This window comes from Perna viridis, chromosome 11, assembly GCF_037379345.1.
Source record: "Perna viridis isolate PV_CMFRI_1.1 ecotype Kerala chromosome 11, ASM3737934v1, whole genome shotgun sequence".
NCBI classification, from domain to species: domain Eukaryota; kingdom Metazoa; phylum Mollusca; class Bivalvia; order Mytilida; family Mytilidae; genus Perna; species Perna viridis.
In genome coordinates, this window is record NC_142455.1 from 17797609 (window position 1) to 17853715 (window position 56107).

The 56107-nt window shown below is 32.2% G+C and overlaps 2 protein-coding genes across 3 annotated transcripts; both read right to left on the reverse strand.

Annotated features, from left to right (window-relative positions):
* Window positions 1-566: 566 nt before the first annotated feature.
* On the reverse strand, window positions 567-5865 carry LOC148603180 (uncharacterized). Its single transcript, XM_088554097.1, has 2 exons — window positions 4707-5865; window positions 567-2305 (listed from the first exon to the last, which is right to left on the reverse strand). Exons 1-2 carry the CDS (start codon window positions 5733-5735, stop codon window positions 698-700), a joined length of 2637 nt encoding a protein of 878 aa, XP_088410223.1. The 5' UTR covers window positions 5736-5865; the 3' UTR covers window positions 567-697.
* Window positions 5866-10993: 5128 nt separating this feature from the next.
* On the reverse strand, window positions 10994-53011 carry LOC148603181 (bifunctional 3'-5' exonuclease/ATP-dependent helicase WRN-like). 2 transcript variants are annotated; one of them, XM_088554095.1, is made up of 27 exons: window positions 52314-53011; window positions 50227-50271; window positions 49353-49422; window positions 48482-48557; window positions 45932-45999; window positions 43403-43511; window positions 41667-41741; window positions 40824-40906; window positions 39022-39128; window positions 36798-36904; window positions 33172-33332; window positions 31990-32081; window positions 30023-30095; window positions 29177-29285; window positions 28724-28825; window positions 27216-27296; window positions 24511-24607; window positions 23060-23166; window positions 20816-20847; window positions 20000-20180; window positions 19182-19341; window positions 18407-18519; window positions 17135-17291; window positions 15152-15241; window positions 14518-14680; window positions 13197-13396; window positions 10994-11328 (listed from the first exon to the last, which is right to left on the reverse strand). In XM_088554095.1, the coding sequence occupies exons 1-27, from the start codon at window positions 52770-52772 to the stop codon at window positions 11032-11034; spliced, it is 3414 nt and encodes a 1137-aa protein (XP_088410221.1). In that variant the 5' UTR covers window positions 52773-53011; the 3' UTR covers window positions 10994-11031. The 2 variants fall into 2 exon arrangements, with proteins under 2 accessions (XP_088410221.1, XP_088410222.1); XM_088554096.1 differs by having other exon boundaries at window positions 10994-11320; window positions 52314-52915.
* Between the last annotated feature and the right edge of the window lie 3096 nt (window positions 53012-56107).

Sequence of the window (56107 nt, forward strand, 5' to 3'; positions counted from 1 at the left end):
TTTGCATTAAACTGACCAGATTTAGAATCAATAATCAAGGGAACCAAGGCGATAGCGGTAATCAAAAGAATGTAATCCAGGGACAAAGACCAGACATGGAAAACAGACATACACAGCAAAGAACATGAAGTAACTAAAATCATATATACAAAGTAACAAAAGCAAACGAGCAACTCGGACTCCACTAAAACTGGGAGCATGGACCAGGTGCACTGTTTATCATCTTTACTACTGGTTGCATAGTTCGATAAAATTAATATCGTGGTTTAGATATTTAATTCCCATTATTTATATATAATTCAAAATTAATTTTTAACTTAATGCTAACTAAAATCGTCTAAACAGGTTTTGGATAGGTAGAGCCGACTTTGCAATTTGCAGATTTAATTTTGTAATTTGTAAAATTTTAATTTTTCACTGCACTAATGAACCCTTATACTGCAAAGTATATGCTTGCATATTGAAATATATCCCTTTTGAAAACGGGGGTTTTCTGCAGAAGGTAGGTTAAACACAATTTACAATAAAAAAAACCACAATATTTATAAAAGAATTGATGACCAAAATATTTAATTGAATAGAATTTTACTTTACTGGTCAGCTGGAAAGCATCCGCAAAGTCTTAAATATGTGAATATGTAGCGAACGGAGTCGTCACATTCTGAGACATAGTATATTTGTAATTATTTTTAAAACATTATGTTATTTCATTGTTTGAAAAAGTTCCAGATCTTGAAGCATTAGATGATATTTTACTCAAATATGTATGAACAGCGGAACAAAAACTATTCCGAGTCCTCGCATTACATCCAAATGCAACGAAAATGAATATTCCTTGGGATGCATTAAGTATTATGAATGTATATGAAATTGCTGCTTCTGGAAACCAGTGATATATGATACCAAAAGCCCATGTAACACCTGTAAGACAAGTCAGTCTCAGATAGATGGCTAACATATTCCTTTCTTTGCCATTGTGTGAGTCCAGCTTTGGATGGGTTTTTATTCTGATCACCACCCAAATAAACATGATAATATTTGACATAACTACCAATCCCAGTGGTACAACAAATGATATAAGAATCATTATAGACTTTGTAATATAACAATGATTACCTCCATAGCCTAGATAACCATTCTCCGAACCGTTTATGGAGAATTCAATTATGTTAATACCGATAAATATGGCTGAAAAAACGAAAGCATATAAAAAATAAATCAGCACAACGCGCTTTGAATATGTTACCGCTGTACTATTTAGTACGAAAACCCTAAACATATGGATTGAACAAATATTCATCCATGCAATAGAAGCCAGCCAAAGATAGTGTATAAACATTCCTATAACAACACATGTAAAGTTGTTTTTAGTAGATCTCATTCCAAAAAGATACAGCAAATTAGCTAACAATAAATATCCACAGAGCATCATTGTATTTAATCCTGGGACGGTGCGTATCTCTTTAATTACACCGTAAACCAGAAGAAGCAGAATCAATGAAATTATGGAAAAGGAAGAGCAAATTGTTGATATAGTTGTTTCAATTATATCTTCCGAAATTTTTTTATTTGCAATATTTCTATTAATATCGGTCTCCTTGACTGCATTCAAGTAAACATCTGCACACACAAGAAATGAATTGTTCTGTCGAATAACGCCCTTAAGATCATATGATATATTCATATCATTCAAATGCAAAACCCCCCCAGAAAAACTTACATCGTCAATCTGAAATTTCAGTCGAGGGCATAAATAGTTGTAAACAACAGATACAGAATTGAACTTGAAATCACACGTAAGTGAGCGAGAAAACGGAGGTTGAGGCAGTGTGAAACTAATATCATTCAAATTACCCAGACAATCTACTTCAGCTTGTGACAGGGTCGTTAAAGTAATTTGTGTAAGTATTGAGTTATGTCGAAACTGAATACTCCTTCTTGATTGCAAAGAGTTAATATACATAATATTATCGTGTGCATATTGTTGATGAAAAAACATCTTAAAAATAAGTGTTGTTTTGTTCGAATTTTCTACTAGAAATACTTTCGTTGGGTAATCGTCCTTACACAACTCGACTCGTAATTTCAAATTAACATCTTCCAAGATTGCATCCTCGACGGCTTTTGTAACAGAGCTGACACAAAACAAATCCTCCAAATTGCATGTTATAACACCATTTTCCATTTCAGTCATAAGATTCACTCCATACCTCTGGTTAGATATCTGGTCGAAAAGTGCTTTACAGGTTGTGGTTCTTTTATCATATGTATAGTAAGGTTGGCAGTGGACCACCCTGCATATTTCCTACAGTTTGATAAAATGATATTAGAATTAAGCTATACAAAATATTTCTATTCAACAGAATCATTAGCACGAGTTCGAAAGATATATTTAAGTGCTATAAAACTTTAAATTGAAATGAAACTATAAGATGATTTTTCATTTCACAAATCTAATATGAATTTCTTTATCCCAGATACACTGTTTCGGGCAATTTCAGAAATCGTTATCAACAACATGTCAACATACTTAGACAGAATAACATCAACTGCTTGTTATAAGAAGAGATTAATGCGGAGTTTGAACAAGAAGGCTACAAGAGATATTTGTAATCAGTACTGGAGGTTTTTATTTCTTGTGAAAATAAGAACTATATACTCAATTTCACATGACCAAAATATTACATGATGTTAAATAAGACTGTATTCATAAATTTGCATTACCCATATAATTAGAATTGCTTTAAGTGTTTAAACTGACGGTATACTTTAAAACTGATTTCAGAGATATACAAACCTGTTAACCTTTGTAAGAGTTTATGTGGGAGATTCTCCCCCACTGAGACTGTCTCATGTGGGAAATTTGTATGAATTTGATTATTTCATATTTTTCACAAAAATATAATAATTTTAACTTATATTTCATTTTTATATGGGAGATTTTGTGAGAGTCTTCTCCCTAACGATGGAGAGAGGGTTGACCGGTATGGATATGATCTGCAGATCTATGATTAAACGGTATCCTACTTCATGCACATTTAGAGGATTTTTTTCATTTCATTTCACTTTTTCACCACTATTTAAAACCTGTCAAAACAATTATTTGCAATTACATTCAAAAACTCTGCTTAAGAAATCATTTCCTAGGTAGATGCATTTCATAATTTTTTTTTCTTTTTCATCTAATGTACTATGTTAAAATTACTGCTCTTCACTTCCTGTTTATCAATTACGAAATATTGATGAAATGATGAAGATTTAAATGATACCTCTGTTAAACATGTTTAACACATCATATGCTTCATGACAAATTTGCAAAAACTAAATTTCTGAAAAGCAAATTTATAACTAAACAATCATTACTAATTGTTTTAGAAGAAACTGAGTATTTTTCAACTAAGGACTGGTATCTAAAAAGAAATTTGGTAAGAGACTTTTTGAGACGCATTTCCTCATATCTTTTATTCAAAAGTCTGTTACACAAATATTTATGGCGTTCGAGGAAATCATAGTAGTTAGTGCTTGCTATAGTGTAGCGCATCAATTTTGAAATATAAACACCATGTACAGGATATGAAGGGATATTGCTGCACAGGTAAGGAAAATTTATTATATTAAAATTAAAGTCGTCTCTTTTATCATAAATCTTAGTGCTGAGATGACCACTGTAGTCAAATTCGAGATGTAGGTCCAAAAAAGAATGCAGAACAGACTGTTTCTGTAGTCTCTTTTATTTCGAACTCTGGTGGATATATTGGCGGTAACCATTTACAAAAGAAGGGTTGTTGATAGACAATACGTCCATATATCTGTATGTACAGTTCAAGGATTTAGCATCTTTTAAACTTTTATTCTTTGCGAGGATCTGACGAAATTTAGTCTCGTATGAATATAAAAACAAATCAGCTAGGATAGGAACACAGTTAGTGCCCATTGGAATGCCAACCTGTTGTTGAAATATAGCTCCTCCAAATGTAACAAGTTATCAATGACGAAATCAAGCATATCGCAAATATGCTTTTCTGTGTAGCACACTTTGCCCTTCTGCGATGTTTTAGAAAAATATGTGGATTTGTAACCGAGAACAACATAATTTTTTGAAACAGCAAAAGAGTTACGAATAATTTCTTTCAAACCAGATTTCAATTTATCATGTGGTAACGTAGTGTAAAGAGGTGAGTGGTAAGGAGAAAACTAATTTCCGAAAAAATTTGTTTTGAAGTAAATCTCTAGAATTTTGAGGTATCCACATATGATTAATAGTAGATGGTATTGCAATAAACTTGCTGTCCATCCTTCACTGCGGAAATTATCTTTGTAAGATGAATTGACATATCCTTCATGGAGCAAGATGAAGATCCTGCAATATACCTTTCTTTGTCTACAGGGACGATAACATATGTCTCATGTAGTGAGAAAAGGCATTCACGTGCATAAGGCCTCAAATCTTCACTTGCTTTGCTTTAGTTTAGATCTTATTTTCATTTGCAGCAATGATATAATATTATTAAGCTAAATCATTCCCTGAAACATATTGAATGATTTTGGAAGAGATTTTAATTGATATAAAAGGAATTATATACGGACTATATTCTGTGGATTGTTCAAAAACAGTAGGGAAGTTCCTGACAAAAAACCGGTGACATAAAGGATATTGATCATGAAGGATCAAAAACTCAAAAATATACATCAGTCGAAATTATTACCTGTAAATCATCGTAAATATAATTTTCAGAACATCTCTGTTTCTCAACACTTTCTTGAGATCTATACCTTATCAATCCTGAAAATGTCCCCATTCGATAACCACCTCCTATTGGTTCAAGTTCCTTGAGGGTACAACCAATTTTAGGTTGTGTATCTCTATTACACATATAACAAAAGACATTTCTGTAGTTAACCATATATACGAAAGTATAGCTGTTGCAAGCATTATCAATTGCTTTATCGTATTTTGTCCACAATCCAGTCATATTACATTTTGTGTAAACGCCCCAGTTACAACGGGGGTGGTATTGATTATCCTTAAAAACTATATTGCATTTGTTGTCTTCGTGCATAGTCAACAGAAGTTCATTTTGCGTTAAAGGTATTTTGTCGAATGGTGTCCCTGTGGAACATTGGAACTGCGGCTTCCAAGTCCTGAAAGTACTTTCATGGCGTCCATTACATGTCGCACAATATGTGTTTCTGTAAATATCACTTTCATTTACAACACTAACTGGTGTAAAAAGCGAAAGGTCTAAATGTTCATTCTGTGTCGGTTCTGATTCACATTTGCTTCTAATATGAGAGTTACTGAATGATGGCGAACACGAACTAATCATTTTATAGGATACGAAGGTATTGCTTTTCGTACTGCCAAATTGCCTATATTGTGGACGAACGCATACTTCCGACGGCGTGTCTAAACCTAATTTATTAATATTTGGGCATTTCTTAGGGCTTGTAGCTTTAGATGACACATTACATGAACATTGCTGTTGACAACATGGGTATAATGCAGTATTGTTATTTGTGAGAGTTATCGTTCTACCAAATTCTTCACATAAAGGCTGATATGGACAATATAGCAACTGAGACTGTACCACATCCCGTACATAAAAATTTGATATATTTTGAGTTAGGTAGACCACAGCTTCATGGTCTTTTCCAGTTGGGTATTCATATGGCATGTATTGACAATATATGTACAGTAATGTCACTATTAGCACAAATTTGGCTAAGAGTTCCATGATGTTCTTTCCTGAATAATGACTAGAACTCTAAATTGATAGAATCAATATACATCTAAGTCGTTATATGCGCGCCGGTGTTTCCACACATAAATTTCCAAATGCAAACAGCAGCTTGTGGATGATCATTTCCACTCTCCATTTTTGGCTTCAGGTTTCATCGTTCAATTTGTTTACAGTTGACAAGGCACATAGATATCAGGAATCTGGAATTAAAATTGCTTTGGAATCTAATGATGACATACATAGATATTTTAACTATAATAAAATGTGTTTAATTAAGTTTAATCTTTTAAAGGTTCCCTTCATCAAAATTTTTGAAAGGGATTTTTACAACAACTATTTACCAAAAGTATCTGCTTAATATATAGAATTAAAGGAAAACCTACTTGAATAATATTTCGATGTTGCCACTTCTGTAAACATCGACTCAAATATGAAAATTAGAGTGTAGTCAAATTAAAACTTAAAATCAGGAATCTAGTCTCTCATAAGGAAATAAATGGCCACAAGTAAATCGGTTGTAACAAAATTAATTGCTGAACATAAATAATTAAATCAAATTATTCATACTTAATTCCCACATTGGTTTTATCATGCAACATACAATTTAATTTCAAATGTAACGCGCTTTCTGATTGGATAAAATGTTCTGTCAATCCTATCAAAAACCAAATTTTGATATTTGACTATGGCGTCATGAAAATATTTTGGTTATTTACTCGTTAAATTTTAGTATTGAAATTAAATTTTGAAGAATGACTATTCTATTTTTTATTCTATTTGAAATAACCTCAATGCCCATGGTGCACACTTGAAAATAACATGCTACGCATTTTAATTATTGTGCACCATAGGATGGAGTTTATTTCTTCATAGAATCATATATACTCTTGCAATAATGTTCAAATGAATAATTAATCACATTTGTTGATTATTAAGTTTTCTCTGCAGACTCCTAAACCCTGGTTTATGTACTATCATATCATATATCGATGACTGAATGATGAGTTGCAAATCCATTGGGAAATCGGTATTAATCACAAACCATTATGAAGATATATTAAGGATCCTGGGATAAATGAACAATTAAGTATGATTTTCATTTTGGTCATCAACAATAAATGTTTTAGACGTTTTGCAATGTCATGTGTAGCACACTACAGTATATAGATCTAATTAAAGCATGTGGTCGACTTACAGTACATATGATAGAGTTGATTTTTATTAGTATAAGCAGTCATAATGTGTGTTGCTACATTTGTATAATCAATTCATCAATAATCACATATGTATTGTGCATTTGAACCTTTAAAGTGATCTCAAGCTAACTTGTCTATATATTATTAACTGAATTTACTACACGTTCAGGCAAATAATGAACATGTATTGGTCATGTAACTTATGTCGGGTTCCTTCTGTCTATGATGTAATTTAACTGTTAGGTGTAACATAAGATTGTATGATGTATGTCTGAGCATTTTTTGTTTGTGATTGGTTAAGAGCAGTGGAGAGAATTTAGATTTCTTTATATTATTTCATAGTGTTCAAGTGACATTGACCATTGATATTCTCTTATGTTTAGTGGAACATATCTACAAATTATTGTTTGGATTTGTGTTATTTTAAATCCTGTTGTTCCATCAAGTTAAGGTATTTATATTTTACTTTTTTATACATTTACTTGTGTAAATTTGTGGACTTATGAAGCTGATTGCTTTGTGGTATGAGAAATACTGAAAATGTGAACTTGTTCCATTTTAAATCATTATGTTATCCGCAAAGCAGGAGTAATGAAAGTTAATCATTATAATAATGGTTAATGTGACGAATTGATTTTAATAATATGTTTTCCATTTTTCTATTTTATGCTATGATTGCATATTATGCTTACATAGTTATAGTCTACGCGTATTTATTATAAAACATATCCATATTTCAGATGTAAATACTTGTTTCCATAGTAACCAAGTCGGTTATATCGTTGTATAACATTAGTCCCTTACTTAGGTACTTAGTCCAAATTTCTGTATTCATCTAGCATTAATTAATTCATGTTTGCATTTATTTGATAATGATCGAAGTAATGATTCGTACGTTTATGCTGCTAAACATATATTCAAATTTATATTCATACGCAGGGTATGAATTCTATATCGTTTGTTACAACCGAAGTTATTGCAAATAAACACTTTGGTGTTTTCATACTTTATTGTATATATTTATTGTTTATATCGTGGTTAGAGTTCGTTTCTATCCCTATCCTGCGAAAACCCATTAAAATTAGTTAAGTCAAATTTACTAAAATGGCTAAATTTCAGCATATTTTTGTATACCATCGTCAACGGTACGTTACGTTTATTTCATCGAATCATAGAATTGTTATGAATGAGTAACTATTATGAGCAAGTAATATTTCCATTGTACTTGGAACTTTCACGATGTTTGATGTTTTGAACATGACCGTAAGTAGTTGATTTCACATCGAATGTGTGCAACCACTACAAACCATGATATATGCTTTTATAACGTTCTCGTCTTAATATTCATGAGTGTTTATGGGAAAATTCATTAAAGTATAATATATTTGAAACACACCTGCATACTTGTAATTCTGGATTAAGACATTAAAATGACATACTATTCCACATAGATTTTACACATATACAAAGACAATTACACATTTATACTTACCTTAAACCATACTTGCCGTATATAATACTGACCCCAAGGCTCAATATATGAAAAATGGTTTATTGAAATTTTGATGTGTGTCAATGGTAATTTTGAATATTAATATTTTGTCAGTATATTAGTACTTATTTCAGTTCATTTGTCTTTCAGTCAATCCTTTAATTTCATCAGTAGAAATTTACCTTGTTTGTGATGTACAACTACAATAAAGAAGACATGAACTGATCTATGTATCCATTGTTGATGATTTAATCGTTATCCTGCTTTCCACATTCATTGGCGTATCGACATTTAAGATGGAAAGACGAAAAAGAAAAATCCGGTTTAGATCTATCACAAGAGGAATTGCTTGAGGCTACTTCTAACGTCAATAGAAATTTATAGCGAGAATAAGTGAAGATGAAGGAGGCTTGTATAACTGAATTAATAATAGAGAAAAATACATTCATAATTATAAGATTCATGGAAAACTATTTCTCCGTGAAAGGTAAAATTCGTACAAGTCATCCTACGAGAACACATCACTCGTCGTCATATACATTGTATAAGCAGACTTTCTTCAAAAAAGCTAGCTAAAGGATAAAACAAATGTGAATAAGAACACTTAAAAGAAGCTTTACAAAAGAAGAAAACTTGAATTAATAGCCAAGGTACAATTACAAATAAAAGAGGAAGAGTAATCAAGGGAACCAAGGTTATAGCTGTAATCAAAAGAATGTCTCCAGGGACAAAGACCAGACATGGAAAACCTATATACACAACAAAGTACATAAAGTAACTAAAATCATACATACAAAGTAACAAAAGCAAAAGAGCAACTCAGACTCCACTAAAAACAGGGAGCATGGACCAAGTGTATCGGTAGGGTTAGCGTCCTCTGCTTTTTGGGAAACAACCGCAGAGTTGAACCTGTCAACAAAGATAGCTGTATCAAACGCAAATACTTAAGTACTAGAAAAGTAGGAACCGTTAGAATACACAAGATCAGAATCCTAAAGAGATGAATGCATATGATTTTCGACTCAGTCAACTGAAAAGAAAACTGAAACTCTGAATTCTGAGGCTGCACCATTTCGCATAGAAGTAACCAGAAAAGACGATGATATTCCGACACAAAGTGAAATTGCAGTTGATACAAATATAGATAGGACATGTACATTTACGGCAAATTCAAAAACTTTTGTGAATTCAGAATTAAAGTGATTACTACACAGAAAACTGGTAATATTGACAGTAATGCTATGGCTATGCAAGCTATAGTAAGAAACTGAAGAAAGCCTATTCCAAACATCAAAAAATTTGGAGGAGATCCGCTTGAATTTAAGAAACTTGTTCGCCAGCTGCAGTTCAATGCAAAGTTAGTCCAATACAGTGAGACTGAGGACGTAAAAATGAACTATTTATAGCAGTTTACGTATGGAGAAGTTGATAAAGTAACAACAGGATACAGTCAAAAGATTGGTGATTTTCTGAATAAAGCTGCGATGCATTAACTCGAAGAGTGTTATGGAAGTAGTAATACTATAGCAAGTGCATTCAAGAAGGCCCTAGACCAACCAACAGTCAAATCTTACGAAGCAAAGGGCTCTAGATGACTTTTTGTTATTCTTGATAGAGTGCGAGAATGCTGCATATAGTATTGATGCATTGAAGATCGTAGAATATTTAAAGAATATTAAGTGATTATTGTGCCAGTTGCCATTAGACAGCGAAATATTGTGTTAAGAATGAAGACGAATGTGCAGTCCATTCGATTCATCCATTATGTGAAGCCAAATAACGATCTTACTTATGGCACAAGTGCGATAAATTCTTGAACATCGAAAGATGACCAGTATGACAATGTGAAAACATAGAGAAAAGACTAATCATAAAAACGAACAACAAATGCTTCTGTAATAGATATCAAGTCTCCAAAAGGGAACATAGATGTAGTAATACTATGGAATGTTCATATTGCAACTTGAAAACTCATAAGTTGGAACATTGCTCCGCTACATTGCAAATTGGCCATCAACAGTGAGTTTTGCTGTGGTTGCCTGAAAAAAGGAAACATGACGAAAAAAGTGAAAAAAACATATTGACATGCACTATCTGTAGAAATAAGCATCTGTTGATTTTACATGATGACAGGAAAGTTAAAAGCGAGAAATCAGAAAATGCAACATCACCTTTTAATGTAGCAGGTCAACTAGAGGCCTGTAACAACTCATCTTGTGTAATGGCAATAGTACCCGTAAAGATAAAGTTAATGAATGAAGTGACAACTTTCGATACAGTGACAGTATTAATTTTCACAATGTACTAATTTTCGCTAATTTCGCAGTGAACACAAAAATGCGAAAAATAGAACCTGCCAAAACATTTTGAAGACATTTTGTGCACAATGCATAAAGTATCCCTGCCAATGGCACCCAATGGCATAAGGGCGTGATCTGGAATGAACACTGACAGCCACACCTGTGTCTTATGAACACAATTCTCTTAGTTTTCAGTATCAACTTGTGTTTTGTTCATCAACAAGAAAGCGCTAAATGTAGAATGAATATAAATAACCCAAGAAATGCCCTTCATAAAAATTTAATATAAAGAAATCCTTTAATCACTTAAATAAACTGTTTGCCTTCATTTTTTTACTCATTGGCTTTTTACAGGACATCCAATCAGGAACTTTCCTTTTAGCACCTGTTTGAGACAATATTTCTGATTGGCTACCTGAAGTCAATGACACTTTCACTGATTCTGATTGGCTTTGAGAGTCTACTGATGAAAATCTTTTTAATGATGAGTCCTTATGAGAAGTAGAATCACACACATCAGATGATGATTTCTTCAATGAAAATCCTGCTGAATCTAGTTTGTTCTTCCTCTCATCCTTACAAGGTACAGCACTGTAAAACTTAACAAAATTCATGAAAAGATTTAAAAATGAAAATCCAAGAGAATATATTGTGTAATATAATTCATCATTTCTACTATTGGAATCAAGTGAATTGTGTTGCAAGATGCTTAAGCAAAAAATGACGTTAAAAGTCAAATCCCTAAAAGTTGCAGTTGCATTAGAATAACATATCAAAACAAATTTATAATGCAGTATTCTTTGTTACACAGAATTTCATTGGAAAACATCAAAAATTTCTGGGCAATAATTCAATGATTAAAAATCCTAATTTTTTTCACATACACAGAGGTTATTTTCAATACACTAACTTGTTACTGTGACATCATTAACGTCACTCTGTCCACAATATACAATTTAAAAAAATCTAAACTAAATAAGGCCTTGAAAAAGAGAACAATCCTAATTTTGACTTAAATCAATTAGGTATTAAGTAGCTGTCCTTGTAAGAATCATGCAAAATCTGAAAAATGTGATACACCCTAAAAAAGGCTACATATTTTTATTTTTGTAATTAAGTTGTTTTATGGGTCTATACTAATGTGTAATTATTCATTCAAATCTGCCTGCTCTTAGGAGATAATCAACATTGAAAATCCAGTAGATTCTATTGTATTTGAGCGTCATTTACAGAGTTATCTCCGTTAATTTTGAAATCTACAGTGCATTCTATATAATTTTTATCTCCTAAGAGCACGGGTTATATGAAAAACCACATGTTAATATCTGTATACTATGGCAACTCAAACAAAAAATCAAAAATAAAAATATGTAGGCTTTTTACCCATGAATCACATTTTGCATGATTCTTAGCTGGAGTACTACTTAAATTATAAGGATTGTTTTTATTGTTTTAATTCACATGAAAACCTTCTTTTTTTTTATGAAAGACTCAGATTCATATTCGGTTTCACTAAAGTGTCCATTCACTCAAATAATATTAAGACTTCATTTCAAGTTTTGGGAATTAAAAAACATTTTACTTCCTACTATGACATGGTAACTTCCAACAAACCTGTACATTTGGGTCCTACAAACATGTCCTATTTTGAAATATCAGACAACATCATTTATGTTTGTGTTACAAAATTTGTTGGGGCTTACATATGTTAAAACAAATTAACATAAAAAAGGGCTGTTCCCAAAAATCAGACATATAAATTTACAGAATTTTGAAATTTTTTTTTTTTTTTTTTTTCAGTCTGACACTTAACCTACAATGAAGTTAATTTTGTATGTGCATGACTTGGGTGTGGAGTTAGTTTTATAAGCCTTAGGATCGTAGTTTGTATTCCCTCACAAAACTTAGACAAGGCAGACTCTTACATATTTGTAGCAATAAGAACCGTGCCCAGTTTCACAAACATGAGAAGTATGTACTTGTTGATAATATTCATCCATAGGATATGCTGCACAACGCTGACAAAATCTCACAAACATGATATATAACATCAATTTATTTAAATAAGACAGATGGAGAAGTAAAGTAATCCAAAGTTATTCCTTTGAACTTCCAATGCCAAGCAGCTTTTAAGGTGAATCGTATTCTCTATTATTTTTTAGATGTTTAACAGACACTATGATGTTAAGAACACATTGCAAGATTCCATAAAGCTTCAGATTGAGGGCTTTTTCTCCAAAATAATAAATGTTTTTGAACTAATCCAGATAAACTTGCTTATCAATACTTTCATTATGTACCAATATGTTACTTTAACTGAATATATTCGCTGATAAAAAACAAAAAAAACTGAATGCTTTTGTAGTCATTTTGTAGTCGGACAGCTGCATGTTTGAGAGATCTTGACAAAGGTAGTTATGTTTGTAGAACCAGACATATTTATATTCCATGCAAAGCATATAATTACCTGATGATCATTATTGCTGCCAGACTGTGATGATGCCCCTTGAAAAGAACTCTCCTGAGAAGAGGAACAAACAACAAGTTCTCCATTCAAATTTGATTGTTTACCATATTTCTGTACCATCAGGGCAATAATTACTTTAATATGCCCATACTCAATATGGTCTGGGAGAGCATCCTTGATTTTAGTTAGCCTTCCTATTTCTAAAAGATAAAAAAAATAAACTAGAAATTCTGTGAGCAAGCCCATGAAGAGTAAAGTCTCAACCTCTGCTTCAAAGGAAGGTAAATGTTAAATGTAAAACCCAGAAGTATATTATCTTCAGATAATAAGGATATTCCTTCTTGCATATCCAAAAATGATGCCTATCAAATTTCATCAAAATCTCTTGATCAGTTATGTAGGAGTTGTGCTCACTGGAAACAGACTAACAGACAGAGTGAATCCTATAAACCCAAACTTTGTTTGCAGAGGGAATACACATGTAGATGATGCATATTTTACATCTTCAATTTTTGAAGATTCTGTGAAAGTTTCATTCAATTCTATTCAGTGGTGTAGGAGGAGTAATGGATAAGAGACGGGTTTTCCCCTGTGTAATGAAGGGAAGGAAGTACAGATGCAAAGAGGGATTGATATCCCTATCACTATATACCAAAGTGGGTATAAAAACTACTAGAAATACTGCGCGTAGACTGAATAATAGCCCAAAAAGAATTCAACTGTCAATGACAATTATCCCATAGATATAGATGTCAACTTGATATCCCAACTTTCATTTTTTTTTCATAAGCCAACCAAAAAGAATCTGGAACCCAAACAAATATTAATATTTTCAAGTTTAAAAATAATCATGAAAATTAGTTATCCACAAATATTTAAACTTTTGTGAAATTCTGAATAGTTCAGCATTATCCAGCAACATGTACATTTTGTATTAATTAACTCTGTACTTCAGCCACGCCCCCTAACTATGAAACTACTTCAATAGGGTATCCCAATGAACTAAACGCATGCATTTAAAATTGATAGACAGTTGACAGTATTGATCTTCAAAAAAAAAAATGATAATTTCATATTATAAAAACAATATATTGTGATTTTATTTGTGTTTTCTGGTGTTTTTGAATTAAAATATAAGAATTCATTCCCATTTTTGGTTAGATTATAGGATATAAACGACTATGGGTCGGTTTACGCCGCAACATTAACCGCTTAGTGGTTTATTCAGCCTAAACCGACCAAAAGTCATATATATATCTCATAATATAACCAGCCATTGAAAACAATTCTTAAATAACTATTACAGTCACAGGGTACCTACCAGAGTTAATAGGAGGATTTCTTATAACACTTGTAATTAGTTCTTGCATCTTATTGGTGATACCCAATCTGTCAAGGTCTGCCTCCAAACCAACAGAAATTGCTTCAGCAATGTGACCGGTCACGGTTGTTGTCTTGATACCTCGAAGTGATGCTATCTCTTCCTAAAAAAATATCCATTTCCTGTTAATGTCTTCTGATAGGATGTGTATTGATAATTCGAAAGAAGAAACTTCCATCAAGCATTTTATTTTTTTTTTAATTGTAATAAAGACCTGTATACAATATATCAATTAGGATATATGTTTTTGTACATATTAAAACACATAAAACATGCAAAAACCATATTTATTTCATATACACAACCATATACTCATAGGTTATTACATAAAAACTTCCATATTGCCCTTAGAATCAGCCCCAGGCTCCCATGTCTAAACCAAACCCTGAAAAAAACTGAAAATCAGTCTAACCCAGAAACTATGTGAAGTCCCTTCATATCAATTAAAATGTAATTCTAACTATGTAAGCCTGACATCTATTTAAACCAAACCAATTTTAAAGTCCAAAAAAAGTTCTTTTAAGGCAGGTTGCATTGTACCAAATAATTTTTACAGTATTATTTTAATACTCACCAGAGATTTATTCTGTCTCTGAAACATGACATAAGTTATCCTGCAAGTGTTTGTTAACTTCCAGATTTTGTCAGAGTCTCCAGATATGTCCTGCCAATATAAAAACAAAGTACACACGCTTTACCTAATCTTTATACAATATAGTTATAAGTTATTCTGATTCATTTAAAGGTTGTTTTTTTTCGTTTCACAGGTCTATACTTACTAAAGTATGAAGTATATTTGTTTTAATTTCTTGAGCTTTTAAATTTTAACACATGATTATATACATGTACATGTTACTGCAAGCTACTGTTTCTTCATTTTCAGGGCTGATTTTTTACATGTATATTACCATACTATTTGAGCAGTCGAAATACATTGAATGTACATAATAACTTCTAATTGCTTTCACTTAAATCAGTTAAAATCATTTTTTTTTCTTCCATAGGGCTATTCCAGAAAAACTGTCTCTGAGGGGAAGGGCAGAACACAGTTGATTTATTTATGTTTTGGTGGGGGTAAAATTTGAATTTTTCTTATATGACAAATGTAATGCATTTTAATTTTAATGTGTTGGTGGTACCCCTATATATATCTTGAATGTTCTGACTCCAGGACACACTTTTTCATGGAATAGTCCTTAATGAAGGTCTATATTTTGTATCTAATATTTTAAATTGCAGTTTAATGTGAACAACACTCTGCTGACTTGACAAAAACATTTATATGTGACTCTTGGCTCATAATGTTCCACACAGTCTCATATATTCTTCCAGCTTGTAGCCTCTTCAGCATATTGCTTCAACACAGCCAAATGTGCCACATATGGTAATCATATGGTGCTTGATTCATATGATAATCATATGGTAATCGTATGACAATCCTATGATATTAAACATATGATAGTCATGTGATTATCATATGATTCTCATATGGTAATTTTGGCTTAAAACATATGATAATCATGTTTGTGAAAAACATACGATTATCATCTGATAACCATGCGATAATCATATGCATACCGAAACATATGATTAACATATGGTGCTCGATTTATATGATAAGCATATGATGCAAACCATATGATTCTCATGTGTGGCACATTAGCCTGTGTATGACAAATTGGTGATGTGTTATTGTTGATTTATTGTTTTAGTTTTACAGTTATCAGAATTTAACCTGGCAAGATCTGTTTCATTTCTCTTCTGAGTTCAATTGTTTTTAAAAATCAAAACCAATAATAAAAACTTAATAGACAGTATACCCAACCTTGACCTTGACTTTGTGTTTTTCTTATTTTGAGCAAAGGGAAATAACTCTCCAACCCGAAGACTGGTTTACTATCCCACTGGATCAATGGAGAGCAGTAGACTTCAAATTGAAATATTTGACTTACAGGAGCTGCAGTAAGTACTCTGATACTTTAAAATAACTTATTTTAAACCATTAGCTATTTACAAAAGTGAAAATAGTTACAAGTTTTTAAGAAAAATGTTTACTGTTCTTCAATGAGATCGCCAACCAGGTTGTCCTATGTTGGTGGGTTACGTACCTTTGCAAATCTTGAAAATATGGCTTGTATTCCATAAATATGAAAAAGGACAATCTGATACTACATACAATGTACATATGATTCAGATTTATCACAGTATTCTATCTGAAGTTAAATCATTGTGTCCTAGAGACCTTTTCCTACATAATACATGTAAGTGGTTAGATTAAACTTTATACAACCAGTTCTTGAATGGGAGTTGGAAAACTACCGTTAAACTTTTAATTTTCATGATAGCTCATTTTTGTTAATTCTGTCTTGTGAACATAATTTAATAAAATGATTAGTGCTTATCTATCCATTTCAAAAATAGCGAAAATAAGTAAACCACAAAAAAATGATTAATGCATTAAAATTCGGTATTCTTGTGAATTTTGAGTGTCAAATGATCATGCTTTTGAGTCTGGTTGTGAAGACATTTTACCACTGTTTCACAACAATAAACTTACCGCTGCCTCAGCTAGGTCAATCTCTGGTAGGTTGTCCATCTTCAGACCATTCTCTTGACAGAATGGTATGATTACATCAAGGAAAATTTTTCCAAACCTTTCCACCTTAACCTCTGGAAAATCCTCTATTTTGGACAAATTCTGTTTTATACTTGGTCTAAAAATAGATTTTTTTTATATTTCAATTCTTGCTTGGGTGTCAATGAATAAAATGACAGACCATATTATGTGAATCAACAGGCACGTGCATAAAAAACTGCTGTCATTTATACAGGAAAAACCAATTCATATCATTTTCAAAAGAACTGACCAAATAAAATTTATGCCATATTTCATGTGAATCAACCCTCCATATGAGTTTCATATTAATTTTTCACTTCATTTTCACATGAAAATCACACAAATTTCATGTTAAAATTTTTAGAACAGTATTAACCTGTGAATAGATAAGATCAAAAGTAAACTTATAATAAAAACAAAAGCATATTTCAAGTATCAGTCTTTATAATAATCAAACAGGAGGTGATTCATGCAAGTCAAAAACCCACCAAACTTGGTTATATTTCTTGTTCAGAATCCGTCATAGATCACATAACCCAGGTTAGTTTTTCATTTGGAGGTTGTGCTTTTAAAGATAAAATTTATATACATTGTACATGAAATAAACACTTTGCAAGAGTTGCAGTTCTTGATTTGGTTTGGTTTGGTTGATTTTAATGGGAAGTTAAAGTGTAGTTTTCTCAAAAGTACAGATCTGAATACAGAAATTACTATTGTCACATGAAAATATAGCATATGTACACCAAAAAAGTGCCGTCAGATCCATGGGTTTTTCTATGCCATGAATCACCTTATCATAGGCAGTGTCTGAATTTTATATGCACTGGTACTTAAGGAGGTAGACCTAGTGTAAGGGACACCACCTTTAAAAATCATTGGAACATTTGTATTCAGCATTTTACATCAATCTTATGTAAGCATCTAATTAACTTGGACTCATTTTATTCTGCTTCAAACAAAAGCTTGAGAGGCTTTGGTGAAATTGAATATGATACAAACATATCACTGATTTCATGAATTATGTCCCTTACCCTAGGTCTACCTCCTTAATGCATAAGAAAATCATGCTCCAAAAAATGAATCTTACATTATACTCACTACATGGTGAAGAGCTTATCCAGTTTCATTAGCCTATCAATGTCTCCAATAATGGAAATCAAGCAGGACTATAATACTCACTATCAAATGACTCATTAGCCATAAGTGACTCACCTTACTGAAGTCATATCGAGCAGCACTTTATTACTGGCAATGGAATATGGAGTATAACCTGTTTCACCAGCGAGCTCATTTCTCTTCTGTATTAGCATTGAATACAACTCATTCTGTGAGAAAAATAGAATTCTTTCAAATTAATGTGACATTCAACAAATATATAAACAGCCAAAATTGCCAAGTTCCAATTGATTCTTGCAAGATTTACATGTACATATGGCAACCATGCTGTGTCAGCAGAAGAAAATTTGCATTAGCCACACTGTTAGAAATAAAGATATAGATAAATGATGTGGCTAATGTCAAAATTAAATTAGCCACATTCAAGATCAACCACCATTTGGCTACATGGCTATCTTCTACTGTAAAACAGCCATGTGTACAACACACATACATGTAACTATCTTATGTAAAAAAACCTACATGTACAAGTATATCCATATATAAATTAAGCAGCTTAGCATCATCATAAGCTTTTGTAAAATATACTAATATAGCAATCTTTAAGGTCATCCTTAAAAAAATATTGGTTTGCTGTTTATCGACTTACAATTTTAGATTTGATCAGGCAGGTGGGTGATTTTTTTTCTGAAAAATGCCAAAAAGTATAGACAATGTGCTAAAAATAGAATAAAATAAATTGTCTTGGAAAGGATAAAAAAATGAGTAGGTAGGCTGATAAACAGCAAACTAACAATTGTTTAAGGTCGACCTAATGATAGGGATGACACTTTACTTCATACTTCAGATTTCAAATTTCAAAATTATATACCTTCAACCTGACAACACGTGGATCAACAACATGCTTTTTAGGACTAACAGGTGGTGCCTTTTCAGTTGTAGGACTGTAGTAGTAGTTTGAAGGAGTCCAGTTGGCTGCTGTCACTTTGGATGGATTAGAAGGCAACACTGAACTTCCACTAGCAGATGGGCTATATAACATATAATATAGAATATAACAAGATGTGTCAGTCATGTATTTCTGGAAACTTAAGTTCAAAGGGGTATAACTCCCATAACATCTGATGTATCAAAATTCCTGGTAATATAAACAAATGTATATAGTGTCTTTACTTCATACAAAGTATTCTGAACTCTGTTCAGTAGTTTGAGAAAAACCATGATAACAAATAGAGGACTGAAATACAAAACATGTCAAAAACTTTATACCCTCCACAACTTCCTTGAACTGTGGGTGACCTCTGAGTTATTCCCCTTTTTCAATAAACAAGAGGCTCCCAGGAACCTGAATCGCTCACCTTGTTGAATTTTGCCTTTGGCCAGGTAAGCTAAAAAACATGGAGTTACACCATGAGACATTAACCTTCATTAACCCATACCCTGGTACCTGGTATGATATCTCAATATTTCACAAGAGTTCAAAATTTGACAGCTGTATTAGAAAGGAAAGGATTTTTTGTTGGTAGTGAAGTGTTTTGTTTTTTTTTCCCCTTTTTTTTAAAGGGGGGGAGAAGCGGATTGGTGGGATTTACACAACATCTTTATTTGCAAAAACACTTGTAACTGTCCAAAAATGTTAAAACTTTTCAAAGAGACAATAATTGCTGTTTAAAGTTTTTTTTCACTTACATAACTTTCAAGATAATTTTTTTTGGCTCGGCAGCTTCCATGTCTGGGGATGGGACAAGTTTTAATGGCATATTGCCACTGTTTTTCCAGTGGGATCCTCTGTGCGTCAGTCCAACTACAGACCCATAACAACCCTGTATACTCTGTTCAACAAGGTACCCTTCATACAGCAACATTTTTCCTAAAACATATTTGATAGAATGATTGCAGTTAAAAATACCATTGGCAGATATGCTTGAGCATTTCTACAGGTTTATTCATGTGACTTAGCTATGGATCAAACCCATAACCAATGAGACTCCTGGTGAAGGCCTTAAATTTTCTTTAGATGGACCTTAAATCTAGGATGCAAAGAAGTCCAGAATTTTTATTTTTAATATAACTTTGAACCCTTCTATGTCCGGACAAGGTGATTCCAATATACCAATCTCTTGCACAGAGGGTATGTTTGCTATTCCAAAGCATTATGCCACACCCAGTATTTAATCTTTTTATGCTAATAAGTACAGAACAACAGACGTAGCTTCGTGATTTTTTTCACTTCCTGTATAGCAAAGCCTATAAACAAATTGATATGTAGTGAATCAGGTAGCAGTTTCAGGTCTGCAGAGGAGATTGCCAATATACCACCCATTGAATGGAAAAATTAAAATACTGCAATCTTTACACAATTGTACATGTACTTAAATAGGAGAATATGACAGGTATTACTTGGAAACTTTATAACTGATAAGACTTGCAGAAAAATACGCTTTATCCAAATGATGATATAATTAATACACTGCAATATATTAATAGAAATAATTCTATAATTACCAAAGGCTTTCCACCAATTTAATTTTCGGAACCTAAAATAAAAAATTCAATCTTTACTTCTACCCAATACAATGTCTCTTTTTCCTTTTGATGCCCATCTGAATACAACAGTATTTTTTGTATTGTGTTAAAATATCCAAACTAGATAAAGTGATGCCCCCACATTTAACCTTCATATAGCTATATCATAACTCATAATCGTAAAAAGCACTTTGTCAGATGTTTTATTGTGTCTGTGAGACACAAATGATGCCCCCCCCCCCACCTCCCATGTGGTTTTGAGTAAAACTCAGCATAGCTGAACGAAATTTAAACTCAATCTTTAACTAATCATGACAGACTCACATACCAAAAACCAGTCAAATATCTTCAAGCATTTACAAAAAAAAAGCAAAAAACTATTATTTCAATACAATTTTTAAAGTACAGGGCCCATTATTTTGATAAAACTCAGCGTAAAAGAATGAAACTTATACTCCATTTGTAACTAATCATGACAGACTCACATATCAAAAAGCAGTTCAATATCTTCAAGGGTTTACAAAAACAGTGCGGAAAACTGTTATTTCCATGAAATTTTTAAAGTACTGGGCCCATAATTATGGTAAAACTCAGCATAGCAGAATGAAACTTTAACTCATTCTGTAACTAATCATGACAGACTCACATACAAAAAATCAGTTCAATATCTTCAAGTGTTTACAAAAACAGTGCGGAAAACTGTTATTTCCATGGAATTTTTTAAGTCCAGGGCCCATAATTTTGGTAAAACTCAGCATAGCGGAACAAAACTTTAACTCGATCTGTAACTAATCATGAATGACTCACATACAAAAAATCAGTTCAATATCTTCAAGGATTTTCAAAAAAAAGTGTGGAAAACTTTGGGACGGACAAAATTACGGACGGAATTACAGATGGACAGAATTACAGACGGACGGACAAAGGTAAAACAATATGCCCCCAACTTATCGTTGCGGGGGCATAAAAAAATTGTTTATTGTAGGGATATTACAGAATAACAAGGATTTCAAGGAGTTGTGATAACTTTCAAGGTCCTTCATGCTATAACAAAATAAGAAGACAAAATAGATGGTGCTCATTTTGGAGAAACAATCATTTGAAATTTTGGTAAGATAAAGGATTTCTCTAGATTTTCCATAGGTTTTGTTTTAGAAGGTTACATCTATTAAAAACACTGAAGAAATTAGCATTTCATTAATACTTTCTAAATAACATTTTAAGGTGTGTATAATCAGACATGGTTTCATGGAGCCAAACTGATATTGTTGAAATCGGAAGTAAACATTCGTTAAAAAAGAACCAAAATGGTAAATTCCAGATTTGAAAAAGCCGAATTCTGCTTTAAAGCAATAGAAAATCATGCCTATTTCAATGAAATTATAAAAAGAAAAGTGGGAGTCACTTTGCAAAAAAATAATAATGCTATGAAATGGATAAAATCAGAGGAGTCCAAAAATCTGACAAAAATGTCTGAGCATGACCAGGGAACATATTTAAACTGTAACCCCTCCCCAAAATTCAACTGATAATGAAATGGTTTCTTGTACCTAAATAATAACAATACAAATCATACACAACAATAAAAACACTCTTTACAATGCCATTCTGTTTCTGGTTTAAAAAAAAAACTTACTTATCTTGGCCTTATGTTGCAATTTTTCCTGCCCAACTTGTATAAAACACAACAGTTTAGGAGGGGTGGTCCATACTACTAGTATAATTTTCACAAAAATCTTGTGAACAACTTAGCAGTTGTTATTCAATACAAAAAAGACGAATTTTAGCAGTTGCTATTACCAAGAAGACAGCTGGACAAAGTGCTTCCAAAACTTTGTAAGCAGGGATTATAATAGATTGCTTTGTTGTTATAACTGCAATTCATTACATAAAATGGGAGACTCCCAACAAAAAATGCATTGAGGGCAAAAGATATGATGAGGGTCATGAATTGGATACATAAAAATCCTTATTTAAACATGTTAAACTAGAGCTACCCCATTTCTGTACACATTTGAAAATTCATTTGTGAGTACAAATTTTCTTACTTCATTGAACTTTCACATGTTCTAAGATTTATAATTAGGTGGATTTTATAAGTAACATACATCATAGCAATCAATGAAAATTGAACAATTTTTTATGAATTTGATTTTACGACTTGACTTAACCAGGAAGACCAAATAGTTGGTCACCCATAAAAAAATTCCAACACTGACATACTTTCCTTCTCCATAATGCTTGAGATTTGTGAATCTTGCCAATTTCTGGTCCCTAGACCCCACAAGAAACTGTGCTGGAGTATTTAGTCCAAATTTTTCACCAAGTGCCTGAAATTAAATCATTTTTCTGTTTATATAAAATATTCCCTGCTATATCAAAAGTTTAAAAAAAAATGCATTGATCCATTCTCAAGTTATCACCCGGAAATCCGGAGAACAGACAGATAGACAGAAGCACAACTTTTCTGAAGGTATCACATGATACCTCTTCAAGTGGTGGGATATAAAAAATATGGTACAGCATTGAAATTTGAACTGTTTGTTTTACACATATCCATATCAGCATGATCAAAATAAAGGCATGGGAAGGCTTACAATATTAGACAGATAGATACACAGAGAGACATCTTGCCTTTTGCATTTCCATGTCTCTGCAATGTATTTATAATTGTACAAAATCACAAATTTGTTGTAATAAAATTATTGACATTATACAAAAAAAAAAAAAGAAGAAGAGAGTAATAAACAATTATTCAATATATTTTTGAACAAAAAATTAAAAATCCAATACTTATCTTTTTTTGATAATTTTTATCAATTTATGGACAAACTGGTAATCTTTCCTTATTTTGGATGTAACTCAAGGCAAGTAAATCTGTAACTTATTAAATTCATGACATTTGTCACATCTGCAGGTAGCGTACATCTGGATTCCAGTTTTTATAATCAATTAAACCTTTTAGGGGAAGTTGCAGTTAAGTAAAAACTTGAAATACAGTCAAACGTGTTGCTGACCTCCTGTATTCAGCTCCTGTATACAAGACACTCCACATTTTTAACTTTCAACATAATTGGTTGAATAATTCATAGAGTAGGTTGCATTTACCAGATGATTTGTGGTACATAAAAACAGGCTTTGACCGTAGGGGTAACCAGAGCATTGGAAAAATTATCTTAGGTCATCTTTACTTACCTCAATAGAAAGAGAGTAGAAGTTTCCTTCTCTACTTAAGTCAACAGGTCTGTTTGGTTCACTTTAAAACCAATTCTTACCTCAATAGAGGAGAGTAGAAGTTTCCTTCTATACTGAATTCAACATGATTATTTAGTACATTTTCAAAGCATTTCTTACCTCAACTGAGGAGAGTAGATGTTTCCTTCTCTACTGAAGTCCACAGGTCTATTTGGTTCACTTTCAGACCATTTGTAACCTCATAAGAGGAGAGTAGTTTTCCTTCTTTACTGAAGTCTACAGGTCTATTTGGTTCACTTTCAGACCATTTCTTACCTCAACTGAGGAGAGTAGAAGTTTTCCTTCTCTACTAATTCCATGACTTTATTTGGTTCACTTCCAGACCATTAGTAACCTCATAAGAGGAGAGTAGAAGTTTTTCTTTTCCCAGAGTCAAAATGCCTATTTGGTTCACTGTCAGAATTCAGACCATTTCTTACCTCAATAGCAGAGAGTAGAAGTTTTCCTTCTCTACTGAAGTCAACAGGTCTATTTGGTTCACTTTCAGACCAGAAACCCTCTTTGTTTCTGTCATTCCTTTAGAAATATAAAAGTGATAAATAACTGGTGAAATTTGATCTGATTATTTCTGGTAATCTGCATTCAAAATTTTCACAATGAGAAAGGACTGGAATTCATGAATGGTATATGCAATATACAAACCGTAACTACTTCAGATATGTTTATCATGGTATAAAGATTGTATAAAAAATCTGAGTGGTTTTTCTAATCTAAGCATTTTTGTGGTTTTTAATTCATACTGTTACAAGCAATCGTGCAAGAGGTAACACTAATTCATTGTGTATTTTCAAAGAAAAAAATGATTAACTGTGATTAACATTTACTTAAATAATTGTTCCTGGACAGTAAATCAAATTATATGCAATGATCTCTGTTTATAACCTCCTTTAGAACTATGTTGTGAATGCATGTAGTCATTTTCAATTACAAAAAATGCACATCAGCAGTTCTTTGATTAATCACCCTGTCACACAGCCCTGAATCTTGGAGACAAGTCAAGAGACATGTTCATGCCATCTTAAAACAGGAACGACTGATTAGTGCTCAGTTGTAAAGGATGTAGTGTTAAAAGATCAATCGCATATTGTTGCTAATTATCTGATAAAATCTGATCAGCAGTTCTGGTGGAGTCGCTACTATAAAATGTTCCTTAAAGGAAACTTGACAATTAAAACATTTTATGTTTATATTTACAAAATTAAAGCATGTTTAGATACGAGTGTAACAAATGTTTTCTCATTAGGTTAGCGCATGCATAAATGAAAATCAGAAGTAACGCTCAATTACTAAATATGCAAATGCTACGTCATTGGTTCTCAATCACCATTTGGGTACACTGAAAATGCATACACATGCTCGAAAAAATTAATACATCTTCAAAAATAGCTTGTCTATATGATGCAGAGTGGTCCACTGATCTGTGTTTGGGTGCAATAATTGTGTTTAAAAAGTAAGAAGACTAAAAGTTCTTGTTTCTGTCAGCTTTTCATTTTCTTTAGGTATACATCCCTGCGTGGTGAATATACAACTATTTTGCACACTATTTTTTATGTAAACAGAGGGGTATTACTAAAACAGTGACACTCTATGTATCGTTCTTTCTTTGCAGCTGGGTTATCTTAATAAACAAGCCCAGTAGACTTAATTATGACCAAGAGATAGCATGGGAGGCTTCTTTAATCTTTACATGGTTCAGCAGCTCGTAACACAGGTGTCAACACAGGTGTATGACTTCGAACATAATTGAATTTTAATTGAATTTCTTTTGTCTTTCAGATATTAAAATTAAACAATTTACATGGAGAATTTGACACAATACACAGTATATAATAGGTGATCCTAGGTGAGTTTAAGGGAGCTTTTCTGGTACGGACAATATTTTTTATAGGTCAAGTTAAATTATGGAATTTTAGCAAAAAAAGATTTAGAACACTAGGAAGCTTCAGCACGAAACCCTTATGGGTTACCAAATAAAATATCAAAAGCCAATGAAAAATGAACATGTTCGTATTATCCTCCGTACTTGCGGGGACTTCAAAATACACTCCTTAGTACTGGCACACTTGTCAGGAGCAACGTTCTGTAAGAAAGGGATGAAATCAATATTTTCATTGAAGATCGTGATGTGAACAGTTTAAATTTCAGAATATGAATTAAATTTACTTTCTGTAAAAAGTTCAACCTTACATGAAAGAACATAATGAAATATTTCTGTGTATTCTTGGAACAGAAGTGATGTCATCTCACTGTGGATAATCTAGTCCTCATACATGTAATATTTAAGTATGTATTCACTCGCAAACCACAACTTTAACTATTTTCACTCTCAGTTGAAGAAATCATGCAACAAAAGCAGAAGCTGCATGCATTTCAACCACTCGATCTATGAATTGAGAACCAATGACGTAACAAGGTCATGTGACCACTTAGTGTAATAAACCAAATAAACCAAAAATTTAAAAAATAAATTTTTATGTCACGTCTCCTTTAATGCTGAAATCTTGTAAGATAAAATCTACTAATTCCAGCACATCATTCCTCGGCCATTTTTAGTTATTGAAGTTGGAATTAAAATTAATACTTGTTCTTGAAAGTTGTAGCTATTTTCAAACTCAAAACATTACAAAAATATCAGAATTTTATTCTAAAAATAAAACTTTATACAGAGATCATGTGAAGTAAAAACATAAGTAGGAGACTCTCATTTATGATGGAAATAGCAGAGTTTTATCGAATGTTCCCCGTATAAAAAATTTTCGATAATTCACACTGTGAATAAATTTGGTTATTTCCCTCTCAGACTTTCTCCCACAAAATGTCACAACTTTGATATCAATCAGCCAATCACAAAATTTAAAATTCATATCAATAAAACATGAAGAAAATCTATATAATAAATAGGATAATCAATCGGTTATCGTTAATAACCAAGATATAATCACTTGTGCCGAGAACGCATGAGGATTTAACTTGTATGCTGAACAAGTTCCTCACTCTCGTTAAATCTAGGCCTTCTTTGCCACTTGTGATAATATTTTGGTTATTCACGCTTTCAAATTAATTATCCTATTATTCATACACTGGAGACAATCATTCTATACATCAACAAATACATTGTACATACTGTTTTCTACAATTATCACAGCAGTTGACTGTTCCTCCTAGTTCCTTGAGATTCCTACTTTCAAAGTGAGCCAATAACAACCTATAGTAATACATTAATATGAGACAAGTAATAGACATAATTTTATATGGCAAACAAGAGATCCAATTTTAGTAGAAGTACTCGCTTTGAGAGAGAATACTGGCAAAATTTAGCAAGAGATGAAAAAAAATCATAGTTTTACTTTCTATTCTGTACGAGTAATTTCTCTACTTGTTATTTGAAAACTCCCAATACAAATAAAAATAAATTCAGAATCCTGATTTAAAAAAAAAAAAAAACATTTTTAAGTAAATTATACCTGACTGCAATCTTAAAAGTGTTAAGATGATACTGCCTGGCATATACTTAGGAAATTGTTAACCTTATGTCAACACGATCTGTCAAATAATGAGTAATAAAGTTGATCTACCATGTGGAGGAAAAGAAATGACTAGAGACGTAGACTCAACAATGAAATATTCAATAGGATTGGACTTGTATGGCAAAGCTTTGGACAACTTTGAGCCCAGAGACTTTGTCAACCCTTGGTGGTTCGACAGTCAAAAGATCAAAAGGCCAACCACAATTCCTTATGAATCACATCAATGACATTGTTCAACTTGTTTATCTGATTTAATTCAATATGAGAGTTTGCCAATCTAATTAGTGATGTCATATTCACTAATTTGCATATCATTAAGTGTCAGATTGGTTGGCAAATAAACAAACAATTGACAATTTCATGGCCAGAATTCAAATTTTAAAAACTTCATAACTTTCATTATTTTATATCCAATTTTAGTTTTGCAAATTGTTTCATTTTGCTAAAATAATTCATATTTTGTATGCATATTTATAACTCTTTTACTTTAAAAAAATAAAGTTGTAATGATATTCATATGTAAACCTCTATTTTTATATAAAATTATTATTATAATTTTATGCACATAAAGTCTTTTTACTGAATATTTATTCAGATCCATGGATAAAAAGTTTTATTTGCAGTTTAGGAAACCAAAACAATTTCTTAATTATCTTAAAAAATGAAAAAGTTATGATGACTTCAAGTTGCAAAACCAAATCCCAGGTAAACTTTACATTATTTGATATGACTTTCTTAAATTAAATCTAAGTAATTTATATCCAAAAGAAGAGAGCAGAAAAAAAATCTACTTGTTTTTTTTTTGTTTTTGCCAGTATGGAAAAAGGTTAAATTCAATCCCTGCAAACAAAAAAATCAGTCATTCATGAAATTAGCAAATAATCAATAAAAAGAAAACCATAAGGATAAATCTGGAGGTAATATAAAAATCCAGAGTTTCTATTATCATGAAATAGAAAATCAAGTCTTTAACCTGAATCCACCCTTTTCCTTAAGTGTGTCCTACAGTGTCTTAGTCTTCATCTATTTTTTTTTGTAAATCTTCCAAAGATTTTAAGACATTAAATAGCCACTCATATCTTTCAATTTCAAACTGTTTTCTCACCTTCTTCTGCATTTTCCTGTGGTGAGGTATTCCTGCATTCTTGATAACATCTTTAATTTGTGGTTTTGAAATGTAGAGTCCTTCAATTCTCTGATGAAGTGCCTGAAAACAAAATAAACTAGAAGTACTGTGAGCAAGCTAACAAATAGAATGCCTGAAAACAAAGTTAAACAGAAATAGTGGGAGCAAGATTGCAAAGGAATATCCTTTGAAATAGAATTAAATGTTGAATGAAAAATCCTTAAGTTGAATTATCTCCCTTTACAGTCCTCCAAGAATAATAATATTCATTCATGCACATCTACTTATGATGCCCATCAATCCTATAAAATGTCACTAGAAAATTTGGTTTGGGGAAGTTGAGCTTGAGTAGTTTGAGATGTAAAGCTCTTAAGTTTGATTATCTCCCTTTATGGTCCTATTGACACATTTAATAATATTTTATAAATGTACCTAGCTACATTAAAATCAGCAGCAGTAAAGAAGCAGTGACAACTGCTAGGTAAACCATCCCTCCCCGCTCGTCCAACTTCCTGATAGTAAGACTCTATATCTTTAGGAGCTGAAAGAAATATATTATATTTTAATTATTAAACAAAATTCTTCTGACAGTATTTTTTCTAATTATGCACAATCTTTATCCATATTTTGCTTTTTCTATTGAATACATAATGAAACTTAAATTACATGAACTAGAATTACACACTGGATGGTGAAAAAAAATGATACTCTACTCAGAAAATACCAAGACTTATCCTCAATTAAGTTGGCATACTGAACGAGGAAGTAAAAGAAAAATTATCAATCAGAGATATAAAATTTATGCATACAACTACAAAAACTGTAATTTGGGCGAAGCTCACTTGGTGATACCCCAACTTCCCTCCCTCGAAATCTTATAGGAAACCATAAAAGTCATTCAGATGGAAAAATAAAATTGGAGGTGCACAATGGCACCAAGTGATTAAGAATTCATGAAAGGTTCATAAAAATATTCCTTTCAATATTGACAGGAGTTACAGATTAGAATTAGGAATAGATGAGTAGACAAATGACTCAATTGAATGCATGATCACTATAAACCTCCTGCTTTTAACGGGGGTAAGGAGTATAATGCGGACACCACTGCATTTAAAGCTACATGTTTCTCATGTTTAATTCGTTGCTGTAACAAATTATTGTTTTATAAACATTTCTTTGATCTATTTTTTATCTTTGTCACGCACATTAAGCAGCATCTTTTTCAACTTGCTGTTGTAAGAATGAACCTCCTAAATATTTGTTATAATGCTGCCATACCTCCATAGTGTATAACTTTTCTGACATCAGGTTTATCAATACCCATACCAAACGCCACTGTACCTACTACAACCTAAAAAAAATACATGAAAAGCATTCAGTCTGAATTCGATGGGAAAAGCATAACTACTTTGGATAATGTTTGTATCAAAACAATTCACTTTCACTTAAGAGTTCAGATGATGTTTTTACAAGATTTAAACCAAGTGGTATTAATTCAAATGACCTTATGTTGAATTATCTCCCTTTGAAAGCATCTGACATATACTGTAAACGTATTAATTTTCGCAGATTATGTCAAATGAACAAATTCGCAGGTATCAATTTTCGCTGTTTCAAAATATGATTAGTGTAATATGATTTCAAATAATCAATTTCATGGGTACTATTTTTCAGGGTTTTCTGTCCATGGCGAAAATACCGAAAATTAGTACACAGTGACAATTGATACATTTACAGTACTCAATTTAAAGCATACCTTCAAATGCAGACATAGATGGAAGCAGAGTCAGAAAGATTCTTATAAATCCCAAAAACCATGTTTGTGTGAATAAAAAATCATAAATCCAAAGATTAAATATTTATGTCATAACATGAATATAAAATATTCTAATGCAACATACCTCGTAATGAGGGATTTCATTGGTCAACACAAAAAATTGCAGGATGCCAAATCTAAGACTGTCTCAAATTTTAAATGCATGCAAAGATTTTTAAAGGAGACGACCATGTTATTGTGCAAGTCATAAATATCAGAACTAATCTGTTAAATATTCAGGAAAATTAAATTGCAACAAAATAATTTCCTTTTCTTAATTAATTTATCAAGATTTATTATTAGGAAATTTGAATTTTCCGCGCCTATGGGCGCCACCATGATCGATTGAACTGTGATGTCATGATGTCGGTTTGTAAAGTGAAAGTAAATAGGTAACTGATTATGATGTCCGACGAAATCGCAAATTTGGGACTTTCCTCCAATAAATTCAATCAAAAATAAATAGAAGAATAGATTGAGGCACAACATGTAAACACATGTCAGACATCATTGACGAACAACAGGATTTGCAGCCAGATGGTTAGTATTTGTAAAGAAAATCTTATGGCTATTTCCAAGACTTCCGAAGAATGTTAGTGTTGCTGGTAAAAAAAAAAGAACATTTCTCTTTTATCATTCGTGTAATCGTAAGCTAGACAAGTCATCATGTTTTAGTGGTTAAATAAACAGGATCGTAGAAATATTTACGGAATATTCTTTGTTTACATATTATTTGCAGTACTTGTATCAGTACCAAACCGACTTAGTGACGCACGAGCCAATCGGAAGCTATCTGGAAAAATCAATAAAGTCTGACTATGATCTTACTTCAGATAGGAACAGTTCTGCAAGATGGCTGTCCACTTACATTTCAAGGATTTCAAACTTTGCATAGCCATGAGCATTTTATAAAAGCGCATTTTGCATTAAAGGTTATTTTTGTTTACCTGGGTATCATAAGAGCCTAACTTAATGCAAAGGTGGCCTTTCCCTTTAATTGTTATTATCTCAGATTTATTTGACAGGTACTTAGAATGGATATAACAATAATGTATTTGAAGATTTGTCTACTTAAGTATAGATTTGACAAAGGCAAATATCCATTTACTAGAGTAAACTCAAATATCCATTTACTGAAGTTCACTCAAATATCCATTTATTGGAGTTAACTCAAATATCCATTTATTGGAATAAACTCAATTATCCATTTATTGGAGTTAACTCAAATATCCATTTATTGGAGTTAACTCAAATATCCATTTAGTAGAGTAAACTAAAATATCCTTTTATTGGAGTAAATGCAAATATCCATTTATTGGAGTAAACTCAAATATCTCAAACTGCCTCCAAATACAAAATAGTCATCTCCTAATTTAAACATAGAGGCATAGCTTTAAAAACAATGCTTTTATAAAAAAAATTAATTTACCTGAATTTTGTCATTGACAAATTTATCATGAGCTTCATTTCTGGCTTCTAAAGATAACCCTGCATGGTAAGGTAAACATGGAACATTCATACCTAGATAAAAAAAAAATACAGAAAACATGGAACAGCCATATCTACAAAAACAAGTAAAACTGTGAGTAATGCTCACTGAATTGATATCCAAATTCCCCTAATTGATAACATGCACCTTTTGTTATCACATTTTGGTGCTCTGACCAAATCAAATTGGAACAAAATCTAAAATAGGAGATGCACAATAGGAATATGTACTAAAGATTCTGTAAAAGTTTCAATAAATTCCATTCAACAGTGTAGGAGGAGTAACAAATAAAAGATGGGTCCCCACGTCCCCATAACAAATAAGAGCAGGTCCTCCTCTGTATAATGAAACGAATGAAGGAAGTACGGATGGAACGAACAAAGGACTGACACTTCACAACTATGTATCCCCCACTTGCAAGTTTGGGGTTAATAAATACAGAAATCATGGACCATTTATACCTACAAAATTAAATACAGAAATCATGGACCATTCATACCAACAAAATTAAATACAGAAATCATGGACCATTCATACCAACAAAATTAAATACAGAAATCATGGCCCATTCATACCTACAAAAAAAAAATACAGAAATCATGGACCATTTATACCAACAAAAATAAATACAGGAATCCTGGAACATTCATACCTACAAAATTAAATACATGAACTTTGAAAATAAAATACAAGTTGTTTCAGAGATAAAATGTCTATTCAAGTGAAGTGAAATCGGGTAAATTACATTTTGAACACAATCAAATCTCCCTGTATGAAAGGATACAAAATGAACTTGCTAAAAGATTCTTTCTTAATGTGCAAGACACTCTATTACATCCAAACACTTCATAAAGAATTATGAGGAACATTACACAAAATTCTACCAGACAAACAGCTAGATGAACTGAATGGCATCCTAACTGAATCCTTGCGTTTTTATCAAAAAGGTAAATGATATCCCTATGACCAAAATCCTATCTAACAAAATCTCATGCTTGGTTTTTGTTCAATTTCAAATGGCTGAAGGATTAATGTGGCAGAAAATTTGTTACAGAGAGACAGACAAGCTGACAGAATTATACCCCTCTGCTTCAGAACCCTGGTATTATCAAAACAGTTTACCTTTGACAATAGCAGCTGTTTCCATGGTAGCTTTCTTTGTGGGACAGTATATAATGGTAGGTCCATCAAACTCAAATCTATGGCCATTCCTTGTCATGTGGGTTTTTAGGTCTTTGGATGGATCACCACTTTTATTGCTAACTGACAGAAAAAGGTTTGGTCTGGAAAACAAAATATGATATAAAATATTGCTAAACTCACTAAACTGTGCTTTTTAGTAAGCAAACATACTGTAAATGTTTAAATTTTTTACAGAGCACTAATTTTTGCTATTGTGGAGGTGGAAAATAAACCTTGAATAATAATACCTGTGAAATTTTCTATGAGAAATACTCAATGAAAGAATTTTTTTACCAAAATCTTGCTTTTCTATGAAAATCTTCTACATGAGACAGTGTCAATAAGACAGAATCTCTTACATGAACTGTTCCAAAGGTTAAAGTACATTGTGGCTAACGACTATTTTGACGATTCCCTCTTCCCACAGTGGGCGTGGGCAATGGTGGACAATTTGGGTCTACCCTTGGACACGTTCCCACCGGCCCACGGTGGACATGTGGTTGGTCTCTGTCCACGTTGCCCACACATTCTGGTGGTCACTTTTAAATCTTGTTTCATTTTAACAAGAAATCGGAGTTAAAACTCATTCTTACGTAATAAATAGTATGGTCCTGTTGTATTATAAGAAGCGTATCTAATTGTATGAACTATCGGTAACAATATTTCACAGGTGTCAATAGAGCTTCTTTATAATTGACAGTCATCAATTACCTGTGGGCAGGTTTAAAGCAAAGAAGCGTGAGCATTTGCCAACAAATGGAATAAATACAGGAAATCGTGGTAACCTTTGATAGGTGCCATTTGATCTCTTTAATTGACAGTTAATCAATTAACTGTAGCAGCAGGTTTTAATACAATGCAGCACAATCACTTGTCAAAAAATGAATTGTGTTATAGAAGAAATTTTGATTTAACTTTTTACGGCACTGCATTATGTTGCTATGAATTTCTCACGGTGGCTAAAGATGCAAGTGTTCTATCTCGGACCTTTGATTGACAGGTAATCAATTATATGAACATTGAGGGTGTGGTTTGAAGTATTGTGAACTGAAACTGGACAGTAAACCGGTGCGCATTAGCAAACAACACTTACATGTACATTAGAAGACGTATTAATGTAGGTGATTTAATCATTATTAGACCTTCGTGAACGTGTGTACTAAGTTTGAGGAGTAATAAATTGCTTTTTTTGTCAACAACTGTAAAAAAATAAACGAGATATATGATAAGTGCAATCTTCATAAAATTTGAAAATAAAATCGAAACGACTGTAGGCTGGTATTACGAATTTTAAATATCCTAAAATTTGAATAATACTCTCAACTATGATAATTCAATATGTATCCATTTCAACAACTACAAGTGAAAGGCAAAATAACGCAAAAATACAAAATTTTCAAACTCATTTTTGTCCTGTTTTAGTATTGAAATAAATTGGAGATTTTCAGAAAATGGCCTACTAAGTCAGCACACCAGTGTAAATAAAGATACCAATGAGTTTAATTTATTCTACATATAGTTAGTCGTAAAATTCATACTAGAAGAATTTTTTTTTTTATCAGATTATATATCAGATTTTATAAGGGATTTTAAATGTCGAAATTTTGATTTAAAAATAAAACTTGGGATGTCCCTAATACACTTCTGTAATCATAAAACATTAAATTACGTTTCTGTTTATTCTTTAATCTAAATGTTACCAAACAATTCCTTCTTGTTAATTAGCAGTTAGTCGACGACTTCCTGTATATTGGCTGAGTGTGAGACGCTCGGGTATTAAGTAGTGACATTACACGTATAATACTGATTTGACTAATTAAGCTTACGTTGTAAACACATCAATTTTATTTCTAGGTGGCTATGATATGAAAATCACAAAAACTTTATCAAATTATTATGTTTAGTAAAAAGAAAAAAATACTTATATTGAGCATGATTTTACAAGAACAATGAACATTTAATTATTGAAATAAAAATATGATTGCCCTTGTGTCATTCACCTATTTGTATATTCATAAACTAACAATGGATATTTCGAAATGGAATGTTTCTGGAATAAAGTTTCCAAAGATTCTAAAATATTACAAGATTTCAAAATAAAACACTTTAAAAGAAATCCAATTTGGAAGTGCATTTTGATTAATAACTCAATATGCAAAGATTTTCGGGAATTACATGTAAATAAATTTTAATTAAAAAGTCTGATTCATATTAACGTCAACGGTTATAAAAAATTTAAGAAAACAGAATTTTTATATTTCTATATGTCTCTTAAAGTTACATGTTTTTTGAATAACAGTGTCCAATTTTAAATACTTCCATGTATTATTACTCTTCTTATTATCTATGCAAATAAGGCACGTTGTTTGTCAATCGATAATTGTTGCTGTGTCAACGAAATGTCAATTTACCTCATACGAAGCTCAAAACACAGGGACACACCTTTTGATAAAACGTGAAACACACTGATTGGTCGACGATAGGCATTTATCAAATTGGCATAAGAAATTGACACACTCAAAACATTTTTATAGTTATTGGTTTTAAATACTTTGGTTTTTTTTTTTTTAGAATTTTTACGTAAGAAACCCGTCAGTAAAATGAGTAGTTCACAAGTACTCAATTTTCTTGAACTAACTGCATATTCAACTTAAGAAGGGAAATTTTCACCCATCACTATAGTTGGCTGACGTGTGCTCAATTAATACGCTGTTAAATCCGTTGCCATTTGAAAACTCATGAACTACGCGGTTCAATAATTCTGGATTCTTTCACATTTTGTTGAAATGACACAATACCGAAATTGGTTATTTATAGACCATAAGTTAAAGTTGCATATGTTTGCTTCCAATCCGTTCTTTCACTAAGAAAATACAACTGCTTTAAATAGGTTGTCAGTAAAGAAAGGAGTTTACAAATACTCGATTTTCTTGGACATCGTAATTTACAATTTATTACATGATACATGTAGCAACTGGAAATGTTAAATTAAGGCCTTATAAATTACTTTAAAAATTATATCAACTTTGGTTTCCGATTAATCCACGTTTACATATCGATGATACTACATAATGATAGACTTAGGTACGATGTGGGCAGTAAGAAATAGAAAAAAAAAAACAAAACAAAACAAAAAAAAAACAAGAGTTTAATTCATATAAAAACCTAATTATATTAATTCCTAAGTAAACACCTGGTGGTGTCACAATTTTGGCTTGAGGCCAATTATACGTGAAAGAAAATTGATTCTCACGGTCAAGGTAATGATTGACACATCGTTCTTTTATTTGTCAACTGTTTGAACATTGTAATAAAATTGTCGATCATGGATTAAATCCAATCAACAGGTTACCACGCACCCACCGGATACCGTGGGCGTGGACACTATACTGTCCACCTGACATTAAGGGTGGGCAAAGCGTGGACAACTTGATTTGTCCACCATGGGCGAGTGGCATCGTCCAAATTGTCGTTAGCTGTAGTGTATGTCTGTGACACTGGTGACAATTTCTGCTTAAACATAAAAAAAAAAAAAAACATTTATTCTATATTTCTATTTATAGTACCTGTCAAATCCTGTGCAAGTTACAACAGGATCTTTCAAATTCAAACTTCTGACAATGTCTTTTCTGACTTCTGGGGTGGCTGTGGCTGTTAAAGCCATCATTGGAACCTGAATTGCACAAATTAATAATCATTTACACTACATTTCCTGCTGGTAGATCAAAACATGCTTTCGATTCCAGTGTACGTGATGTTACTCTTGTTCATTTTGAAAGTGCTTTAGTATTTCGTAAGTTGTTTGTTTTTCGTAACTGTATTTTCATTCTGCTACCTATAATGTCTTTGTGGATGATCTTTGTTTCCTGTTTTTGTATTTTGACCAACCAATGTATGGAATCTTGATTTTGTTTTGATGCATCAGTTTCTATTTCCAATATTTACTGCGAAAGATCAATGGCTAATAAGGTATAACATTTTGTAAATGTTTCAAAACCCTGATTTAATATTAACTAATATACCAAATCAACTTTAATTTAAAAGTTCTTTTGAAGACTTTAATACTCTTATGAAATCCAATTTTCTAAAACTCAATTAATGATTCATATGTTCCTAAACCATTAATGCACCCAGTGATAAAAAACATCAGCATAGTTAATCTTACTAAGATGTTGCACGAAAAGTTGTAGTAAGTTTTACACACACACCTCAACCATTTCTGTCAACTTAAGTCATAAAGTAAAAAAGAAGTAGAAAAGAAGCAAGGAACCTGAAATGGGAGACACAGTACTGTACAAGTCATCATGCAAAAGCAATGTACCAAATATATAATCATTCCGTAAATTAGATGCTGAAAAATCTGTTATGAAAATTTCTATTATACACGACCTAAAAAATTACTAAATCATACAAGTAGACAAGACAAGAAGTAAATAGGCAGGACTAAGAAGGAGAGACACTGTACATGTCATCATGCAAAAGTGTTGTAACAAATATCTAAGCATTCCCTACTATAGAACCTAACAAATCAGTTACAAAAATGTCTAACATTGCCACATGAACACGGTAGTTGCAACATAGCCCCGCCTGAATGATTGCGTGTATAATAGTTATCATATGGTAAAAAACCATTCTCTTCGAATTCAAGTGATACATGTATACCCAACGATAAGATCTTCAAATCTCATAATTTACTTTGAGCATTAAAAAGTACTATGTACAAAGTAGCAGTCTTTAAAATAATAAGACATGCTTGTCAAAATCCCACAAAATCCACTTTTCTAATATTCTAATTCAGAAGAAATTACCAACCACAAAACCAGTCTTAGCTTACCATTCATTATTTAACTTTTTCAAAAAAAAAAGTTGTAAATGAAATTGGCACTTTACAAGAGTTATTTTTCTTGGTTTAGATGATTTATGAAGGAGATGATTGTTTGTGTTATCTCCAAAATACAGATCTGTATGCACAAAGGGTGATAGTAATATAAAAATAAAGTGAATATACATTGAAAAAGCATTGTTTTTTTGGTTTGTTTTTATGAACCTCAAATTGCCTCTACCATTGGCAGACTGAATTTTATACAGATCGGTATTTAAGTAGCACTCCAGCTAAATATAAGGATAATGCAAAATGTGATTCATGGGTAAAAAGCCTACATATTTTTGTTTTTGATATTTTGTTTGAAATGTCATAGTAAACAGAAATTAACATGCGGTTTTTCATATAACCCGTGCTTTTAGGAGATAAAAATTATATAGAATGCACTGTAGATTTCAAAATTAAGGGAGATAACTCTGTAAATGGTGCTCAAATACAATAGAATCTACTGGATTTTCAATGTAGATTATCTCCTAAGAGCAGGCAGATTTGAATGAATAATTACACATTTCAAAGTATAGACCCATAAAACAACTTAATTACAAAAATAAAAATATGTAGCCTTTTTTGAGGTGTATCGCATTTTTCAAATTTTGCATGATTCTTACAAAGACAGCTACTTAAAAGTCACAATTCTTCATTAATTTTTTATTATTCAATACTACACATATATCCAAACAATTCATCATGTGTCAGAGAATTAATTGGGAGAGATTTAACTTCATGGATTTCATTAGAACACTGAAATACCTCTCCATCCTACAGGTAACAATGTCATTACAAATCAACTTTCAAAACGACCGTCTAAAAATTTCCATCATTTTTTGAAAGCAACCAAAATAAAAAAAAAACCAACTTTGTTTGCAGGGGTATTACAAGAATGTTTATTCCCCAACTCTATTACTTACACCAGGGAATCTGTTCTTAAGTTGTCCTAGGGATCTGTAGGCTGATCTGAAGTCATGCCCCCACTGTGACACACAATGGGCCTCATCTATAGCAATCAAATCAATACCTGAAAGTATAAAAAGACGAAGAATTGAGGATGTCAGTAATAAAACATGAAGTTTCATGCATTGTCGTGCTATGCATATCCAACAACTGCACAGGAATTTGATATTGGAGAGCAATCAACATTGCTTACAACATGTGCCATGTATGAAGCTACACACCAAATTTGAAATCTATCCATTCACTGCGAGCTGAGACTTTTGTGCTGAAAATTTTCTCTATCATTTCATATTCATTCCATTAATCCGACAAACTGGAAGTTGACATCAAAGAGCAACCAAAACTGCTTACGACAGATGGATGGATGAACAAGGTGATTCCAATATGCCATCCACTCATTGAGTGCAGGTATAATATGCAGTCCGGTAATAATTATAATATAGATTTTTATAAAACTTTACTTATTTATTTATTTTCTATAGTTAATCAACTGTTGCATTTTAACCAAAGACAATGATTGTTCTGTTTACCTGGTCAACTATTGAACAAAGGCAATAGTGCCATTATCATTTTCTGATGATTTTTTTCTTCCCTCATTGATTACTTAAAGGTGAATGTTCTCAGGGCTTATCCTTGAACAATGTTAAAATCTTTACAGATGAGAATCAACAATCATGGTCGTACAATACATTGCTGGATTATTAACACATCCTTATCGTTTAGTATAATAATACATTTATCGACTGTTTATTTGGGTTCTGTAGATTTAGTACCCCTAGATACCAACTACTGACCTTAAGTAATGCCTCAGTGGGTACCTTGAGGTAATAAATTTACAGTTCCCCTCATGACCATTCAACAAACATATATAATCCTTTTACTTTGCTAGTGTGTACTTAGTAATTTACTTTGAAGCAGTTAAAAAAAAGATTAATAGAAATTTTGGAGTCAAAACATCTATTAGCAGATTTCATGCATTACATGATAAAAACATTCAATCTGAACAGACCCTGCCTTGTACAAGATTGACATGGTAAGCAGGATTTTTTGTGTGTTAACTCACAGAAAGGACAGCCTGCAGGGAGTCATAACTTAACTTATACATACCATACCTGTTAACCCTCCCACATAATGGGGAGACACCAACAAAATTGATGAAAAATTAAGAATCCCCCACAAAAATATGTAAGATCTGTAGGAGTTTTTTTTTTTTTATTAAAATTACTCTTATTCTCTGTGAAAAATAATAAGCACTGTTCCACAGAAAGATATGAGGTACCTGGGGAAGGCACTTTTTCACCAGGGAAGCCACCCATAGATGTTCTATTGATGTTTTATATTAAATTTTATATTTTGTCAACAGACCTGAACACCAATCCATATACAAAGAATAAAACTTACTTCCCCACATCCCTCATGTTTTACTGGAACTGCCCTAAATAATTGATTTTTTATATCAAAATTTTCATTAACTTAAAAATCTCCCAAATGAGACTGTGTCAGTGGGTGAGAATCTCCCACATAAAATGTTCCAAAAGTTAACAGGTATGTGACATACAATTCTGACTCCAAACCTACCAGACCTTACTCTGTCTTTAACATATTCTGTGATTGGCAGAGAAACATAGACTTCCAATGTTTAAGTTTCCAGTCGACTTGCCTTTAGTTCAAACCAATAGCCTCCTACACTCATTTAAGCTGGCATGAGACCACTGAGACAGTACAATTGATTATGATCCCATATGCCTATGGTACATACCAACATTCCTATTAAGGTCTTCTAAAACATTCATCCCAATACTGGCAAACTCTGGAGTGATGTAGACCAATCTGTACTGCCCTCTGTAAAATTCAATAATTTAAACAGTTACATGTAAGTCTCTTCTTACATGGACAAAACAACAAAATCAACCAAGTACAGATAAATGTGGAGAGGACCTGTCCATGGCCCTAATCTCCTCAAGGTAAACAGGAATTAAATCAACAAAGTAAGTCTTTTATAAACACTAGCTCCAGCCCATGGCTAGTAAATTTCTCAGAGAAAGCAAATGACAGCTTTATTGGCAGCATCGTGATGGGCTAGTAAATGATGCAAATAGCCTTGATTCATTACCAAACATGGATAAAAATTTTAATATCAGGCAAGTACGCCATGTGAACAAGTATGTCAATGTGGCAACTTTTACTCAAAGGTATAGCAAAAAACATTAATTGAAAATAAAATTGTTATCATAAAATTAAGCGAACAAGATGAAAATTGGTAAAACATGGAGTTGCATGCACTGTTGTGTTAGATATACCCAAATGGACCAAAAGTTGACATTGGACAGCAACCAAAATCACTTCATACAACATGTGTACCATCTATATAAAGTCACATTCCTAATTAGAATCCTTCCAGTAAGGACTGGGATCTTTGTGATAAAAATTTTGACAGACGGAATGACCGATGGATGAACAGTTGGACAGAGAGACAAGGTGATTACAATATACCATCCACTCACAGTGTTTGTAACTGTTATTTGCACCAAATGATTGTTTCCTCATGCATATTCATGGACATATAACAACAGACCACATACATAGTGAAAACAATTCATACCTTCTCATGTTGTTTTTGACTTCAGTTGCGTTTTCTTGAGCAGAACCAAGCAGACAGGCCTCTATATTTGAAGCTCTTAAATAAATAGAAAGATATTTTATCAAGCTGCACAATACACTTTCTATACTTCATTAAAAAACACATTGCTAAATAAATTAATTTGAGATAAATACTGTAATCTGATTGGTTAAAATAATTTTGTTATATCTCAATGGATAAAAAAAATATTGACACGCCCCTATTCAGTTAAGTTCAGAGCTACTTTTCTTATGTTTAAAGATAAAAATATGTTTTAAAATTAATTTATAAGAATTGGCTATGATAAAAATTTTGTCTATTGAAAAATAACATAAATTTCCCATATGCATATTTTGTTTATTGCACTTCGCGCAATAAACAAAATGTACATGGAAAATTAATGTTATTTTTCAATAGACAAAATTTTTATTTTTGCCAATTCTTAAATAAAAGCCTTTGTCCTACATTGCATTTGCCATAACAGCCTGTGCATCAACACCAGACATCCAAAACAAGCCCTACAGCTCTGCTTGAGGGTTGATATAGGTCGAAGATCAATGTAATGGATGATATTGAACAATGCAATGACTTGAACAATGCAATGTCATTTATATCTTCTTCATCACATATTTGAATCATTACAAAGAAAAACTATAGATGACTATTTTCAAGTCATATTTGAACGTAATTTCTTAATTAATCCAATTTTTTTTCAAATTTTTAATCAGAAGTACTTTCTTCATTGATAACGACAGGCTGTTATTGAAGACATTGCCCTAAATGATGGGCCAAAAACCAGTTATCAGTCTGATCCTGATATCTACTTGCAACTTCTGGTATTATCAGAGGCAAAAACATCCATATCATTCCCAAATATGTAATAAATTGTGTAATTGTGTAAGTTTTTCCATACTGACTTAGTTATCGGTCCAAAGCTAGCCATATTGGGCTTAAGTCCATTGTGGCTAACTGAGGAACAATTTCATCCAATTCTATTTTAAATCATATTGTTAGTCAAATAAAGATGATCAAAGGATTTTTAATTTTCAAAACTTAGATAATTAGTGTAAGTATTTGTAAAAATCATCAAAATGGGAAAAATCAGAAACATCCAGGTCAAAACCCCACCGATTTGACAATATAATTTCACTCAATGATGCATGCTCTCTTTGAAAAGGCTATTATTTGATCTCTGCATCCCTGGATTTGGTCAGAATTTTTTCAATAGCAAGTTAGAAAAATGAAGTTTTTGACAGGCTTGTCTGCCCTTCAAATGTTCCTTTTCAGTGCATTACAATGAAATAATAACTCAATTTACCAACATGATATGGAAAATCTTGTCTTTTTTCCTAGATTCTGATGGTGCAAATAGTCAAATCAAACTTTCAAAATGGTGGGTTTTGTCACACAATGTTTTGCACACTGCCAGATTCTTACAGAGACTGCTGCTTAAGCTTTTACTTTCCAAAAGAAATTTGTTTTAACCTGACTAAAGAAAATAGTTAAATATTCTAAAACACTTATCTTTGAACCCATTTATATACATGCACATGTATTGTCATCCAGCTCTTAACATCGTTTATTTGTTTTCAGCAGTCAATTAAATACAAATACAGTAAACTGACAGCTACATATTGCTGAAAGTGTACAAACAAACACAGAAAAATGTTTAAATTTCAAGAGAAAGCATATTAATGCCAGGAAAAACTTTTACTCACTTCAAACCTAGAACTTGATCCTTCATCAGTGAGATAAGAGGGGAGATAACTACAGTTGTTCTTCCTGTATACACTGATGGGTACTGGTAACATAAGCTCTTCCCATATCCTGGAATTCAAATAAATCAATAGGGTTATTCTCAAACATTTGGGTGTCTTCTTATAGACATATCTTTAGGACCAATAAGGAAATATCGGCATTCATTTGTGCATGCTACATGCATATAAAACACATCATAAAAGGTGCACATCTTCAATATGTATTTAATCATTGTGCAAAGTTTAAATAATATTGCTTTAATAATTTTTGAGTTACAGATTACACAAAGTGATGGCACATGCATCAGCTTTTTTCATGATGAAAAAAGAAAAAGTACATTCTACAAGTAAACCAATAATTTTCAAAATATATCACATTTCTAGTATTTGAATATTATAACAAGAGGCTCCCAGGAGCCTGAATCGCTCACCTGTTCAAATTTTGGCCTTTTAAGGGTAATAACTCTAACAAGGAGTTGTCTGACAATTTTTACAACAGAAGTAATAACAACATAAACAGAAAAAAAATGTCCAAAAAGGGCAATAAGTCCAACATGGGTCAACAAATTTTCACCAAAATTTGACCACAGATAGATCTCTTCATGCTGAATAATTTTATCCATGTCAGATTTTGGTTAAACCTAACCGTTTTGGAGATATATGCAAAAATCTGCTGTCTGACCCCAATGTTCAATTTTTAGTAACAGCGGCCTTGCTTTACTACAGATCAAAAATCCAAATGGTCATTTTGTTAAGGATGCCCTTTAAAACAATACCAACTTTCATTGAATTCTGTAAATTAGTTCCTGCGGAGAGGATTTTTTAAAGTAATAATATTAAAAACAGCAAAAAAACGTCTAAAAAAGGCAATAACTCCAACATGAGTCAACAGATGTTCACCAAATTTTGACCATAGATAGATCTCATCATGCTGGACACTTTTTCCCCCTCATGTCAGAATTCGGCTAAACCTAACGGTTTTGGAGATAAATGCGAAAAACTACTGTCTGACACCTATGTTCTATTTTTAGTAACAAAGGCCATGTTTTTCAACGGATCAAAAATCCTCACATCAGTTCTATGCAGGATACCCCAAGAAACATTCATACCAAGTTTGGTTCCAATTGGTCAGGTGGTATCAGATGAGCAAATTTTTGAAAGAAATAATTCAAAATTTGACCGCAGATAGATTTCATCATGCTGAACACTATTACCCCTGTCAGAATTGGCTAAACCTAACGGTTTTGGAGATATATGTGAAAAACTACTGTCTGACCCTACATTCTATTTTAGTAACGGTGGCCATGTTGTTCGACAGATCAAAAATCCCCACACCAGTTCTATGCAGGATACCCCAAGGAACATGCATACCAAGTTTGGCTCAAATTGGTCAAGTAGTTTTAGAGGAGAAGAGTTTTGAAACATTGTTAATACGACGACGGACATCAAGTGATGGCAATAGCTCACATGGCCTTCAGCCTGGTGGGCTAATAAAAAGATTATATGTACTGGACACTGAAATGTTTACATTCAGTAAAATTTTCAGAAAAAATATCTATTACCACTTTGGTACAGAGTGAAACCTGTCTAAACCAAACTCGGAATAATCCAAAAACCTGTCTTAAACAGACATTATTTGAGTCTCTTTATAGATAGCAGTTTTTTTATCGAATGTTCCCAGTTTTATAAATTTCAATAATTCACATTGTGAAATAAATTTGGTAATTTCACTCTTGGACTTTCTCCTGCCAATGTCACAACACAAATATAAATCTGCTGTACACATAATTTACAATTTATGTTGAAAATAGCAACAAATAATGGAGGAAATCTATGTAATAAATAGGATAATCAACTAGTTATCGTGAATGCCAAGAACGCATTATGATTTAACTCATAGTCGGAACAAGTTCTGCATGCTTGTTAAATCTAGGCGTTCTTCAGCACTCATGATCATAAGTTGGTTATTCACTCTTTCCAATTAATTAGCCTATTAAGTAACACTCCAGCTAAGGATCATGCAAAATGTGATTCATGGGTAAAAAGCCTATATAATTTTATTTTTGATATTTTGCTTGAAATACCATAGTTAACAGAAATAAATGTGGTTTTTCATATAACCCGTGCTCTTAGGAGATCAAAATTATAAAGAATGCACTGTAGACTTCAAAATTAAGGGCGAAAACTCTGTAAATGGCGCTCAAATAAAATAGAATCTACTGTATTTTCAATGTTGATTATCTCCTAAGAGCAGGCAGATTTGAATGAATAATTACACATTTCATAGTACAGTCCCATAAAACAAGTTAATTCAAAAATAAAAACATGTAGCCTTTTTTTGGGGTGCATCACATTTTTCAGATTTTGCATGATTCTTTCAAAGACAGCTACTTAATATTTTTAACCTTGGTAAACGACCACCTATCTTAACCAAACAAAAGGTGTTCAATTTAAATTCATGGGATATGTTATACTTAAATCTACATTTACCTGTTGCCATGACAACACAGTTATCTCTTTTTTCATTTAATACAGAACTCACAATCTTCCATTGCATCCTAAAAGAAAAATAAATGACATTTACATTGTGAAGTTGTAAGCGCTGCCGCCAGAGGCTCATGATAGACACACCCCCACTCATACAGGAAGTTGATATTGGACAACATCCAAAATAACTATCAACATATGCCACATACAAAATTTCAAATCAATCCATCCATTAGGAGCTGAGATAATTGTGGAAACATTTAGACAGAGGGTCCGAATTTGGATGGACGGACAGACAAAGTAATTCCAATATATCATCTAGGCATGCAAATGCAGTACAAAAACTTCTTATTAGTTTTTATGAAATGATAAATCCCAAACAAAATACAGGTAGTTTCCCATTGTCTGAAAATTGTCTACTCTGGTCTTTAAAAATGAAAAAAAACTTAAATAAAAATTAATACCGTTCATATGTTTTTTGTTTGTTTTTTTTTATACTGTAAACGTACTAATTTTTCGATGTGGACAGAAAAGCGTGATAAAAAGTACCCCCCAAAATGATTTTTAACACTATATAACGCCAATCCTTTTTTTAATCCACGAAAATTGATACCTGCTTACTTGCGGAATCTGCAAAAATTAGCAACCACGAAAATTACTATGTTTACAGTAATAAAAACTATTGTAATAATAAACAGCTTACCACTACATTTAGCTGCATGTTTTATTCTGATACTCTCAGACTTTTATACATGTACATGTACATGTAGTTACAAAATTTCAAATATTAATGTAGCAAGTATAAATAATAACAATTAATTTTACTTTCCCCCATTCATAGGCTTCATTCACACCACAAGGGCGAGTGATTAAAAATTTGTAATTTCCCGCCATGCGCAGGGAAATTAAAATGTCGCATGAAGACTCCCACACTTACCATGTTTACAGTTGTTATTCATATTGTTGATCAATTAAATACTTGTTCATTAACGAATGTTATTCATATATTAGTTGGTAGTGTATCAACTAATCATACTGGTAGTTATGTCGATGATGCAATGACTTGATGGTTGGAGGGGAGGTCTTTGATGATGTAGAATTTACAGTGTTGTTCAATTTAATTTTTATGGCTTTATCTATGGAAGAAACAGATTCTTCCTCATTTCTCCCCGGGATTAAAGGATTTCTCCACTCTCGATAGTTAAATTTCAGATTTTAACCCACTCGCTAAAGCTCATCGGTTAAAATCTAAAATTTAACTACAGTCGTACCTCGTTACGTCGAAGTCGAAGGGACCAACAGAAAATATTCGAGTTATCCAAGGTTCAAGACATCCGAGGTGATTTGTCATCCGGAAATAAAATCGTTCCGTCATTGACCCGGTAAATTTAATAGGTGTTTATCAATATATTTTATTAATAAAATCGATTTTGGGGATTTTTAATGTGTACACTTTCCAATATTTTTATTGAATCGAGTTATTTTTTTCTAATTTTTTGTTTGTATTTTTTTTGTTTGTTTGTTTTTTTTTTTTTAATTTCGTTACCCCGACAATTTTACAAAGAAAACAAACAACTTATCAGTTTTCAATTTTATTGACATACGTATGCAAGAAGGCAAACATGTTATACAAATATAACATACACATTTTTTATCCAAGTGGACAAAGTATTGGCTGGAACTCCGAAATTACGGGAATTTCAGACTTTGTTTTAAACCTCTCTCTACCTCTATAACTGCTTGGTACTTTTCTTCAATAGACTTTACATACAGTTCACGTTTAGCTGATCTAGCTATCCCACTGGTTGAGCCAATTCCTTCACTAGATTGCTCAGCTAACATTGTGAACTGTTTGAATGCAATAATGCAAACCCCCCTTTTATAGAAACAACTAATTATTTGACACATGAACAGTTGTCAAAAAATAGAAGAGCCCGATTTGTTTTATCTTAATTAATCATCCATAATCATTGCATTATTGTCATACTTACTTAAAATAATCGGCTTGGTTAATCAGATTCGTTTCTTCATTTTTGTCACAATACACATTCATCAAATACCCTAATTGACACTTGGCTAATCAGGCCAGCCACTTAAATGTCAACAGGTGAACTATACACACTCTTCCGATAAACGTTATACAAACACAGATTAACCTTTCACTCTTTCACTTCAGCCAATTAAGGTAATAAAACAATCAGATTTCAAACCAATATGTCAACAATTATTTAATTACCAAAGTTCGAGACATCAGGGTTAATTTGCATTATATAGCAATAAGAGGGACTGGGTGAATACCTCGAGTTATCCGGGATTTCGACTTATCAGAGTTCGACACATCAGGGTTTTTAATGCATTATGTAAAGGGAGCTTTTGCCGGGACTGACAGATTACTTCGAGTTATCCGAGGTTTCGAGTTATCTAAGTTCGACACACCGAGGTTCGACTGTAGTGGAGAAATCATGTAATCCCCTCGAGACTGAAGGACAATCTATATTTAATATATTGAAATTTTATTAAGCTATTTTTTAAAGTACACAGAACATAACATACCCTCTGAATTTAGAATAACCAAAATGCTGTTTCAGTACATTGAGATACTTCTCATCATCAGGTTGGTTTGTAAGATCTGAAATAATACCACAAATTTTAATTATCTCAATGGCTACATTGATAACAAGTGGAAGAAGCAAAAAATAATTCATCATATTGAGAAATGATATACTTCCATCAAAGCAAAACATTACATCACAATCTATTGAAACTTTACAAATGGTACAAAATGCTGCCTAAACAAAACGTTTCAAAGATGTCTATGAATTACTCTGATATTTTCAAACAAGCTACTTTCAGTTGGGTTATTTTTTATAAAACCCTGCATTCTATGCTGGACCCACAACTGTTCAACTGATAATTTTACAAATATCTGGAATATCCTTTGTCTTTCCCACTGATGAAAATATCCTAAACTCAGCAAAATGATAAATGGCATGAAGTCTATTTCATTGAAAAGAGAATCTAATACTTTATGCTTTCGACTTTGGTCAAACTAACGGCCATTGCCTAATTTGCTTTCCAAAAGCCATAATAAATCAATCCCAACCTTCATTTTAGGCTAACAAATCCTTTTTTACAATATTTACCACAAAGATGACAGTGCCATACCATTATAAGACCTCAAAAAAAGAGGTTTTTTTCACAAATGAGGAATGAGAAAATGAACAATATTTTTAAAAATCTTGGCTAAGAAGAAATTACAGTGAAACTAAATCCCTTTTGGACTGTACAATTTGTTCTGTGAAGAGTTTAGGCTTTTATGGCTCAAAATACATTTTAACAACAAAGGAACTTAAAAAGTGACTAATGCAAACAGTTTTTTTTTAACTTTTAAACGGTTTGGTTTTAACACATTTCACAGTATTACCATCATCTTCATTCTCATTGACTTCAGGCTCTGCATTCTCCAAAACGCTTTTTTCTGCTTCATCAAGTTCCTATCCAAGTAAAATAAAAATAAAAAGTAACAAATGAGCACAGTGTTCTGCATGCAGGATTCCACTTACATCACCCAGGGCAAGTGCAATTTTTGTGTGGGGAAATTTCTTTATTATGCCCACTTTCCCTTTGGCAACTCAATTTTTTAAAATGATTTGTTCAGTTTGGAAAGCAAACATCAAGTATGGGAAGTTAAATCTTTATTTAGATTTTTCCTGTATAACCCTAAAGGTTTGAAAAATCCTAGAACACTGATCAGCAACTGTCACAATATCAGGTTATTCCAAAGCAAACAATACACAATTCTTAAATTAATTGAAAAATACAATTACAATATTCTACAATGTATTAGATGTTAAAATTTGTCAGGTTAAGATTTTGTTGGTTGTGCCTTACAGAAACATGATTTGGTACACTTAAACATATTTTAAGAGGCTTTCTATGAAAAAACATGCAAAATCCGTTAAAAATCTGTTAAAAAATTGGCATTAGCATTGTTAAAAATTTTGAAAAATAAAATAAACATTTATGATGTCAATTTTAAATGAGTAACATTGATGTGTTCATTTTAATTATGTAAAGTACTATGTACATGTAACACTGACATGTATAACAAGTATTTCCTCCTCCTACATGTACATTGAATCAAATACTTGTAATCTGTAAAAAGTGTTTAATCTGTAACTGCAAGTACAGTGTTATGCATTGTACATATATGTATCTTAATGTACATTGTACATATATACATGTATGTATATCATGCATATGCACAAAATGTACATTTGTGTACATGTATATCCTACCTGTAATGCTGAATCATCAAACTCTTCATCTCCAAACTCATCTTCCTACAATTAATTACAATACACTACTATCAACCAAAATTTTAATTTCTCCACTCTCTACAGTAGAGTCACTCATGTCCTCCACTGTGAATCAGCCAGAACCATTAAATATACCTTGGTATGAAGAAAGGAGAAGTAAACTACAGACAATATTTGAAATGGTGACTCCAGTCAATATCTCCACTGTGAAGGGTGGAGAAATTAAAATTTGTGTTGAAAGTAGTGTATGTACAGTGAAACCTGTACAAGTGAATTAACAAAACCACTGACTATGGAATATGTTCAGTTTGGACAGGTGTTCAGTTTACCAAGGTTCAAAGTACACTTACATGTAAACTGATATGACTTTAATACTTGTCTAGTTTTGACAGGTTTCACTGTACCAGAATTCTAATTACCTACAGTCAAACCTCGGCAGCTCACACTCCAATGGACCATTGAAATTTGTTTTGAGTTATCAGCAGTTTAAGAAATTGAAAGTTCTTAGATTTCCAAATTATTTGTTGCCGATCCAAGTTCGTCTTCATCGTTAGAAATTGCTTACTTCCTACAAAGTTTTGTTAGGTCTTGGATATTTTTGTTCGCTTTTGGAAGGTTATGTTGATTTGTTGACATTAAAAATGCTGTGTTTGCTTTTAAAAAACTTTTAGAGTTCGAGTTCCTAAGTCAATAATTTTTTGACGTTAAATTTTCTTTCATGCTTTCATCATGCCGACTTCGGAACATTCTCAAACTTCATTCAGTACTATGTTAGATTAAAACTATCTAACTAGTGATGATTTAAAATTTATTACCTGTAATTAACTAAAATGATACTTTGAGTAATGATGGGAGTTCCGTTTTTCACACCTTTCATTACCTAAGCTGACAAAATGGCTAACGAGTTTGAGTTAGTAAAGGTTATTCTCTAAGAATAATTACTGAACAGACCAACTAGTCAGTTCGAGTGTTCGAGAAATCCGAGATTATTTGGTTGATTGTACAAGAGAAAAGTTTGGTACTTTGAATTGTGTTCGAGAAATCAAGTGAAGTTCGACTGTATACAAATTGTATGTATATGAAAGACTCAGATTCATATTTAGTTTCACAAAACTTTAAAGTGTCCAATCTCACAAACAGGTCCAATAATATTGTGACATCAATTCAAGTTTTGGAAATTAAAAAACATTTTACATCCTACATGTACTTGGTTACTTACACAAACCTGTCCATTTGGGTCCTACAAACATGTCCTTTCTTGATATATCTAACAAAACCGTCATGTTTGTTTTACATACATGTACATGTAATTTGTTAGGGCTACAATGTACATGTAACAAATGTTAAAACAAATTAACATAAAAAAGGACCGTTCACAAAAATTCGAAATATAAATGTATTTAATGATTCTAGCAGTTTAATAACATTTCAGTAAAGGACAGAAACAAATATTGAAAACTACTGAAATGGAGTAATTTTATCCCGTTTTTTACTTCAGTGGAGTCACAGTGGAGGACATGAGTGACTCCACTGTGAAGAGTGCAGAAATTAAAATTTTGGTTGACAATAGTGTACATGTACTTATAGATTTTTTCATCCAATTTTCTTCTGTAAATACTTGATGAAATACATTAACAGTTGTATTAACATTAACATTCACATAACTTTCGACGACAAAACTTCTAAACTTACAAAAAAAATTTACATTTGTACAAATACATGTACATGTAAGCATGAAAAGATGTTTCTAAACAATTTAAATATGACAGCTTTTTAAAGTAAGTAACAGTTTATATAAGTCTATATTGATATTTAATCTCCTAAATGAAAACAGGATTGGAGGACATGCATTGCTAATGTACATTTGTACATGTATTCCCTGATTTTTAAAGTAAAGGAATTTCAATAAAATTAAAAACTGATAAAAAAATTTCTAATTTCTTTTAATTTCACAATGTCAATGTGCTGATTAGCAAGAGAGCTACAAGATACATGGACATGCAACATATTTAATACATTTTGTACCTTTAAACATATTATATATCTTCATTTCTTGTAAATCATACCTCTTGTAGTTCTTTAGACTTATCATGAGCTAGCACCAAGTCTTCTTCATCAATATTGAATTGATCAAAGTTTTCTAAATCATCAGTACCATCTGAATCAAACCCAGCATTATGATCTTTTTCATTCATGGAATTGGAATTCACATTATTTGCAGGTTTTGTACATTTTCCAGATATCAATGGTCTAGAGTTCCCTGTACTGGCTGTAGTTTTATCTGACTCAGGCGAATGACATTCATCGTCTGTATCATCCTGCTCATCAGCTTCAAATGATGCATCAAGCAGATTTTTGTTGACTTTTTTCAGAATATCTAAAGCCCCATTTAATTCACGACATGACGAATAAACTATAGAATCATTTAAACATTTACTCTGTGTTATTAGTATGCAAAGATTTACAGCCTCAGCTTTCACATTATCAACTTTCTTCAATAATATCTGATGATTTTTATCCATCATTTATGTTACAACTTCAAGTATTTAGACCTGCATCTGACAAATTGCAATATAAGACCATGAAATGGAAATCCTCAGCTTCTTGTTTGGTTAAATAAACCCAATATTTACTAATAGGGAAGTTTCGAGTTACGTCTATTCTGGAGAGTTCATAGATAAGTCTATTACGGAAATTTTAATTGGTTGATTCAGGGGAGTTGTTGATTACGATTCCCACCGCCATAGTATATATTCGGAACCCCTCACAATTTGGCATCTAAACACCAAAGAACCAAAATGACAGCAAAGCATAATAACGTTCTTATGCAACTCCAAATAAAGCAAAATAATGTCTTATGTATATATAAAAATAGTCATGTTTTAAACGCATTCAGCATGTGAAAGATAGAGAAAGTTGTTTGATCAGTAGTCGAAACTAATAGGTCGAGACTCCATGCCGGGTTTAATTTGAAACGGGAGAGAAAATTGAGAAGAGTTCAAAAACATAAAAAAGAAATGGAAAATGAAAAACAAAATATTTTCCAATGAAGAAGATTCCGGAAAGGGACCGATCGTTACAATACACCACTGCAATTAAATGTTGATTTTTATACATACTTCCGTTCTCACAATGTGCAACACACAGGCAGGTATATGTACTGGCTCCATCTATATTTTTTTGGCTGTATATTGTGTTATGCATTTTGTATTTGCGTATGGAGTTTTCATATCACAACTCATACGTTATGCCGGAGCTTGCCGTAACTACGCAAACTTTTTTGTATCGCGATAGACTTCTTATAATTAGGCTTCTGTGACATTGTTGTGTTGCTACAAGATTGAAGTCATCACTGCAGAAGTGTTATGGTCGTCATCATAAACTCGTGGATCCTTACGGTGTATCCATCTGCACCATGAAAACTGATTTGTTCAACGTGTCATAGTTTTCCTTTCCTCATTCGTCTACCCCGGACTTGACTTTTTATGAGCAACTCGGCAGGTGTTTCTAGAAAAGCAGAGGACGCTTACCCTACCGGTGCACCTAGTCCATGCTCCCAGTTTTTAGTGGAGTCCGAGTTGCTCATTTACTTTTGTTACGTTGTATGCATTTTTTTTTTAGTTACATTATGTTCTTTGTTGTGTTTGTCTGTTTTCCATGTCTGATCTTTGTCCCTGGATTACATTTTTTTTATTTCCGCTAGAATCTTGGTTCTCTTGATTACTCTTGACCCATATGGAAGTAATTTTGCAAATAAATAAATAACGTAAACAGGACCCAATGGAACCTCTTGATGGTACATCCCCATTTTCCGGATTGTTATATATTATGTTTTGTATTCGTATCGGTTTTCAAATAGCGGATCCAGACGGGGTGCAGGAGGTTTGCACTCCCTTTTTATTGGACATTTTGTTATTTTCATCTGTGAAATTGACAAAAATAGCAAATAATGTCCTAGCACCCGCTTTTTCTGAGGAACTTCGGCAGGCATCCCCTTTTAAAATTGTCTAGATCCGGCCCTGTTTTCTTGTATGAGTATAGGGTCTGTGAGTCCATACAAATATGTCCCTAGATATTGCTTGAATTTTAAAAATGTTTGTTTTTTCTACCACTGTGTTGAAAATGAACAAATGTCTATAAATATCGACACGCTTCAATAGCAAAGTGGTTGGTAGGGAACTAAAAAATATTAAGTTTATGATTAATTTCATTAGCGTCACTAACGACAGAGCATAATCTGGTTTATTACTGAAAAGTCCTTTCTGGGCTACGCATACAGCAATTGCAGTTTGATAAAAAAAAATGTTATAAATTGAACATACCCTTTATGATTTTTAGAGTTTATATTTTGTATTTATTCTTATTTATATCCTTTTTATTATTATTTTATTACTTTTTGTAGGGATTAAGGTATGAATACTACATTCAATTATATTCGCTTACATAATTGTTCTTTTTTTATAAAACTTTCTAAATGCTATAACAACAATTCTTAGCTATAAAAAAAATCTATTGTAATTTGTACCTGGGAACGGGAGGAATAGTGATTTTTTGAAAAGTGGGAAATATTAGAAGGTCACCCCTTATAAAAGGCTATGATATATTTTAATCATTTATCCACAACGGATGCTTGAGTGCAGAAGTTAGATACAAAAACGTGCTAAAACTGCTCATGCAAACTGTTGATTTAATTATTTCTAAAATTTCCCCGTAGGATTCTTGCCCACGTCCGAAAAAATCTAGTATGATATGGACATGGATTATTAGTATGCTTTTTTTTAAATCGCTTAGACAAAAATTTCAAGACAAATTTTTACGATTAAGGGTATAACTCATGAAATCAAGACCATGTGATCTCTATAACAATGATGGAGACAGTGAAATACATTTGGCCAAATGCCTTTATACCCTGAATTAATTTTAAAATATCTCCTACATAAGAAAACTTGTCGAACGCGTCGGCTTGCGTGCAATTTATTTGAGTAGCAGTCTTAGTAAGAACCATGCAAATTCTGTGAAATGTGATACAACAAAAAAAAGCTACATTTTTGTTTTTGTCAGTAAGTTGCTTTATATGTCTATATGATGAAATGTAAAACTATTCTTTCCAAGCTGTCTGCTCTTACGAGATAATTCACATTGGAAATCCAACATTTTTTATCGTATTTTAGTGTCATTTACAGAGTTATCCCCCTTAATTTTGAATTCTACACTACATTCTATCTCTTATGAACAAGGGTTATATGAAAAGCCACATGATACTGTCTGTTTGCTTAAGCATTTTAAACCAAAAATCAAAAATAAGAATATGTAGGCTTTCAAACCATGAATCACATTTTGCATGATTCTTAGATGGAGTGCTTACTTAAACTGTCGTATTTATTTTTACTGAACAACTAATGTTGTTGTTACACCTCGTCATATGCTTGCAAATGTAGGCAATTTCAATATAACTGAACCATTTGTATTTTTCCAGAACGACCTCGTATAAAGTTCGTTTGTAATACCACGAAGGTATTATATGTTACGCATGCTCACTGACTACTCCGCAAGTAACACGAATGGGTCTATTAACCTAAACCTTCATTGGCTGGTATTGCATAGTTTTTTACAGAACATAATTAATAACATGAGATCACTTGTACATGGTATCAACATCAAGGCTAAAATTTTCGAGGGCTGAGGACTTTGGCTTCAATACCCCATGTGCTTTTCCGTGTCCTCACGTGCTGAATAGATATCTGTCGACTCCGCATAAATTAATAGCTTCTGACATGGAAAATTTGTACAGCAATCTGTATAAAAGAAATTTATTTAACAGCCAAGTGTGCCTTTTCTTTTTTTTTTTTTTTTTTTCATC

Coding starts and splice junctions, on each gene's coding strand:
- LOC148603180 (XM_088554097.1), bottom strand. CDS start 5,735: ATGGAACTCTTAGCCAAATTTGTGCTAATAGTGACATTACTGTACATA. Junction 2,306..4,706: donor ATATTTACGATGATTTACAG/GTAATAATTTCG, acceptor ATCAAACTGTAG/GAAATATGCAGGGTGGTCCA.
- LOC148603181 (XM_088554095.1), bottom strand. CDS start 52,772: ATGATGGATAAAAATCATCAGATATTATTGAAGAAAGTTGATAATGTG. Junction 30,096..31,989: donor TTGTCAATGACAAAATTCAG/GTAAATTAATTT, acceptor TATTTTTTTTAG/GTTGTAGTAGGTACAGTGGC. Junction 24,608..27,215: donor TGTGATAATTGTAGAAAACA/GTATGTACAATG, acceptor ATATTTCTAAAG/GAATGACAGAAACAAAGAGG.